The 72,089-nt window shown below is 34.4% G+C and overlaps 2 non-coding genes across 2 annotated transcripts; both read right to left on the reverse strand.

Moving 5' to 3' along the window:
• Positions 1–7,776: 7,776 nt before the first annotated feature.
• Positions 7,777–7,883, reverse strand: LOC148762421 (small nucleolar RNA R71). Its single transcript, XR_016026827.1, has one exon. It is a non-coding gene; the product is annotated as a small nucleolar RNA R71 (small nucleolar RNA).
• Positions 7,884–30,629: 22,746 nt separating this feature from the next.
• On the reverse strand, positions 30,630–30,738 carry LOC148762422 (small nucleolar RNA R71). Its single transcript, XR_016026830.1, has one exon. It is a non-coding gene; the product is annotated as a small nucleolar RNA R71 (small nucleolar RNA).
• Between the last annotated feature and the right edge of the window lie 41,351 nt (positions 30,739–72,089).

Below are 72,089 nucleotides of genomic sequence, written 5' to 3' on the forward strand. Positions count from 1 at the left end.
GAAAAACTTTTATTGATTAATTTGTGTTTTTGAAGGTGTGCTTTGAAGAAGGACATCTAATCGGAGTAGGAGAATGCATTCTAGGTGGACTTTCTCTATACATGTTGCAGTGTTTCAAGCATATCTCTCACTATAGAAGTCCAAATGATGTGATCTTGGATCATTAAAAAGCTATACGGCCAAGCTACAACTTTCATGTTTACCACTTTTCATAGTTCTACTTGGAAGGGGATCAAAAATCATGTTGAAGTCAATACACTGCAATAAGACATGATTGCTCAAGTTAATGGCCTTAATGTTGAGGCCACTAAGGGACCAGTGCTACGGCACCCCGACTACTCAACTTCGCCTCAGCCTTGAATATGATCAGCATTGTATTGCCTAAGTATTCATGGTCGCACTGAAGAGGAAGTTAGAAAAAATTTACCTTTGAAGAGTTTATGAGAGGAAAAGACTTATGGGACACTTGAACTTCTATTTAGACACAATTGAGAGCCTATTTAAGCATCCTTTTAGAGCATGTACAACAAACAATAAAGGGAGAATTAAGAAACAATTAAGCTAGAATTTTCTAAAGAAAAATGAGCATTAAAGCTAACAAGGAAGCAAAGAAAATAAGGAAGATTGTATATCAAAAGCGTGATAAATATTAGAGTTATTTCTTTTCTTGTTATCTTTTTACTTCCTTATTTAGTTTTGATGGTTAAAATTCTTTTTTGGATAATTTTTACAAACATTATGTCGAAATAAGTTTTTTTTATCTAGAATCGTAATTAAACTCAATGTGTAGTATAAGTTTTGAATATTCTCTCTTACTTATGATTGATAGTGTTTGAGTTGTTTATTTCAATCTTGTTTTTGATGCACCTAATTGACTGGCCACCAATTAGATTGATTTAGAAATCTAAACGGAACTAAAAGACAAAGTTTAGTGTAGACCTAGATGAAATAGCATGCGATCAATATCAACTGCATGAGATGATTGATTTGATTTGTATGTAGGGTAGAATACACTTACAAGCATATGTAATCAATATTAGAGTTGGTACTTAATGAGTCTTTCTTAATTTCAATTTTCATAGGAATATAGTAAATTGGTTAAGTTAGATTTTTTTAGAAGAACATCGGAAGAGACTTATTAAAGACTTAAAACTCTAGGTTAACAACTTAGACTTATCTAGTAACTGAAGGAAGAATAAAAGAAATTCATATGAAACATTGGGGAGATATTGTGGTTTTAGGCTTTTGATTTATTGATTTTAATTAGTTCATTTGCAAGTTTTATTGTAGCTTATTTTAGTTTTAGTTCTTTAATTTTCTACATTCTTAAATTCATCTAAATAAAATTAAGGTGTGACTAGTTTAGTACTTAACAATTAGGAATTAAAACAAATTCTCTGTGGGAACGATACTATACTTCATCATTATATTACTTGTTTGTGATATGTGTACTAGTGTTAGAAAATCAACAAAAGTTTTTGGCGCCATTGCCGAAAGAATTGATTTTTAATTCTTTGTTGTTAATATTAATACCAAGCATTCTTAATGTTACTTCAAACTTTTTCTTTAATTTTCAGGTACTTTGGGTAATTGTATATGAATAGCCTAAAATTTGGAAGTTGTTCCTTTTGATTCAGAAATCGAAGAGACTTTTCAAAGACTTCAGAGGAAAAATCAAAAAGTTTTTACTCAAAGCAAAATAAGGGCTGATCAACAAGGGGAAGGGACCAAGTCATTGAAGGAATATGATGTCATAGTGGTTGAGTTTGAGGGTTTGCCTAATGATAATTTTAATACTCATATTGTGAATTTTCTAGAAATTTGCAACACATTCAAGGCTAATGGTGTTACTGATGATGCCATAAGATTTAGGCTTTTCTCTTTCTCATTGAGAGGTAAAGCAAAGAGCTAGTTAAATTCACTTCCTGTTGGTTCCATTAGTACTTAGGATGATTTAGCTTAAAAATTCTTTGCAAAATTTTTTCTACCTGTTAAGACTGCAAAGATGCATAATGACATCACCTCTTTTATGCAATTTGGTTTTGAATCATTGTATGAGGCTTGGGAAAGGTACAAGAATTTGTTAAGAAGGTGTCCTTACCATGGGTTAACTAAGTGATTTCAAGTTCAGACTTTTTCTAATGGTTTGTTGGGACCTATTAGAACTATTATTGATGTCACGACCCGAAACTCGTCTCGAGCCCGTGACAACTGCCGTGGTGCCCCGATAGGCAATCATCTCCCGAAATGCCAACCAGAACTCCACAGGCTTAATAGTAGTTTCTCATTTCCCCCGGTGAGTAACCGTTGTCAAATATTATGTTCCAAAAGATTTTGAGATATTTCCAACTTAAAACAGATAAATTAAAAATTTTTGTCTCACAGGGGCATTTAGGTCATTTTTCACTAAAAATTTTGAAACCAGTTAAAAATGTAGTACACAAGTACCAATCGCATAATTCACAATTGAAAATAAGTTTAGGCATCTAAAACCTTTATTTAAAATGGAATTATAATTATTTGAATATAATAAAAAGATAAAACAAAATATTCAATAAAATATTTTATTTTCTTATAAACAGTAATTTTGGAGTTATGCGTAAATACTTTTTGTAATGTAAAAACGAAAAAATTCATTCATACTGTAACACAATAAATTAGAGTATTTAAATTAATTTAAATTTACAATATCAAGTAGGCCTACAATAACCAAAATTAAAGAAGTTGTGAACCTACAGTTTGGAAGACGTAATCCAATGGAAATCCCTGATGGAACCAATTATCTACAGCCTACTTTGAGTCTGAAATGGGTGGAAAGGAGGGTGGTGAGATTATAAAATCTCAGTGAGTAAACAAACATCATTTAAATTAGCTAAAACCGAGTAAAAGGAGACAATTAAAATATCCCATCATTTTTAAGTATTTCACAATTTGAAAATTTATCCCAACCCATGCAAATGGTTGTATTTCATTTAATTTCTCATTAAGGCTTGTGACTTCTATAAACATTTGGCTCATGCAATCAAATAGTACTCGATGACACCTTGATCAGAGACGTACACTCGAGCCCGCAAAGGCTGTTAAAATTTTGTATACTCGTAAAACATATTTTTAGTTTGAAAAACACAGCCATTCCTTGGCGTTAGCGAAGTTCATCATCACGAGGTGGTTCGGCGTGACGTGAACTCTGTCCATACCTCAAGAGATACCCTACGTGCCTCTTCGACTGAGGTACATATATACATATTCGGATTCCGTGCCCCTCTAATAGGCTGGTCCACAGAATCCGCCCATTGTAGCAAGCTAAACCCACCATACAATAAAATTTAATAACATGATATGGCAATTATTGTAATTCATAGCCTTTCAAGGCTAAATAAATATTTCATACATTTCAACACAAATATCAATTCAGCCATTCATGCAAATTTGTCATAAGCCATTCGACTTCAAATCATAAATTTACAATGTAACAAGTGGTCTCCAATTACTCTATTTTTCAAAATTATTATTCGATTTCAAGACAATTTATAAAATCCTTTAAGTAAATACATTTTGTTTGTAAAACACAAAGATTTACCATTTAAACTCCTTTTCATAAAATTTCATCAAAAACGATTAAAAACATACTTTAGATAATAAAAATGATGGTAAGGTTACTCACAGTACTAGGAGTTCGATATATTCCTATTCTCGATCTTCGGGCACAATCTCTCTACCTTTGTTAGAGGGTTCACCACTTATACATCATACGTGACATGAATTTCAATAAATTGTGTCAATTTATCATAAACTATTTTAGGCTCTCTAAATCTAAATGAATGCATGCGATGGGATGGGATGCAAAATGTCTGATTAATCACTTAAATGTGATATTCAACCTAAGTCACACTATACTCGGTCTAATTGGCTAAAATCTCCAATTTAACTCCAAATCAATTCGTCTCACTTTCTACACTCCAATTATACCTAAATTACCTCAGTGACTATGAATGAGATTCAATTTATCAGTCCCGGGTTAATAATCACACATGTCACACATTAGGTAAAAATTCAAATTTTCACACCAAAATTTCCCATTTAATTTCTAGCCTCACCAAACATCAAATATCACCCAAATATCATGAAATATCATCAATTTCAGCCACAATATCCTCCCTAGAAAATTCGGCCAATAATGGTGGTGGGGGAAAATGAATTCTTTTCTTGTTTTATTTCTAAATATGCTAAACTAACTAAAAACACTAACATAACTTAAAATCAAATCAATCTAACTTCATTCTCTCTCCATACCCATTTGGGCAGCCATGAATTCACCATGAAAACATAAAATTTAACCATAGAAAATAAGGAGAAATGCATGGGAAAGGTAGATCACAAGTCAAAATCAAGAAATTTTACCTTTGTTTGCTTGATCCTTTGGAATCCCACACTTTTTCTTCAATTTTCCCACCTAGGTCTTGTGTTTTTTTTTCCTTTACTCTTTTGTTCTTACTATGGCCGGCCACATGAAGAGAAAATGGGATAAATATGGGCTGATTTTTATGAAAAATAATAAAGTATTCTTGCTTGACACGTGGCATGTTTCCATTGGTCCATTTTTAAAACTTTAAAAATTTTAAACCTTTTTATCTCCACCACATGATTAGTCAATGGTCAAAATGAGGATAAGGGAAGACCATGTGATGGACAAATGTCCTGGTGGTGGAAAATTACTGTTTTGCCCATGGGGTGGCAAAATTACCATTTTACCCCTATGCTCCGAAAAATACCAAGAATAAATTTTTTTCACTTCTTAACCTCAAATCATACTCCAATACTCAAATCATACTCCAATAAGTCAAATGGGGCCAAAAATCTTTTCTAAAAATTCTCATTTTGTCCCAAGGTGGCAAATGATCATTTTACCCCTAGATAGTGAAAATTTCGGTTTGACTCCAAATTGATCCTCAAACTCCACATCACCATATTAAACCATTTTGGGACTTTAATATTCTTAATTTCATCTTAAATTCTCTATTTGATCTAGTTCGAGGCTTAAATCAACTTTGTTGTATCTCTAGGTACAATACCGACTTTTGTAAATTTTTCAAGACTCTCATAGCATGCAAACATGCTATCCATCACTTGTATGTCATGACAAGTATTTTAGAGAGTCAGGCTTGACACCTTCTCCCCTATTTGGATCAACCATATGATCCTTCTTCATGACTGATTTCGACATCCAGCTAAATATTAATATTTTAATATTATTTCATTAATAAAATATTATTTTATTCTAAAAATTTTATCTTGTCTCTTTGGTTCCCAAAGTTCCTTATTATGCCTCAATTCGCATCCGACCAACTTTATTTATCACCATATCAAAGTATGGGGCATTTCAATTGATGTTGTAGCTGGAGGTGCACTTATGAGTAAATCCATTGATGAGGCTTATGATTTGCTTGAGGAAAGGGCTTCCAATAATTACCACTGGCCATATGAAAGATTGGGTGTAAGAAAAGTTGTTGGAGTTCATGAACTAGATGTAATTAATGCTTTGATTGCACAATTGGCTTCTTTCACAAAAAAAATTGATAAATTGAGTGTTAATGTAGTTCAGAGGTCCTTTGTAACTTGTGAACTTTGTGAAAAAGGATATTTCAATGACAATTGCCCTATCTACACTAACTGTTCAATTTGTTAGAAATAGGTAGCATAACAACAATCCATATTCCAACATGTATAATCCTGGTTGGAGGAGTCATCTTAACTTTTCATGGAGAAATAACTAAGGATCTTTATCAGCATCTAAGTCAAACTTGCCTTCAAGATTTCCACCTAAAGCTCTTATGCTAGAGAAAAAGCTTTCAAGGGAGGAGATGTTCATGCAATTCATGATAAAGAATGATGCCTTCATGGCAAAGACTGGTACCTACATGACAATGAACGATGCCATCAATTAAAGGCAAGCAGCATTACTAAGAAATCTTGAGACACAAGTGGGTCAACTTGCCGGTGCTCTCTGTTAACTCTATTATGTAGAATTATTTTGTCACATTTTGAGGGCTTAAGTAGCTAAGTTTTTGAGATTTTATGTTTAGAATTTAAGTATTTTAGTTATTTTGCTTAATTTAATTTAATACATATTGATTAGTTAGTTTAAGTTATTTTAGTTTAATTTTATGTTATTTTACTTTAAATTACTTTAAGTTTAGTTATTGTTGATTTATCTTATTGTTCTTGTTGGGAATTTCATGAAAAGATCTTAATTGATGAAAATTCGTGCAAGTATGGTGATAGCTTCATTTGTATATGCTATAGTATTTTGAGAATAACATGAGATACAAGAGTCCAATTGACATGATTATAAAGTCATTGGAAAGCTAAGAGATAGGGCTACAAATTTTATGTTTACCATTTCGCCCGGTTCAGATTAGATCAAGGAAAAAATCTCATTAGAAAAGGCTGAACTGCTACAATTGTACACGAAGCAGCACATGGAATGAAGGCCATTGCCTTGAGTTGCTCAAGGTTGTAGCTCCAAGATGCTTTAGTGCATCATAAAAAAAATTAAAAAGTACAGTGCTGTAGCGCTGTCTAGTGAAATGATCACCATATTAGTAGGTGAGGCCATGGCGTCGTAGCGCAGCACTAAGGAAGGCAACATCGTGGCGTCAGACATGTTTCCATAATTTTGCATGTTACCAGATTTCCAAAAATATGTCTTTTGTGGACTATTTGAGGGACCTTTTTCAAAGGTTTTGAAAAGAGGATGGTAAGCAATTGTTTTTGAGAAAAAAAAGCAACAAACAAAGCAGGAAAGTAAAAGAATTCGAGGGAAAATTGAAATTAAAAAGCTTTAATTCTTAGTTTCTCTCTCTACTTTTGTTTTTCTTTTAGTTTCTTTGACTTAGATTAATGGCTAACTTTCTTTGGATGATGTTTTATTAGATATTATGAGCTAAATTATTTTCTAGGATTGTGGTGGATTTCAACATGTAATATGAATATTTGTTTCTCTTTTATTTTTTATTGTCATAATTTTAGTATTTATGAGGAGTAAATCTCTATGGGATACGATTTTGGACTTAATGCCTACATTACGTGTTCGATATGAATACTTGTGTGTACTAAGTTAACAACAAGTTTTTGGTATCGTTGCCGGGGATTTTTGTTTCCTATTTATTTTGCTAATATTAATATTCACAGATTTGTCTTGATTTGAGTTTTTCTCTCTTTTCTTTTTTAGGTATGTTTTGTCACTGTATGAGAAAAGTAAAAACCTTAGAGATTGTATCTTGTGATCCAAAGATTGAGAGAACATTCCAAAGACTGTGACGAGAAAATCAACAAGTTTTTGCTCAAACTAATACAATGGCTGATTGACAGATTCAGCAACAAGTCGAAGAGTGATTAGTAGAAGAAAATCATTGCTCAAAGGATTATGCTATTCCATTAGTACAAGGGTTTCTTTTGAGCATTCGTAGGTCGGCTGTTCAGGCCAACAATTTCAAGATTAAGCCAGCCATCATCAACATGATCCAGAATTCAGTCTAGTTTAGGAGTCTTCCAAATGACGATCTAAATGCCCTCATCTCAAACTTTCAGTAGATATGTGATACCTTCAAACACAATGGAGTCACAAATGATGTGATTTGTTTAAGACCTTTCCTCTTTTCACTGAGAGACAAAGTGAAGGTGTGGCTGAACTCGCTTCCTACTGGATCCATTACAACATGGGATGACCTTGCTAAAAAATTCCTTGTCAAATTTTTTCCTCTAGCCAAGACAGTAAAGTTGAGGTATGATATCACATCGTTCATGCCGCTAGATGTGGAATCATTATGCAAAGCTTGGGAAAGATACAAGGATCTACTTAGGTGTTGCCCTCATCATGGTTTCCAAAGTGGCTTCAAGTGAAAACATTTTAAAATGGATTGAATGGTCAGGTGAGAAGCAGTATTAATGTCGCTACGAGAGGAGTTCTCATGGAAAATTTAATTGATGAGGTGTACGACTTGTTGGAGGAGATGGCATCAAATAATTATTAGTGGCTATTAAAGCGACAAATGTATAGAAGAGTAGCTAGAATTCATGAGATGGAATTCATTTTGACACTAACAGTGCAAGTAGTAGCTCTAACTAAAAAACTTGATTCTTTTGATGTTAACTCAGTTTAAAGTCCTTTTGTAGTTTATGAGTATTATGGAGATGGGCATTCTAGTAATTAGTGTTCAAGCAATACAGAGACAATTCAGTTTACGGGGAATAGACAATAGAACAATCTTTACTCTAACACCTATGACCTTGGGTGGAGGAACCATCCAAACTTCTCTTGAGGTGATAATCAAGGATCTTCTTCAGCTTGAAGGCTAAATAATCCTCCCGAATTCTAACAGCAAGCAAGGGTTCCAATTTCAAAAAAGAAACCATCTATGGAGGAATTGATGATGCAGTACATGGCTAAGATCGACTCCCTTATCCATAGTCAAGTGACCTCGTTAAGGACCTTGAGACCGAAGTTGGTCAACTCACCAGCAGAATAAACAATTAGAGCTCAAAAGACTTTACTTGGTGATACAGAGGCAAATCTTAGAAGGGAAGGTAAAGAACATGTCAAAGCCATCACCTTGAGAAGTAGTAAGGAAGTTGAAAGCAACCTTAAGCAAGCTGAATAGAAGGTAAGACAGTTGATAGTGAGACACAAATTGCAAGTTCTAATGTGCAGTGTCAAGAACAGGAAGTAAAGGCAACTTTACCACCACATCCACCCTTCCCTCAGCGTTTCAAGAATTAATAGCAAGAGATCCAGTTTTAGAAATTTATGGAGGTATTTAAAAAACTTCACATCATTATTCACTTTACTGAGGCTTTAAAGCAGATGTCGTCGTATGTGAAATTTCTAAAGGATATCTAGTCTAAGAAAAGAAGGCTGGGTGAGTTTGAGATAGTATCATTGAGGAGTGTAGTGAAATTATTAGGAAAAAGCTTCCTCCTAAGCTTAAGGACCCTAGTAGCTTTACTATTTTGTGTACTATTGGTGCATTCTTTTTTTCCAAGGTTTTGAGTGATGTGGAAGCTAGTATTAATTTAATGCCTTTGTCTATCCATAATAAGTTGGGTTTAGGGGAAATTAAGCATACCATTGTGATTTTACAACTTGCTGGTCGAACCTTCACATATCTGAGAGGTATTGTCGAAGATGTGCTAGTGAAAGTTGCAAGTTTATCTTTTCGACCGATTTCATTATTCTAAATATGGAAAAAGATAGAGATGTCCTAATCATCTTGGGGAGACCTTATGCACTGCTAGAGTACTCATTGATGTGGAAAAAGGAGAACTTACCTTGAGAGTGTAAGATCAAGAGGTAACTTTCAATATTTTTAAAGCTTTAAAGTTTCTTAATGATCATGATGAATGTTTTGCAATAAGTGTAGTTGGTAGAGTCATAAGTGAAGTGTTTAGGGAAAACCACCCTAATGACCCTCTTGAAGCTTCCTAATAACTAATTATAAGAGACTTGATGAAGATGTCATTAAATGTGTGAATTTGTTGGATGGCCCATCCCATGTCATGAGGGCATAATTTGAGACACAGGATTTCTCATCTTTTTCATCTCTATCACCAAAGCCATCTAAGTTAGAGCTTAAATCTTTGCCAAATCACTTCAGGTATGCATATTTTGGTAACTTGTCTACTTTTCTTGTGATTATTTCTTCTACTTTTACCTGTATGCAATAAGGGAAGCTTTTGAGAGTTTTAAGAGAGCATAAGAAAACATTAGGATGGACAATTGCAGACATAAAGGGAATTAGTCCTTCAATATGTATGCATAAGATTCTGTTCGAGGATGATCATAGAGCTACCATCGAGCACTAGAGAAGGCTCAATCCAATCATGAAGGAGGTGGTGAAGAAAGAAATCATTAAATGGTTCAATACTAGTAAATACCTCGTACTTTGATATGGTGACTAATAAAGATTATCGAATGCCAATTGAGGTTAATTATAATGTTTAAAAGTGATGAAAGATGAAAGGAATAGTTTGGGATAACATATTCCGCACGCGAGAAAATAATAATAAAATAATCACATTTTTATCGAGAAAGAATTTACGAGATAAAAAGTGATTCGGAAGTCAATTAAGGCATAATAAGGTATTTTGGGTACCAAAGAGACAAGAGGAGACAAGAAGAAATTTTTGAAATAAAATAATATTTTATTAATAAAATAATATTAAAATATTAAATATTTTATTCAGTGTTGAAATTTTTCATGAAGAAGGAGTATATGGGCAACCTAAGTGGGGGAGAAGAAGAATGAGAAAAATTTCTAAGAAAAATAACATTAATGGGGCCGCATGTCTTTATTAAGTAAATATAGCGCGGGTAAATAAATATTTTAAATATTATGGGGACATCGCGTTGAAGTACAAACTTCATACTTTGTTTGTACATGTGTAGAAGAAGATAATAGAAGGAAATTGGAGTTAAATGAGTGTTGGGAGGACTGAATTAAAATGGAAAGAAACTTAAAGAGCAAAACAGTAATTTTGCATAAAGTTTGGTCAAAGCTTCCAAAGGAAGCTTTGACTCTCATCTTTATCAGCCCAAAACCGTCCTTATCCTCCCAAAAAGATATTTTCTTTTTCATTCTTGAAGCTTCCAATGCCATTCTCTCATTCTCCCATGGAAAGCTAATTTTCTTTCATTTTCTTTCCTTGTTTTCTTTTCATTTCTTTTCTCTCCTTGCTTCTTTCTTCTCCCAACTTCTTGTGCACCGAAGTTACAACTTCTAACCCCAATTTCCAGCACATATAAACTCTAGGAGAAGAAGAAAGAAAAAGAGAGAAAGGAAGAAAAAGATTGGTTTTGGTGATTCAAGCAAGTAAAGGTAAGGATTCTTGTTTTTGGCTTGAGTAGTCTTTGAAAATGAGTTAGTGACTTCAAGAAATGTCTTGTGGCAGCAAAGATTGACTTGATTCGAGAAAAATTGGTAACATATAAGCCAATAAACCCATGGGTACATGAAGGACTCAAAGTGGAAAAGGAAAACGGTAAGGTTAACACTATGTTTTAAAGCCTACGGTTAGTTGAATATTGTGAGGAATTAAGGTTGCTGAAAGGATCTATTTTCCTAAGCTACTTGAAAATTATTAAGATTGTATGGCATGTTTTTTGAAAGAAATAAAAAAGGAATATTATGGATGGAGGATTGAGAAACAAAGTATTGAAAGTTGATAGATAACGATGCATATAAACTAGGAAATAATCGAGTGAAAGTGAGAATGATTGTTGCTGCCATATATGTGGATTATGTGTGGAAATATAAGACGAATTTGAATGAAAATGGCTAGAAAAGGTTAATATGGGTGCTAGAGTCATAATTAAGTTGCATGTAATTTTAATTTAAAGAATTACGCAAGTAAAGGATAAAAGCAACTTTGGTAAAAATGTGTCGAGATGTAGGTTAGTTGAATAAGGATTCGTGATTGAAGGGAAAAGAGAAGTAGGAATGATGTACACTAAAGGTATTGCATTTGTATTATTGCTAGGAAGTGCAAAGGTAAAGTTAGAGTATTGTGGTGGTGTACCGGAGGAAATAACGAGCGACTGGCAAGTAGGAATAGCTTGATACACCTCTGAACCAATAGCGATGTAATATCCCACTATTGTAAAGTGAGTGAACTTGCATTTCAAAATATTTTAGGGAAATGATTACGTGTTTCAATGAATCATTTGGGAATTTTATCGATTTTCGCTTTAAAATTTCCTGAGAACAAGCGCTTGATAAAATGTTTGATGTTGTGAAATGTGAAATGTGAAATGTGTAAAAAGATGAATCCATATGTTTTTGTATAATGTTGATATATATATATATATATATATATATATATATATATTGTAAAACTCGACCCTATAAACACATGTCATGACATACATACGCTGAGTAGCATGTTATTACGCTAGGAAAGTTCCTAAGAATAGACAAAACTCGGTATTGTACCTAACGGTACACTTGAGTTGATTTATCCTCGAACTAGTTCAAATAGGAATCGTAGGATGAAATTTAATATTTTACAGTCTAAGAATGACTAAAAATGATTGTTCGAAATTCGAGGGTTCATTTAGGGAAAAATTGAAAATTTTGATGTTTAGGGGCAAAATTGTCATTTTGCCACCTAAGATAATAATTTGATCATGGAGTGAAATTTTTGACCAAGATTAACTATTTGGAGTATAATTTAATGATAGGAAGTGAAAAATTTCAATTCCAGTGATTTTCGGAACATAGGGGCAAAACGATAATTTTGTCGCCCCAGGGTAAAAACCGTAATTTTCACCACCCAAAACTTGTCAAAATCATAGGATTTATTTATTTTTGGTATGAATAACTATGGTATTTGAAGTGGTGAAAAATAGAAGTTTAATGGATGAAATTTTAAAAACGGGCCAATGGGAAAGTTACACATGGCATTTTTTAATTGGTTAATATTATTTTAATGAAAAGTCAGCCCATTTAAACCCCATATTAAGTGATGGCCGGCCATAAGGAGAGAACAAGAAAGAAAATAGAGAGGAAAGGAAGAAAAGAGAAAAACCAAAGGAAAACTAGAAAATTCAAAGAGGAAATCGCGTTTTTCGACCGTTTACGCGTCTAACGATAAGATTTTTCGACTTTAGCTTGATTTCTACCTTTCTTATGCCTTTGTTTCCATTTAGCATGCTTGAGGAGAGAGATCAAAAAGTGATATCAAGGGCTGGATGAAATTCAAGGGGGAGGAATTTGAAATTTTTATGTTTTAATTTTTAGTTAAATTGATAGTTTTAGTTAGTTAAATGTGTATAGAAATCAAATGGGGCAAGAAAGCATGAAATTTTCACAATACCCACCCTTGGCTGAATGTTCAATGATGTACAATGATGATGAACTGATTTTTATTTTAAGAGAAATGAAGAGAAAATGATGAAAAATGGTTAAATGTGATAGAAAAGCAAAGTGGAAGATTTACCGAATTAATGTCCCATTTTTGGCCAAATTTTCCAAGGAGGAAAGTGAGCTGATTTTGGTGATTTTAGAAGATTATTGGCTGATATTTAATGGTTAGAAATGTTGGAGAGAAAATGGGACAATTTAGAGCTAAAATGGAGCGCGTTAGCAATTTATCGGGTAAAGTGCTAAAAATAGGTTAATACTGCGTTTAAGCCGTTTTAGGCTATTGCATTTCATACCATGCATTAGTATAGGATTTAATTCAATTATATAGTGATTTAGCATCAATGTGGTAAATTGTGAAATTTTTGCAATGTGTCTAGGAGGAGAGCGTTCCAGTAAAGGCAAGGAAGTCATACCCGACGAACAGTGATCGGGGCACCTAGAAAGCATTTAATTTGTACAAACGGTGAGTAAACCTATTATTATTGTAAATTATCTAGAGTTTATTTTTAAATACTCTTCATGGATTTTATGAAACGAAAATGAGATTAAAATGGGATTTTTGATGTTTTAGAAATAAATGTGACAAATAAATATATTGTCTTGATTTTTTGAAATAAGAAACTATTGATTATAAAATTGAGTAATTGGAGGTTGCCAATTGTCTTGAAAAATATATTTTCTTATGAATGGCTTATGATATATGAGTATATATGTGGCTATATTTGATAATTGCATTGGGAATTTATGTAAGCTGTCTTTTACTATGCAGGCTGGGTAAATAAATAAAAACCACGTTATATTGTCGAAATTTTATTAAAATTGATGGGTTTAGTCACTGCAGTGGCGGGTTTTCATGGACTGCCTATTAGAGGGGCACGGTAAACCCAGTTATATAGTTACTTCTATAGTAGAGGCGAGGAGGGTAACTCCCAGGGTAGTGTTAGAGTTCACTTCACGTCGAACCCCCATGTGAATGTGTAACTCAGCCAACGTCAAGGAACGACTTGTTTTCAAAACTAACATGTGTTTAACATGTAAATATCTTAACAACCTTGGCGGACTCGGTTAGATGCCTCAGCCAAGGTATCCCCGAGGATTAGTTTTGGCTTGAGCCTTATTTTTAATAAAAGTCAGAAGCCTTAACAACTGTTTTGGTAAATTACAAATATTTTATGGTTTAAGAAATAAATTGAAAACCTTATGAAATGGTTTGTAATTTGTTGTTTAAATTTGCCTCCGTGTTACTCGCCTTTAGATATTTATGATAATGTTTGTTTACTCATTGGGATTGCGAAATCTCACCCACTTCCTTTCCAAATATTTTAGGCCCGTGGTAGCTTGTAGATACCGATTTTGTCGAGGATTCTAGTTGACCCCTCTATCTCACAGATAGTAGGTTTCTATCGCCAACACTTGGCGTATTTATGGGCCACTTGTCATTGTAATTATTATTGTACATTATAACTTTGTAAATTATTGTATGTATGAATTTATTTTACTTTTAAGTTACAAAAGATTACTTACACGTGTTTCTATAAATATTGTTTTATATAAAAATGTTATATTTTTTTCTTTGATTTACTTGAGCTGGAAACGATTGGAAATTGTTTAAAACTGATATGTAAGCCTTGTGGGGTTTCGATTGGTATTTCGGGTAATGAGTATCAATCGGGGAAGTCGCGGAGATTGTCATGGGCCCGAGAGAGGTTCTGGGTCGTGACATATATACTATGTCATAAATGGTACCATTGTGTGACAAATGCAACCCTGCATGTGAGGGGTGAGTGTGCACTTGCCGGTGATGACGGTGGTGAGGGAGATGGATGGTGATACTATCCGGCTATGTGCACGATGTGGTGGGATGCACATGAGCTGGGTGAGATGGGATGTTCGGCTATGTGCATGATGTGGTGGGATGCACATAAGCTGGGTGAGATGGGATGTCAAGCCCAGCTCTACAATATGTTTATTATGCCATTCTTACATAAGAATGCATGTTTGCTTACTTGGGCACCTCAAAAATCGTTAAAGGACGATAATGTACTAAATGGTACAATTAAGTTGAATTAAGCCTGGAACTAGTCCAAATAGAGATTTTAAGATGAAATTGAGAATTTAAAAACCCCAGAATGACTTAAAATGGTGATTCAGAGTTCGAGGACTAATTTGGAGTCAATTGGAATTTTCATGACCTAGGGGTAAAATGATCATTTTGCCACTTGAGGTTAAAAATTGGAATGTTGGAAGAAGTTTTTGATCAAGATTGACTATTTAGAACATAATTTGAGTTTGAGAAATGAAAAATTTTAATTCCGACATTTTTTAGAGTATAGGGGTAAAATAGTCATTTTGGCACCCTAGGGGCAAAATTGTAATTTTACACCACCCAACACTTGTCCAGCACATGGATTTTACCTAATATTATCATGGATAATTGAGGAAATTTAAGTGGTGGAGAAAGATTGCTTAATGGCTAAGTATGACACATGGACCAATGGAATGGTGACATGTGTCAAAATCTCATCCATTTAGTATTTTCCTTATAAATTAGCACCAAATCAGCCTATTTCTCTTCATATGGCCTGCCAAAGCAAGAACAAAGGAAGAAAAAGGAAGAACAAGAACCCTAGGGTGAAAATTCAAGAGAAAATTGGTGGATTTCAAGTAATCAAGCAATCTAAGGTGAAATTTCTTGATTTTGACTTGCGATCTACCTTTCCCATGCATTATTTTGCATTTTCCATAGTTGAATTACAAGATATCATGAAGGATAGTGTGCTGATCAAACCCTAGGAGAGAGGTTTTGATGCTTGATTTGGTTATATTTCAATGTATTTTAGTGTTTTTAGTTGATTGGTGATGTGTAGCATGAAAATCAAGCAAGAAAAATTCATGTTCTCCCATCACCCATCATTGGCTGAATTCTCCATGTAGAATATTGATGATGATTTTGATTTTATTTCAAGTGATTTGGTTAGGAATTAGTGATTTATGGTGTGAGAATCAAGTAGGAAAAATTATAGTGTTGATGCACCCACCATGGCCGAATTTTTCAAGAGAAAATGTGAGGATGATTTTGCCATATTTCAAGTTATTTAATTTGTGTTTGATGATTTGGAGTATCGAGAGAAAAATGAAATTATTTGGAGTTGAATTGGACATCTGGGCCAATTAATCGAGTGATAGATCGAATTGGGCCAATACTGTTTAATTTAGGTACACAATTGAATTTGTGTAGAACACCGTGTTTACACAATAATCCGAACAATTTGCATCCTATTTCATACATTAGTATAAAGCCTGAATTGGTTTTATAACAATTTAGCACAATGTAGTAAATGGCTTATTATGCATTATGTCTAGGTGGTGAGCATTCTAGCAAAAGTAAAAAGATAATACCCGAGGATCAAGAATCGGAGTACTTGGAATTCGACTCCTGAAATAGTGAGTAACCTTATCATCATCTTCATTATCTAAAGTATGTTTTTATTCGATTTTGTGAATTTTATGGAAAATGAGTTTAAATGATTAATTTTTAGGTTTTATAAACAAAATGTGTTTAAATAAAATGATTTTATAAATGGTCTTGAAATTGAATGAAGGCTTTGAAAATAGAGTAATTGGAGACCATTTGATGTATTGTGAATTTATGGTTCTACTTGAATGGCTTATGACAATAATTGTATGAATGGCTGAATTGATATTTGTGTTGAAATGTAAGAACTGTGCATTTAGCCTTGACAGGCTATATAATAAAATAATTGCCATGTCATGCTATCGTAAATTTTATTGTATGGTGGGTTTAGCTTGCTGTAGTGGACGGGTTTTCTGTGGACCAGCCTATTAGAGGGGCACGAAATCCCGTTATATTTTACCTCGATTGGAGAGGTGAGTAGGGTAACTCCCGAGGTATAACTTTTAAAGTTCACTTCATGCCAAACCATCACGTGAGGGTGAACTCAGCCAACGTTAAGGAACGGCTATGTTTTCAAAATAAAAATATGATTTATGCGTACATAACTTTTTAACAGCTTTGGCGGACTTGGTTGGGATATCTCTCGATCAAGGTATCCCTGATAACTGAGTATGAGAATGATTTTGGCACGAGCCAAAGTTTTAAGAAATTCATAAGCCATGTTGATTACTCGATTTATATGAATTGATTTTGTTTGGTTGAAACAAGTTGCAAGGTGATGAATTACAAGATGTTAAACTATTTTATCTGTCTCTATTTACTCTGCTTTAGATACTTTAGATGGTATTTGTTTACTCACTGAGATTATATAATCTCACCACCCTCCTTTCCACCCATTTCAGGCTCAAAATAAGCTGTAGATAGCTGATTTCATCGAGGTTACCATTGGATTTGCATCCTCCAAACTGTAGGTTCACAATCTTCCTTACTTTTAGTTATTCGGGGGCTCACTGGTTATTGTAAATTAAATTAAATACTCTGACTTACTGTATTAAAGTATGTATGAATTTATTTTGCTTTTACGCTGCTACAAAAAAATTATTTACGTATAACTCTAAAAATATTATTTTATAAGAAAATAGAATATTTTATTGAATATTTCTTTTATTTTTTTATTATATCCAAATAATCATAATTTCATTTTAAATGAAGGTTTTAGATGTTTAAACTTATTTTTGATTATGAATTATGTGTTTTGTACTCGCATATTACATTTTTAGCAGATTTCGAGATTTTTGAGGAAAAATGACCAAAATGCCCCTGTGAGAAAAAATTATTTTTCTATTGTTTTGATTTGAAAATAGTTTATAATCTCTCAAAACATAATTTTAGTGACTAATAATCACAGGGGAAGTGAGAAAAAAACTGATGTTAAGCCTTGCGAGGTTTCGATTGACATTCCGAGAAATGAATGTCTATCGAGACTTCGAGGTGGTTGTCACGAGCTCGATGAGAGTTTCGGGTCTTGACATGGGATGCCCGGCTATGTGCATGATGTGTTGGGATGCACATGAGTTGGGTGAGATGGGATGTTCGGCTATGTGCACGATGTGGTGGGATGCACATGAGCTGGGTGAGATGCACATGATGAATCTTGAAAATTTGCCATTATTTGCAAATTGATTTTATTGCAACAAGAAACATTCTGTTTATACTTCTTTACTTGGATAACTGCTAAAAATTTCCCTTCTTTCCAATTTCATGCTGAATATGGTTCCTTCATCATTAAATGATTTTACAACCAAGGGTTTAATGGAGGGATTTTAATAAGAACTTGAACTAAATGGCATTGTTTTTAAATAAGTGCATCATGTTTTCTAAACCATTCCTTGTCATTGCTTGTTCCCTTCATATGTTCACTCATTGAGTTTTTACTCATGTTTTTAAAATTCATGTTTTAGGTTCCTTGAGTTAAAGGTGATTGGATCTTAGGACAAGGTGCTCCTCCCTATCCATTGCTCAGTAGGTTTACCATGACATTAAATTTTATCAACCGTCACCAAAGTCACTCTGCTAACGGTCAAGGTCTAATTATGTGTATATGAATACTTGATGTGAAATGTTAAGATTCATTTGTTAATCTATATATGTATATAATGGTTGATGATGCCATTATGAATGTATGATTGGGTTTTGTGAGTTGTTTTCAAAGGAACTATATTTGAACACTACGAATTTTGGATTTTCAAAGAAACATGGATCAATGTATAAGATTATATATATAGGCTTGCTTGGGCTTAGTGGGCTGAGCCCATTGGGCCCTTGCGTAGGTCATGGTCCGAAAATTGGTATGCGATAGCTAGCATCATCTATCTTATATCAAATAGTGCATGGGTAAGTTTGGTGTAATGTGTTTCGAAGAAAGGTGAGATGAGTGTGGTAGAAAATGAGAACAATGAACTTATTCCTCAGAGGACAGTGATTGGATAGAGAGTGTGCATGGACTATTGGAAGCTTAATGAGGCCATGAGAAAAGATCATTTTCCTTTGCCGTTTATTTATCATATATTGGATAGGTTTGCAGGTAAGGAATTTTATTGTTTCTTGGATGGGTATTCAGGATATAATCAGATTACTATATCTTTGGAGGATCAAGAAAAGACTACCTTTACATGCCTTTATGGTACTTTTTCTTTTAGAAGGATGCCATTTGGACTGTCCAACGCTTTAGCCACTTTTCAAAGATGTATGATGGTCATCTTCTGTAATATGGTGGAACAGACCTTAGAGGTAATTATGGACAACTTCTCTATGTTTGGTAACAATTTTGGTGAATGTTTGTTAAATCTTGGTAGGGTTTTGAGAAAGTGTGAAGAGACGAACTTAGTGCTGAATTGGGAGAAATGCCACTTCATGGTGTAAGAAGGCATTGTCCTTGGTCACAAGGTTATAAGCAAAAGATTAGAGGTAGACAAAGCTAGGATAGAGACAATTGAGAAACTTCCACCTCCATCTTTGGCAAAAGGTATCAGAAGTTTTCTTGATCATTTGGGTTTTTATAGAAAGTTTATTAAAGACTTTGCTAAAATTTCCAAACTGTTGTGTAACTTGTTGGAAAATGATGTTCCCTTTAAGTTTGATGATGCATGTCATATACCATTTGTAGAATTGAAAAAGAAATTAGTATCTGCACCCATTTATTATATTTCCTAATTGGACATTTCCTTTTGAGCTTATGTGTTATGCTAGTGACTATGCTGCAGATGCAATGTTAGGTCAAAGGAAAAGCAAAATTTTTCGTTTTATTAATTGTGCTAGTAAGACCTTGATTGAAACTCAAATGTTTTATATTACCACTGAAAAAAAATTATTAGCTGTTGTTTATGCATTAGATAAGTTCCGTGCATATTTGGTTGGCACTGAGTTTATTGTGTACATTAACGATGTTGTAATTAAGTTCTTGATTGCTAAGAAATATGCCAAACAAGATTGATACGATGGATTTTGTTGCTTCATGAATTTGGTCTTGAAATCAAACACAGAAAAGGTACAAAAAATTAGGTAGCAGACCATTTGTCCAGGTTGGAGAATGACAACCAAGGTAAAGACACAACTTTCATTAATGAAACTATTCCTGATGAGCAAGTATTGCTTATGAGTCAAAAGAAAATACCTTGGTATGCTGACTATGTTAATTACATTGTAAGCAAACTTCTCCTTTTAGATTTAACTAGCCATCAGAGAAAGAAATTTCTTCATGATGTTAGATTTTAGGGTAAAATACCCCCACATCTTGAAGTTTTAATTGAAATTCCAAACGAGTCCATTAGTTTTCAAAATGGACACTCCATCGTAAAAAGAATATCTTTCGTTGGACACATAGGTCCATCTGTTAGTCAACCGTTAATGTTTCCGTTAGTTTGATGACGGGGTAATATTGAAATGATAATTTTACCCTTTATTATTTTTAAAAATTACTATTACATAATTTTTATTATTTTTTTATTAATTTAAACAAATATAGGGGAGCATTGATTGGTGCTCCTTAAGGGAGAACGATGTTCCCCTCCCTTGGGAGGCACCGACCGGTGATCTCTTTTCTTGGGGATCGATGTTGTCACAGCCCAATTTTCGAGCCATGACTGGCATATGGGCCCAATGGGCCTAGCCCATTAATCTCAAGCAAGCCTCTTTGTGTGGTCCTGTCCATCTTTTCATCCTTCAATCCTAAAGTCACATTTTGTAGTTCTCAACTATATGTACTTAATAATGTGCTATAACAATCAAATACTTACATTTATATTAACCCAAAATAATGTCACCCATTGCGAACTCATAGTGGCATCATCAATCAAAATAAACATGTGTTGTTCATAACATGAATCTTAGTGATTTACATCACGTGTGGATATACATAAGCAAAAGACTCTTGACTACCAGCGGAGTGACCTTGGGTAAAGGAACATCTACTGAATGCCAAGGTACCTACCAAAAGACGAATATACATGGACACCTCAATCTAGATCCCAACTGCCTTCGAATCTGAAAACATGAAGTTGAAAAGAGTGAGTATAAACCCAGTGAGTGAACATAGGAAGGGAACAAACATATGATAAGGAAAGTTTTAGAAAACATGATGCACTTATGTTAAAAACAATATAATTTAGCTTAATTTCTTGCTAAAACTCCTGAATTCAACCCTTGATTACTTAATTCCTTAGTGTTGAAAGGTCCATAATAAACAATAAAGTAAAAGAGTGAAAACTATAGCAATTATCCAGGCAAGGCAGAGAGTTTCTCGCTGTAGCGAGAATACAATTTTGCTACAGTGAAATTCTAGGTATGAACCACCTGAGAGTTTCTCGCTGCAGCGAAAACCAGGGTTGGATCAAACCCCTAAGCAGCCAAGAGTTTCTCGCTACAGCAAGAATGCATTCTCACTGCAGCGAAATCCAGGGCTGGGTCAAACCCTTAAGCACCCAAGAGTTTCTTGCTGCAGTGAGAATGAAATTTTGCTACAGCGAGAAACAGGGCAATTAAGTTAAAAGAATTCTTGTTACAACGAAAATCCATTCTTGCTACAATGAAAATCAATTTGGAAGCATTTAACAATTTCAACATTCAACATTCAATGCAATCACATAATATTTTCCCTAACCTTTCTATGGTATGCGTAAACATGTATACAACCACCGGCTTACCAGCTCATGTGCACTGCCACACTGCACATAGCTGAAATCATCATGTACACTCCTACACTGCACATAGCTAATACCGTCATATGCACTCCCACACCGCACATGGCAAATATCATCATGTACACCCCCTCACCACATCATCATCGACATGTGCACTCCCACACCGCACATGCACGGTTACAATTATCACACAATAGTACCATTTAATGCATAACATACACATGGACATAATGTAGGAACACATAAGCTAATCACATTTTACACTTCACAACATAAAACGTTTCGTCAAGGGCTTGTTCCCATGCATATTGTTTTTAAGAAAAGACTAATAAAATATTTCAAGTGATTTAATCAACACATATGCATTCATCCCAAAACATTTTAATGCAAGTTCACTTACTTGTCTTTGTTGATGCTTTAATCTACTCTTACTTCCACTAATGCTCCAAGTGGAGATGTGGGGTCTCATTGGAATGTATCACACACAATAGCTTGACAACCAACTCAATTGACATGAATATTATTCCAAAAGCTATTTTCTAAATCAAACTTTACTAGTTATTCCTCACTAGTTTCCAATTACCATTTGACTAGTCATTAGTTTGCACTACTCTAGTCACATTAGGAATAAATAAATAACCTTCAACAATAAAACAACCCATAATTCTAATTATTGGCCATTCATCAACAACTTAAAATCAAACTTAACTCATTACTTACCTTAGTGAACTTGTCGTTGAATCCTTTAGTAAGGATTAAAGAGGGAAAATTCCTTTAAGGGTTTTCTCAAGCTAATTTGAAGAGTCTCTCTCTCTAAAATGTTCAGCTAGTGAGAGAAAGTGTAGAAGAAGGACTTTTGAGGGTTCTTAAGGTGTAAAAGTGAAAAAGCATAAAGAATCCTATGAAAAAAGTGTATAAAAGCCTAAGAATTGGAGTTAATTTGAGAAAGTTATGGAGGTTTCAAGGGTAGCCTCCATGGAAGATGGAAGGTTTGGAATGGAGAGAAGGGATGGGAAGAAGAAGAAGAAGCTGCTGAAAATAAGGAGAAATACTGGAAAAATGAGATATTTATACTTGGGTTAACTAAAGTTTCAACTATTTACAAAAATGCCATTCAATAGTTTGATGAAGCTTGTAGTTTGATGGAGAAAATGGCATTCAATAATTACCAATGGCCTTTAGAAAGATCTGGTTTTAGAAAAAATGTTGGTGTTTTATGAGATTGATGCACTAAATGTTTTGTCATGACCAAGCCCTTGAGTCCATGATTGACACGTGAGTCCAATTGGCAAGCCCATTAGACCCGAGCAAGCCTTAGAGTTCAAAATCATATAACTTATAAGCAAGGGATTTTATAGCCAAATATTCATAAATAAGATTTAAGTTCAAACATAAATCATTATCCCTAGCATATAAATTCATACAAAAAGCCAAAGACCATACATTGCCCATTCAAGGCAAGTTTATACATAACAACCCTTGTACAAGTTCATATGGCAAGGTGTGCCTACATACACAACAACTAAGTGTAGAGTGGAAGCTCGTGACGGACTCAGTGTAATGCTTGTAAGGTGCTGAGGAAACGAATAGAACCCATTCGTGCTGGCTTTTCCTTGGCTTCTTTGACTATGGTGTGGGGTGGGGGTGTCTCAACATTGGCAATGCATATCACACTAAAAGCTACTCGGTGAAGACAGCCAGCCACTCAATGAGGTTCCTTGCATAGAAAACAAGATATCGATGGTCGTGGCTTGAAGTTCCTAGCTTGTTTGTTCTCGATTAGGGTGAGTCTTTAGTAGGTGGTCTCTTATCGCCTCCTCTACTTGAGGGTCTGCTTGCTTAAGGAAATTTTGCCCTACTGTTTGAGCTAGAGATATTGGTCCTGGATAAAAGGGTCTTTTCTTTTGTTGGGATGTTCACTATAATCAGTAAGTTGTTCAGCGGTTGTCATTGCCGAAGTCACATCTTGTACCTTTTGTAGTTGTAACTCCATCCTCGCCCATGGTTTCAGATCTCGAGGAAATAGAACAATTTATTTTTCAGTCATATCCTTGATATCTAACATTAAAGTAGAGAAGTTCCTCACAAACTCTTGCACTGATCCCGTTTGTAACAATTCCCGCAAGTTCCATTTCGCCATATACTCAACATTCTTAGGGAAAAACTGGTTCTTTAATTTTTGCTTTAGGTCTGTCCAAGTGTTGATACGACACTCACCATTTATGAATTTGGAACACCACCACAACTTTGCATCCCTAGTAAGATACATCGAAGCCATCGCCATTTTGTCCTCTTCTGACTCCGTGCACACAGCTCGAAAATATTGCTCCATATCGAAAAGAAAGTTCTCCAACTCCTTAGCATTTCTCACTCCTTCGTATCGCTTGGGTTTCGACACTTTGGCCATTTCCCCTCGATCCCTTGAACGTCCACTTGCATTACCTACAGTAATAACCAAAAGATTTACTTGAGTTTTCAATTCTCTAATCTCATATTGGAGAGTGCTCAATGCATCATTGGTCTCATCACTTAGGGTATTAATCATCTCAGACAGTTCCCGTTGGATTGTCACAATTTCATCTATTCATTCATGCGAAACCATCTGAGCTTTTTCTACGGCCACAGCGGCTTCTAGCTCATGAATCCTCTGATGGTTCTTTGGTGCACTCTGCGTGGTCACCTTTTTACACTTTAGATCAGCAAGTCTTGCTCGTGCTCTGATACCAACTGTCATGAACTATGCTCCTTCGCTTAAGTTTGCGATGGTTCGTGCGGCACTTTAGTGGACGCTTCCATACAAGTCAGCCAATACTTGGTAATATCTGATCAAACATCAACAATAACAACAAATCAGACTAAGAAAACTCACATCAAAATCAGAGGACATACCGAATACCATATGTGCAACCACTGAGCCATAAAAAGGAAAAATATTTTATTAATATAAAATTAATTCCAAAGGGACCAAGACACGCCATCGTCGGGCCATAGAGTAAGCCCTAGATGATTCACTACAAACATACATTTACTAGTGAGGTAACCCAACAATCCATTGACTGCTCACCCTCTATAAAGAGTTTACAAAATTTTACACGTATTCTACCAGTAGCCATTACAACGCTGGAAATGAGGACATTCCTTTCCTAAAGAGTCTTTCCTTCTGAAGACTTAACAAGCTTTTTTAGAGGTGTCACCATGAGCAATTATAATGTTTGAAAGAGGGACATTTTCCTTACAAGTACAAAAGACTCAATCTCATAGACAACTCTACCCTATCATAGTCTGATACAAGGTTGGTTCATGACACATAGCATATCCAGAAACCATTAAGATCATATATCACCTAGATGTCTAACAGCTCATGCTTCCCAATAGTAATCATAAACAAACACATGTATTAACATATATTAATAATATACTAGCCTAGGCATACTCATCTAGGCATGAACATAACAATTCGATGTACCATGGTTGTGTATATCATCATGCGTAATGCATCACATGAATTTTCAAAGATAAACCCCACTCACATTGACAAATTAGAGGTACTCCATAGTCGAGCTTCGATCCTTAGCCTCTAACCATATTTTAGCTCATAAATGTGCCCAAATTGCTCAATCTTCTCTTCAACACATCAAAACATCACAAAACTAATTAAATCTTGGCTTTCGAAAAAAGCTAACTTTTCTAAAAATAACTAAATCCTTAGCATTCCAACATATAAGCTCAAATCCTTCAAAAACAAGCTAAACCCATACCTTAGAAGCTGGATTGCATGAATCTTAGCTCTAAATTCCAGCCAAATCGAGGGAGATTTGCCTAAGTTGAAGAAATTAGATTTCTTAGAATCTAGCTGATTAAATTGAAAAATAATCAATAACAATGTTTAATCTTACCTCAATAATGTTTCCCTAAGCTTGGATTAGCTCCAAACAGCTCTAAAAATCCATTTAGGGCTTAGGGTTTTAAGAGGTTAGAGAAAAAAATAAGATCATCAAAACCAAGTCTTTTTCTCTCTTTCTTTTTCTTGGATGTAAAAATCCTTACCTTTGGAATTTAGAATCCAAGATTTTTTGATGGAGTTTGAAGGTTTTGAAAGGTATGAAATGTAAGAGAAAATGGTGGAAGAAGGAGAGGTTATGAGAAAAATGAAGAAAATTTCGATTTTAGGGCTTTTAAGCTTGTTTTGAGCTGACTGGGTATCCTAGGATCGACTACGAAGGCCTGTAGTTGATCCTGGACCAGAAGGCTTGTGTTTCACCATTTTCCCCTTCATAGGATCAACTATGGAGGATCTATAGTCTATCTTGGACTAGAATGTCTGCATTTTACCTAATTTTCTTTTACAGGATCAACTATAAAGGTTTATAGTCAATCCTAGACCAGAAGGTTTTACATTTCTCTCATTTTTCCTTCCTAGGATCAACTATAAAGGGCCTATAGTCGATCCTAGACTAAAATGCTTAATTTCCCTTGTTTTTTACTTCACAAGATCGACCTTCTATGCACTAAAATCGACTTATTTAGTCCAGATTTGTAAAAAATTTTTCTTTTAAAGCCTAAACCCATTATAAATCTCTTCCACAACCTCAAAACTTTCATATATGACTCAAATCTTTAGTCAAATCGTCAAACATAAGATCAAAACTCTAATTTTATTATCACACCTTTGGATTCCTCAAATGTGTACATAAAATTTTTGCCTAAATATCATAAGGCATGTTTTCTACACTTAACACATCCACATATCATCAAAGAAGTCTCCAAATATACAACAAATTTCAAGATCATTCTCTACACATAATAGTTCATATACATACTCCATGAGCATACACATCAGGGTTCAAATTTACTCTTCAATAACTTAGCCTTTATTGCATCTAGGCTATGTCAAAAATCAAGGATGTTACGTACTTTGACTGCATAAGTAGTTGTGTTGATAAAAAGATTTGACACGATGGGAGTTAATGCTATAAAAAACTCCTTCATAACCTATGATTTGTGTAGAGATAACCATTCTAGTGATCAATGTCCATCCAATCCTTAATCAGTCTAGTTTATTGGGAACTTCAACAGGTAGCAGAATAACCCATATTCTAATACATATAATCCTGGTTAGAGGAGCCACCCAAACTTCTCATGGAATAATAACCTAGGACCTACAAATCCCAAGCCAAATAATCCTCTTGGCTTTCCACCACAAGTAAAACCTCATGTTCCTGAGAAAAAGCCTATTATGGAAGAGATGTTCATGCAATTCATGACAAAGATTGAGGCCTACATAACAAAGAACGACGCCATCATTTAGAATCAAGCAACATCAATCTGTAATCTTGAAATTAAAATTGGACAAATTGCCAGCGCCATCAATAATAGACCTAAAGGTGCCTTGCCAAGTGATACTCAAGTCAATCCTAAAGGTAAGGAACAATGTAATGCAATTACCCTTAAGAGTGGAAAAGAAGTTGAAGGGGTGAGTGAAAAATCAATTGAATCTTCAAAAGAGCATGTGGAAAATGAAGAGGTAATTGTTGAAAATGAAATTGAAGCTAAAAAGAAAGATGATGGGACAGCGAAAAATCAAGTGAAGTCTCAAGCAAATTATCCTCCACCACCTTTCCCACAAAGGTTGCAAAAACAAAAGCTTGATAAGCAGTTTGAGAAATTTCTGAGTGTCTTCAAGAAGCTTCAGATAGACATCCTTTTTATTGAAGCTTTAAAAAACATGCCAAGCTATGTCAAATTCTTGAAAAACATCCTAACCAAAAAAAGGAAATTGGAAGACTTTGAAACACTTGCACTTATTGAGAAGTGTAGTGCTATAATTCAAAACAAGATTCCATTAAAGCTTAAGGATCCATGAAGTTTTTCTATCCCTTGCAACTATTGGTAGATTTAAATTTTCTAAAGCTTTGTGTGATTTAGGTGCTGGTGTTTCAATCATGCCTTTGTCAATTGCTGAGAAAGTTAGACTTAGTGAGATACAACCTACAATAGTTTTTTTACAACTAGTTGACAGAACAATTAGGTACCCTGTTGAGATTATTGAAGATGTGTTGGTTAAAGTTAGGCATCTTTGTATTTTGGTGGACTTCATTGTACTTAATATGGAAGAAAATGTAGAAATTCCTTTAATCTTGGGACAACCATTTTTGTTTATTGCAAGCGAATTCATTGATATGAGAGAAGGAAAGATAACTTTTAAAGTTGGAGAGGGGTTAGTTGAGTTTAATATTTTCAATGCAATCCAATATCGATATCAAATAGTTGTTATAAAGTGGATTTAGTTGATGAAGGTAAGGGTGAACCTATTTCTCCACTTACAAGTGAGCAAGCACCAATCTTTGAGTTTAAGCCACCACCTCCACATGTTAGACCTACGTAGTTGTTGAATGAGCATCCTCCACCACCATCTAATTGTCCTTTTAAGGTTGGACAACAGGTAGTGTTACTTTCTCGATCATACTTCAAGTTTTTTCCATGAAAATGCAAAGAATTATGGTCGGGTTCTTTCAATATGGTCAAGATTTATCCTTGTGGAATAATTGAGATTGATAATGAGGATATGGGCATATTCATGGTTAATGGACTAAGTCTCAGGTCGTATTTTAAGGATGAAGAACTGCAAAAAGGGTGGCTATAGTTAAGCTAGTGACTATAAAGAATTGATTCTTGGGAGGCAACCCAAGTTTTTTTAATTTAGTTTATTTATTTCTATCTATTTTCTTTCATTTAATGATTTTTAATTAATTTTTTATTGTTTTGCAAGTCTCTCCTAAAAAAATTTCAAAAAAATTTTCAAAAAAAATGGGGGGCCAAGTGATAACTCTATAATGTAGAGTTATTTTGCTACATTATGGGATAATAAAATAGCTAAGTGCTTATGTTTGGAGTCAATTTTAGATAGTTTTTAGGTTTTTAGTTAATTAGTTCAGAGCATGTTGATGTACTTTAATTTTATTAATTTTAACTCAAATTTATGTTGAAAGTCTCAAAGTCAATGCTGATTTAGCCTTTGATATTGTAGGTTCATATGTGCTTAAGTTGAATATTGGTGAATAAGGCAATGGAGAACACATGCAGACTTTTACTGAACATGTTATGGTGTTTTGGTCATAACTTGAGCTATAACCATTGCAAATCTGAGAAGTAGCCCTACAATTTTCATGCTTACTATTTCACCTAGATAAGTCTTGAAGTAAGAGACAATCACGTTGCAAGATGAGGTACTGCAGCAGATTGCACCAAGGCAGCACAAAAGCAAGTAGTGCCATAGCCTTGAAGAGCTCAAGGTTGTGGCATCGAAGGGAGCGGCAATGCTCCTATACAAAAACCCGAGTGCTCGACACCATAGCACCCAATGAGGAGTGTCGCGGTGACAAATCAAAAGCAAGCAAAATAAAAAATATTTGGAGCACCGCAGCCTTGCTCCAATCATTCCGCGATGCTCCAAACATGGATTAATGAAGTGCAGCCAATCGAGAAATGAGTTTTTAAGGTTTGTTGGTGGCTATAAATAGGTGTTTTTTAACAGTTGAGAAAGGAGGTTCAAAGAGGCAATAAATGGTAGTTTTTGAGAAAAAAGAAAGGGGTTTTCAAAGAGAGAAACGAGAAGAAATCAAAGTAATCGAAGATCAAGAATCGACAGAGGGTTTGATTTTTCTTTACCCTTCATTTTTTTCTTGTTATTTTGCTGTAGCAATGATGTTTTCCCTTGATTTAATTATGTCTACTATAAATAGAATGATAAACTAATTTTTTTTTCTAGGATTATGGGATATTTCGTTATGTAGTTTGATTATTTGATTTTTTCTTGCTTAATGTTAATGGAAATCACATGGTTTATTCAATTATGCACTTAAAGCTTTTCACTGCCAGATCACCAATTGAAATGTAGTGGGTCTTTAAATGGAACTCAATAAAAGGAGTTTAGAATAGACCATAGTTTTGAATAGGCTTTGTTCGATTCACTTTGGAGTTAGGTGATAGTTTTGTGTGTAGGATAGACATATACCTAAAAACCTTAGGCATCCATATTAGAACACGAACTAAATGGACTTTTTCTAATTAATTTAAAAAAGGTATGTGTGCATGATCTCGATAAATGACGTGTACATAATTTGGATTCTAGGTTAGCCACGTAATCCATTAATCTAAGTTAAGGAGAATGATTTAATTCAAACGAAGTTTTGAAAAACACCACAATCCTAGGTTTTGAGTAAATATTTCTTTTAGTGACATTTTGAGCTTTATCAATTATTTAATTAATAAATTATTTTTAATTTAATAGATCCTTTGAAAGAGAAAGCTTCAATGAGATTATTTTGTTAGAAGTTTAGTATTAAGTAAAAATAGGTACTAATCTCTATAGGAAATGAAATGATACTTGATTTACTTTATATTACTTGTATGGCCATGTGCACTTGTATGTATTAAACCGACCAACATGTTTTTAGTGTCGTTGTCAAGGATTTGTTTTCCTACATATATTTACTGATATTTAATTAAACAATTTGTCTTAGACCAAGTTTTCTTTTCTTTTGAGTTTTGAGGTGTGTTTGACATTGTATGTGCAGAGCATGAAACTTATAGGCTATCTCGTGTGACGTAGAGATTGAGCGGACATTTTGACGATTAAGATGAAAAAGTCAACAAGATTCTAATTCTTCTAGTACAATGGATGAACAACCAAGAGAGCGACAAGTCCAAGAGAGAGTAGTTTAAGAGAATCATTCGTTAAGGGACTATGTTGCCCTTTTAGTACAAGGTATCCCATCAAGTATAAAAAAGGCAACCATTCAAGCAAAAAATTTCGAGATCAAGCCAGCCTTCATCATTACGATTCATACATCAGTCTAGTTTAGGGGTCTTTCAAATGACGACCCAAATGCTCATATATCTAATTTCTTGGAGATATGTGACACGTTCAAGCACAATGGGGTCACAAATGATGTCATTTGACTGAGATTATTTCCATTTTCGTTGAGGGACAGAGCAAAGGTTTGGTTGAATTCCTTACACATAGGTTCAATCACAACATGGGATGACCTTGCCGAGAAGTTTTTTGGAAAATACTTCCTTCTAGTGAAAACAACCAAGATGAGGAACCGAAATCACTTCATCCATACAGTTTGATAATGAGACATTATATGAAGCTTTGGATAGATATAAGGATTTACTTAGGCATTGCCCACATCATTGTAATGACCTTCTTCCTGATCATTACTGACGTTTGAGACTTGCGAGAGAACCTGCAAAATCCTGAACAAGCCTTCACAATTATCATTAATAGCAAATATTCTCTCTATACATTATGTTTCATCATCATATAAATGCATGTTTGCATTTTACAATAAATGGAAAGTTCCTAAAATTTCTTGATAGCATAAAGACCTCTAGCAGCGGATCGACTCGGAATTGGGTACTAGGATATGCCTTTACCTACATCACAGTGGACCATAATATGCCGATGAAAAACACGTTAGCTGATCACTTCTCTGTAAAATGAGAATATTAGGGTGAGTCTCACAAACTCAATGATCATCAACTCAGTGAACAAGGTGAAGATGGGAAACAAGCCAAAGATAGAAAATTTGAATATTAAAAACATATGAATATATAAACCATTTAAAATCAAATGGAACATTTGGGCCTTACATAAAAACCCAAGAGTTGTGATGCAAAATAAGTATTTCAAGTAACGTATTAAACCGGTGCAAATAAAAGATTTCTACCGTCAAAATCATGTAATGTCCTTTACTTGAAATCGGACTAATATAAGCATGCAGGCTCCCATGAAATCAAGCATTATCAAAGCTTATACTCAAGCTCATAAACCATCTCATCCTCGAGCTATTAAATACAAAATCATCGTATAAATAAGGAGTTGTGGAAAAACTTGTATTTCTCACCATGCAAAAGAATTCATGTTTGAAAACCCAAAGAGATGTCACTCTCGAGTAGGTAATAGTAATAATCACTTGCGGACCCACTTCCACATAATTACATCCGAGAGGCCCCCCTCCACCGGATTCCCACAACCATGGTAGTCTCGATGATGTTGGCCAACATCGGAGAAATCATGTGATCGCGACCACGTATATCAACTTGTGGCCTAGCCACATATATCAACCCCGTGGCCTTGCCACATATATACGTCACAGACTGTGGCCTAGCCACGTCTAACAGCCCGTCGATGACCCAAAGGTTCTTTAGCTAGAGCTCACTTGTGCACAAGGGTCACACTATCTTGATGTGACATTCGACTTACTCTCGAATCTCTTGGTTTGACAAAACCATTTATAAGCAAGTTGGGTTCTCAAAAGCTTATTTTAAATCTATTTCCAAAATACCAACCATAGCAACATGATCAATCCATTTGTAAGACTTTATAATGTTAAACCTTTGCATGAGGTTTAAATATCAAATCAGCATGGTGAACATATATTTTATTCATGAATGCACATCACACAAACAAATAAGGCACATTTTGACATAAACCGTGGTAAAGAGCTTGTTTCCCTATTTCTAATACCCTTTACATATATAACTTATATATATACAAAACATTTCTAAAAGCATGGCATTCACAAGTGCCTAGCATTCTACCAACTCATGCTTTCCACAATAACAATATAATCGATTGCAAATCTATTTAAAAATCACCTAACGAAGCTAACAACTCATGTTATCCATAATTGCATTTAAAGAAAACCGGCAACATTTATTATATGTATATCGTTATATAGTTTATGGAACTTTTGAAATAGACACGCCATACTCACCTCACAATGGCGGGACGCTACGTTGCCATCAATTAGGGTGCGTCTCTAGCTAATTCCACTTGCCGGTCATCCGTTACCTCCTTCGGTACACCACCACAATAATTATTCTTTAATTGTCAATTTCCTGGTAGCAATTAAACTCGAGATACTTAATGACTTTACAATTTGTTCTACCTCACATTTGCTGTGCTCACTAGCTTAATGGTTTTGTGGTATTCTTTGTTCTCTAGTCTCATTCAAGAGCTAATCATTATTCTAGTAGTTCAATTCATGCTATAGTCATCCTTATTTCAAAATTAATCTCATGCTCACACACAATTATATATTGGTAGCAACTTTACCCAGGAAGTCTTAAATCTTTACATGCATAATCCTTTATCCTTTACTTTTTTCAAAACATTACATTCTCACAACATCAAATATCATAACTAATATAAGCATTCTACCTAACCCATAATCATATAGAATGAACAATCAAGGCATAGGCCACAATTTGTCTTACCTTTCTCAATAATTTAACGTAAGCTAAAACCAAGAAATCTCAAGCTCTTTGGTAGCGTAATCTTACATTCCTTGCGAATCACCAACATGCATGGGTTTCTTGGCACCCACGCAGTGTTTTTTTTGCTGCCATAAACATTTTCACACAATCACAATACAATTCCTGAAGAAATTCATAGATCAAACTTAAACTTTACTTACCTAAACTTTCCTTGAACTTGTGACTCATTCACACTTTCTTCCTTATGGTTTCTAGGAGCAATGAAGCTTGATGATAGGAAAATGGCAAGAAATAAGCTCACGAGTACTAAGAGAAATGGAGTAGCCAAGCACTTTTCTCTCAAGGGTGATGGACAAGACAAAGTGAAAGTGACCTTTGTTTTTCTTTGTTTTGGGCGGATTTCTCAAGGCGGAAAGCCTTGAAATGGCTTTCATTTCCCATTTTCTCATACATGGGTGGATTGCCCAAGGTCACTTCCTTTTTCTATTTTTTTTTTACATGTCATGCCATGCAATTCCTTACTTTGTTATTAACGCCACTTTCCATTGGTGGCTTGTGCATGCAATGTTTCCTTATTCATTCCTTTATCCTTTGGTTAGATTGCCTTGCCCATGCATTGGTTCACATGGTATTCTTTTTTGGTTTATTTCAATTGCATTTAATTTCACATGTATTTCCATGCATTTCATTTTCATTTCCTTTTAATGCCACCTTATCACCTAATAATATTTCATGCACATTTCCTTTGCCAATAACCTTTGCCATCCCATGAACTAATAAGGCTTCATGCATTTTTCCACTCTTGAATCCTATTTGGCCTTCTTCAAACCAATAGGATTTCATGCAACAAAATTTATTCTCTCTTTTTCTTATTAAATCAAATCAAGTGTAATGATTACACTTTTTTCTTTAAATACCATGGGCTATATTTGCCAAACCATGGTTTCCCTTGCCATTTCATTTTACTTGAATTTCATCTTGCTTTCCATAATACAAATATATATACATTAAATATTCATTTAGCTTAAAGTGGAGAAATTACACATAAGTCCTCTAACTTTTTCTTATTTACCATTTGACCTTTCAGACTTTTCATCCTTTATAATTTGGTGCAAATTGATCCTTCAACTTTTGATAATTATAACTTTACCCCTTAACTTTTTATTATTTACAATTCCACCCCTCAACTTCTTATTCTTTTTAATTGGGTCTTCACATCATTCCTTTATTTCAATTCTCTTCTATTTTTCTTCCTTTACACTTTTACAAATAAAATATCAAATTCATACTCCACCAAAGTGTCACCATAATATTTAAATATATACTTACTCTTTCTCACTTAATTTAATGAAGGCACACGAGCCCCACTAAAGCTTCATTTCTTTGAAATTTTCCTTACTTCCACTCTCCCACTTAGACAAATTGTACAAATCACATGTTCTTCGTGTAATAAAACCAATTTGACATCTATATTATTTTAATATTATTTTATCCAAAAATTAATACTTTATTCCAAAATTTTCCTCTAGCCTTTTAGGGCTCAAAAACATCTTACTTTGCCCCGGTTTAGCTCTATAGCATATTTTTAACTCCACAACTTTGATCTCAATAACATATTATTATTTTAATATTATTTTATCGCATACGAAATATTTTATTCTAAAATATTTCTTTCACCCTCCAACACTCTTAAACACTTTAATTAACCTCAATTGGTATCTAATAAGCTCTATTAGCCACCATACCAAAGTACGGGGTGTTACAATCATGGTTTATCGAAGTGGCTTCAAGTTCAAACGTTTTAGAATGGATTGTATAGCCAAGTTCGAGATACAATTGATGCAGTTGCAAGAGGAGCTTTTATGGGGAAGACCATTGATGAAGCCTATGACCTATTGGAAGAGATGGCATCAAACAATTATCAATGGCCATCAGAATGATCCAACATAGGAGAGTAGTAGAAGTTCATGAGATTGATGCTATCACAACATTAACTGCACAGGTAGCTACTCTAACTAAAAAGTTTGATTCTTTTAGTACTAATCCTATTCAAAGTCCTTTTGTAGTTTATGACAATTATGGAGATGGACACACTAGTGACTAATGTCAAAGTAACAATATGGAAACGGTTCAATTCATTGGAAATAGATGGCAAAACAACACCTTTTCTAACACATATTATCCCGGATGGAGAAACCATTTAAACTTTTCATGGGGAAATAACTAGGGAGCATCAGCTTCAAGATCGAATATATGGCCTGGTTTTCAACAACAAGCAAGAGCCCCTATTCTTGATAAGAGACCATTCATGGAAGAGTTAATGATTCAATATATGGTCAAGATAGATTCAATCATCAATAGTCAGGCAACATTACTAGGAAACCTTGAGACGTAAGTTGGACAATTGGCTAGCACAATTAACAACAAGGCTCATGGAATATTGCCCAATGACACTTAGACAAACCCAAAAAGGAAGGGCAAAGAACATGTGAAGGCCATCACCTTGAGAATTGGAAAAGAGATTGAGGGCAATACTAAACAAGTTGACTAAGTGGAGAAGGAAGCTCAGAATGAGACACAAGTAGTTAGTTTAAATAAGTGCATTGCAGAAAGGGAGACTACAGTCACACCACCACCACTTTTTCGTCAAAGATTCAAAAAACAACAACAAGAAAATCAATTTCAAAAATTTATGGAGGTATTCAAGAAGTTTCACATCAACATACCGTTGGTAGAAGCTTTAGAGCAGATGCTTTCGTATGTCAAGTTTATAAAAGAGATATTGTTGAAGAAAAGATGATTGGATGAGTTCTAGATTGTGGCACTCACTAAGGAGTGCAGTGCAATCATATAGAACAAGCTTCCATCGAAACTCAAAGATCTTGATAGTTTTACAATATCATGCACATATTGGAGCATACTATTTTGCTAAGGCATTGAGTGATGTGAAAGCTAGTATCAACCTAATCCCACTGTTTGTTTACAAGAAACTAGGTCTAGGAGAAATCAAGTCCACCATAGTGACTTTGCAACTCACAGATCGTATCATCACTTATCCTCATGGCATTGTAGAAGATGTATTATTAAAGGTGGACAAGTTTATCTATCCTTATGGTACTCGATATAAAAGAGGATAGAAAGGTTCTAATCATTCTGGGAAGACCTTTCTTACATATCACCAGAACACTCATAGATGTAGAGAAATGAAAGCTTGCCTTGAGAGTCCAAGAACAAAAGGTAACTTTTAATACCTTTAAATCTTTGAAAAATACTGATGTTTATGATGAGTGTTTTGCAATAAATGTAGTTGAGGGTGAAAAACAATTGCTTCAATTAAACGAGATGGATGAGATATGGTTAATGCATATGAAAATACCAAGATTTTCAAAGAAAAGACAAATTGATGGCATGACAAGAAAATTGTTGAGCGACACTTTGATCTAGATTAACATGTGCTTTCGTTCAATTCTTGTTTGAAACTATTTTTAAGAAATTAAAGTCAAGGTGGTCGAGACCATTTCTTATATCAAGAGTGTTTCCATATGGTGTCACGGAATTAATGGACGCCATAACAAATGCAAACTTTAAGGTGAATGGGCATCGGTTGAAGAAATATTAAGGGGTGACATATATCGTCAACACTCCTTAATTAGTCTTTTCAACCCTAGTTGAGCTTAACCAAGAGTCTAGCTATAGAAACTAAATAAAGTGTTGCTTGAGAGGCAGAGTTTTATTTCCTTAAGCAATTTTTTATCGTGCATTAATTATTTTTGTTAGTAAATAGTAATATCATTTTTAATTTTATTTTATTTTTCACATTACTAATTACTTCTTTTTATTTTCTTTTTGTAGGCAAGAAATATTTACAAGATTAATTATTATATAAACAATTTTTTCCAACGTCGTGGAAGGCTGCGGCATTAGGGGGTATCCCTTGAGTTCCACAGTAGAACCCAAGGTTAGGGCATTGAGGCGCTACCCCAAGGGCGCTGTTGTTGGAATGGCATGAAATCTAGAGATAACAATTATCATATGCAATGGAAAATAAAATTTAAACGTACCATGCCATGTTGCCACCCATGGATCACCAAGGTGTTTTTAATACAAACACAACCAGAAGAAAACTAATAAGAAAAATAACATTACCTTTACCGAGTGATGTGGCTATCACGATGGTACCTTTTCTTTGTCCAACCCATAAACTCCTAGGAACGGCATGATTAGAGCATCAACGCATCAGAATAAAAAAATTAAAATAAAAGAAAATCGTGCCTCTTACCTTTGGATCACCTTGGTTGTTTAATGTAAAGGTAAGCACCACATAAAATTAGAAAAAATTTTACCTTTCCAAGTGATATCATAATCAAATAGATTCCTTTTAGTGACAAAATGTGAACACTTTTTATGTGAAAGAATCCTAGACACTCAATCCCTTGGCCTTTAATGATGCATACACGATTGCAACGGATCCTTCTCAAGGAAAGAGCTTTATGCCATGAGCTTGTGCTAGCAAGTGGACAACGATTTGTCCTCTTTTCTTCTTTGATTTCCAGCAAAGAATCAAAGGAGAAGGTTTTGAAAAAAAAAAAGAAAAATAAAATTTTCAAGAGTGGCAGCACTCAAGAGAAAAATCTTTTTTTTTTCTTTCTCCTTCAGGAAAAAGAGTGGCCATAACGTGATATTTATATCTAAGTTTAACTTATTAAAATTTACAAAATATGTCCTTAATATTATAATAATTATAATATTTAACCAATACCTAATTAAACTCTTTTAATTAGGTCCTTAGTAGTTAAAACCTAGAATTTGATTTAAGTTTAACTTAAATCATAACACTATCAATTTAATCCAAATTGCAACCTTTGTGTGTGACCCATTAGGTTCCTAACATGTTGGCAATGGAATTGAATTATAATATTATTAATTAATTAATTTAAATGAATCATAATCAATTTTAAATTAACTAATTCAATTCCATAGACCATGATTGCCATCTAACAATGCATCATGGCCACCTAATTGTTAGGAGAGTCAAAGGATTCTTTGACAACCTTTCAGTGTATAGTTTTTTAGTGTAACTCATTCCCTCATCATATATCCCGAAGATAATAAGAGCTTGGTACAATGCCTAATCTTATTGATCTCCATATTTGTTCTTGCAGTTAGATCATTAGCTTTATGGAGACTTATGAAACTTATTTCATAATCTCATAATCACCTTGGCCAAGGATTTGATTAAGCTAATGTCAACCAAGAACTAATGAGATATTTCCCCTTGAATCACTTGGGGTGATGATTGCTATCTTTACCACTCATTTCCCTTTATATGCTTCATACTATACCTAAAAACATCCTGTTTTGGCATCCTTGGTTAGGCACCTGTAGGGATGAAATGAAAGCATAGTACTCCACATACAAGACAACCTGGTGTCTCAAGTCTAGGGAGTAGTTACACAATTGACACATAAGAAGTATTGCATAGACACTTGAGTGAGGTACCAAATGCACTTCTCATGGCGAGTCATGTTCAGTGAACTCACACTCCCATGGTAAGCACCCATATGCTAGTTCCAAGTATCTCTATACTTCAACTTATGAGAATGATTGCTTACTTCATTATTAAGGAACATAACATGTGCCAATCTTTGAGCATTCAATAATACATTGATCAAGAACTTTTAGGAACAATTCTTTAATGGATAAGGATCTCATAATTGTATCCCAATAAAATTCATTTGCAAGGAATATAAAGTTCCATGGGCTTTATCTACATAAGTACAAAAAATAATTAAATCACAAACTAATGGATAAAGAATTACCTCAATGTTATTATGAATAACAAAATGTCATACATGAATATCTCAAAATTGTAATTCCCATACAGCCATAAATTGGCTTGTAGGGCTTATATTAGCAATCTCCCACTAGCACTAAAGCCAATCGCCTATGTATCTACTAGGACAGTGCTTTAGTGAGAAGATCAAAAATATTATCCTCAGTGGGTATACGCTCTATGCAAATGTCTCATCTTCCAATGATCTCCCTGATCACATGGTAACACCACAATACATGTTTGGATTTCTGATGAGACCTTAGTTCCTTTGCTTATGCAATGGCTCCATTGTTATCACAATACAAAGGTATTGGATCAACAATGCTAGGAACCACATCTAGTTCAATAATGAACTTCTTAATCCAAACTCTCTCTTTCGCTGCCTCAAACGTAGAGATGTATTTAGCCTCGATTGTAGAATCCGCAATAGTCTCTTGTTTGGAACTCTTCTAACTCATTGCACCTTCATTGAGTGTGAACACATATCCACTTTACGGCTTGTTATCATCTTTGTCAGTTTGAAAGCTTGCATTCATATAACCCCTAACTTGGAGTTCACCTCCTCCATAAACTAGAAATACATCCTTAGTTCTTCGTAAGTACTTCAGAATGCTTTTCACAACAATCTAGTGACTTTCACCAAGATTAGCTTTGTATCTACTTATGACACTTAAAGCATAAGATACATCTAGTCTAGTGCAAAGCTTCGCATTCATGATAGATCCTATTGCTGAAGCATATGGGATATTATCCACGCGATCTCTCTCTTTTTGATTCTTTGGACACATGTCCTTGGAGAGATAAATGCCTTGCGACATAAGCAAGTGTCCCTTCTTGGACTCGATCATGCTAAACTTCTTTAGCACCTTGTCTATGTATGTGGATTGGGAAAGACCTAGCAACTTTTTAGATCTATCTTTATAGATCTTTATTCTTAGAATGTAAGTTGCCTCTCCCAAATCCTTCATGGAGAATTGTTTGGACAGCCAAATCTTCATAGATTACAACAATGGTATATCATTTCCTATGAGTAATATGTCATCAACATATAGCACTAGGAAAAGTATGGCACTCCCACTAACCATATTATAGACACATGGTTCATCCTCATTTTTTATGAAGTCAAACTCTTTTACAGCTTCATCAAAACGGATGTTCCAACTCCGAGAAGCTTTGCTTAAGTCCATAAATGGACTTTTGAAGCTTGCACACCTTATTAGCATTAGCATTGGATATAAAACCTTCAGGTTGTGTCATGTACACTTTCTCTCGCAAGTTTCCATTAAGGAATGTTGTTTTTACATCCATTTGCCATATTTCGTAATCATGGTATGCAACAATTACAAGCAAAAGCCTAATGGATTTAAGCATAGCAACTGGTGAAAAGGTTTCTTCAAAGTCAATACCTTGTCTTTGTTTGTAACCTTTTGCTATTAGTCTAGCTTTAAAGGTTTGCACCTTGCCATCTACATCAGTTTTTCTCTTAAAAACCCACTTGCACCCAATGGGTTTTATCCTTTCAGGTGGATCCACCAAAGTCCATACTTCGTTGGTATCCAGGGCATCCATTTCAGATTTCATGGCTTCTAGCCATTTCTCAGAATAGATGTCTAACATCGCCTCCTCATAGGTTGTAGGCTCATCATTTATGGGCAATACGTCCCATTCCAAGAGAAATCCATATCTCTTTGGTGCTTGACATATTCTACTAGACCTTTTGAGTGGTTGTGCCTCTTAAGATTGTGGTTGTACATCAATGTCATAATCTCAAGCTCAAGTTTCGATGGAATGTCAATTTATGGGTCTCAAACTTCTTCAAGTATAACTTTACTCCCAATAACCCTTTCATTTAAGAACTATTTCTCAAGGAAAATGGCATGCCTTGAGACAAACACCTTTTTCTCTATGGGATTATAGAAATAATATCTGTGTGTTTCTTTAGGATATCACACAAATTTACATTTGTCTGATTTTCCTTCTAGCTTATCAAACATTGTACGCTTCACATAAGCAGTACATCCCCAAATCTTAGCATAAGACAAGTTGGGCCTTTTCCCACTCCATATCTCATGTGGTGTCTTATCAACTGATTTGGTAGGAACCTGGTTCAATATACGAGTAGTAGTTTCTAGGGCATATCCTTAGAAAGATATAGGAAGATCTACACGACTCATCATGGATTGAATCATCCCAATAATGTTCGATTCTTTTTCTTAGACACCCCATTGTGCTGTGGAGTCCCTAGAGGAGTCCATTGTGTGAGAATCCCATTCTCTTTTAATAATCTTGAAACTCTTGGCTAAGATATTTTCCTCCTCGATCAGATCTAAGAGTGAGAATACTCTTTCCAATTTGTTTCTCAACCTCCGCTCTGTATTCTTTGAACTTGTCAAAGGCTTCAACTTTATATTTCATCAAATATACATAACCATAGCGAGAATGGTCATCTGTGAAGGTGATGAAGTAGGAGTATCCTTCTTTAGCACTAGTATTCATAGGACCACATACATCCGAATGTACAAGTCCTAGTAACACCTCAGCTCGTTCACCCTTCTTGGTGAAAGGTGACTTGGTCATCTTACCAAGGAGACAACACTCACATGTTCCATAAGATTCATAATTAAATGGATCGATATAACCTTGTTTGTGTAACTTGGTTAAACGAGTCTCATTGATGTGTCTGAGCCTACAATGCTAGATGTAGGATAGTGTTGGATCATCTTTCTTTGCTTTCTTAACCTCTATATTGAGTATGGGTCCCTTAGGATCAAGAATATAGAGACCGTTCGAATGTGTCCTTGCACTATAATGCATCTCTCCCTTCGAGAAAGAATAATAATTGCCCTTAATGCAAAATTCCATATCATCATATAATGCCAAGTATGACACAGATGTGATATTTTGAGATATGGAAGGAACATAGTAGCAGTCTCTTAATTCCAAGATCAACCCAGAAGGTAAAGGTCTGGTAACTGTCCCCACAGCCGATGTAGCAACCTTTGCTCCATTTCTTACTTTTAGGACCATCTCTCCTTTTGTTAATCTTCTACTCGTTTTCAGCACCTTCATGTCATTACATAAGTGTGACCCACATCTAGTATCTAATACCCATGATGACGGATCAATAGTAGACAGATTTACTTCATCATATACATGGTAAAAGGTGAAACTTCTACAAGTTTCCAATTCTTTGACCTTGTCAAGAAAGTTAGGATATCTTCCTTAATGACATCTATTCTTAATAGATATTTAAGAACGTTTCTCAACTTGATATACCAGTCTAAACATTTTGGCTCGAATTTCATGATGACATCAAGTATACTACACAAAGTAATGTGTATTCCCATTCTAACAACATAGACATTTAAAGAACGTTTATGAGTGATTATGTATTATAATCAATTAAGATGAGATAGTAAATCTTAAATTGATTGCTCCCACTATTTTCTTCAAGATGATAACCCTCTATATCACCTCGGGAGATCTCTACAAGGATTCTCTTAGTGGGCTAGGATCCTTATCCATTCTAATCATGACCTTGAGTGTGATCAACAAACCATGAGAGGTGGATTAAGTAGGTAACTCAGCTTACCAATTATATCTCTATGCAACTCCTAGATCAGCTAGGTGACAACACATTGCCTAAACATATCATATATGTTTCACCTAGCCATTGCCTCTAGTTTTCGTAATAATCAAGTTTCCAAGCATCTGAATTTTATGAAACTTGTTGAGTAAGACCCACAAATAGCTCAAACATTCTCGTGTAAAAGTGTGACCTTGAGTGTGCTCAACAAGTCTCTGATTAAAAGAGTAGCCAGGTTATCTTGCTATATGGTGGAAGGAAACTTAATCATGCATGGCATGTAACTCAATATTTATCGAGGGATTTTCTTATTTTTGACTTAGTTAAGGTCTCATCTTTGCATGCATAGCATTTATTAATTGCATAAATAAATCTATCTCATGCATTTGGATGATTATGGACTTTATCTATAGTAATTTCCTTGAGCCATCGAAGGAAATTAGCTTGGTCAAACCTAGGGGATAACATACAACATATTGTAATCTTTTTCCTCATATCTTCACGGCGCCTTTAGGTCTTCATCTTTGAATTGTAAAATAACTCCTAAACTAATCCTAATTCTACACTTATATGTAACTAATTACATTTTAGTAAAGAAACCTCGTGGTACATCTGAGGGGAGTTAGATGAGGAAAAATTTTTACAATCCTTGAAAATCAAGAGAGAGGCAGGGTGCACGACCCTATTTAATAAATAAATACCATGATAAAATTTAACCATATATCAACAATCATATTGGGCCTAGTCCATAATCATCCATATTTATCCATCCACATGAACATAAAATTAAATCTATGTCTTGTTCAAATTGTTAATGTAAAACCTGACCCTATAAATACATGTCATGACATACATGCACTGAATAACATGTTATTACGCTAGGAAAGTCCCTAAGAATAAACGAAACCCAATATTGTACCTAACGGTATACTTGAGTTGATTTAACCTCGAACTAGTTTAAATAGGAATCGTAGGATGAAATTTAATATTTTATAGTTCAAGAATGATTAAAAATGATTGTTTGGAGTTCGAAGGTTCATTTAGGGTAAAATTGAAAATTTTGATGTTTAGGGGTAAAATTGTCATTTTGCCACCTAAGATAATAATTTGATCATGGGGTGAAGTTTTTGATCAAGATTAACTATTTGGAGTATAATTTAATGATAGGAAGTTAAAAATTTCAATTCCGGCAACTTTCGGAACATAGGGCCAAAACAATAATTTTGTCATTTTGGGATAAAAATCGTAATTTTCACCACCCAAAACTTGTCAAAATCATAGGATTTATTTATTTTTGGTATGAATAACTATTGTATTTTAGGTGGTGAAAAATTGAAGTTTAAAGGATGAAATTTTAAAAATGGGCCAATGGGAAAGTGACACATGGCACTTTTTAATGTTTTAATATTATTTTAATGAAAAATCAGCCCATTTAAACCCCATATTAAGTAATGGCAGGCCATAAGGAGAGAACAAGAGAGAAAATAGAGAGGAAAGTACGAAAAGAGAAAAACCAAAGGAAAACTAGAAAATTCAAAGGGGAAATCGCGTTTTTCGTTCGTTTACGCGTCTAACGGTAAGATTTTTCGACTTTAGCTTGATTTCTACCTTTCTTATGCCTTTGTTTCCATTTAGCATGCTTGAGGAGAGAGATCAAAAAGTGATATCAAGGGCTGGACGAAATTCAAGGGGGAGGATTTTGAAATTTTTATGTTTTGATTTTTAGTTAAATTGATAGTTTTAGTTAGTTAAATGTGTATAGAAATCAAATTGGGCAAGAAAGCATGAAATTTTCAGAATACCCACCCTTGGCTGAATGTTCAATGATGTACAATGATGATGAACTGATTTTTATTCTAAGAGAAATGAAGAGAAAATGATGAAAAATGGTTAAATGTGATAGAAAAACAAAATGGAAAATTAATCGAGCAAATGTCCCATTTTTTTGACCGAATTTTCCAAGGAGGAAAGTGAGGTGATTTTGGTGATTTTAGTGAGTTATTGGCTGATATTTAATGGTTAGAAATGTTGGAGAGAAAATGGGACAATTTAGAGTTAAAATGGAGCGCATTAGCAATTTATCGGGTAAAGTGCCAAAAATAGGTTAATACCGCGTTTAAGCCGTTTTAGGTTATTGCATTTCATACCATGCATTAGTATAGGATTTAAGTTAATTATATAGTGATTTAGCATCAATGTGGTGAATTGTGTAATTTTTACAATGTGTCAAGGAGGAGAGCCTTTCGGTAAAGGTAAGGAAGTCATACTCGATGAATAGTGATCGAGGCACCTAAAAAGCAATTAGTTTGTACAAACGGTGAGTAAACCTATTATTATTGTAAATTATCTAGAGTTTATTTTTAAATGCTCTTCGTGGATTTTATGAAACGAAAATAAGATTAAAATGGGATTTTTGATGTTTTAGAAATAAATGTGACAAATAAAAGTATATTATGTTGATTATGAAATTGAGTAATTGGAGGCTGTCAATTATTTTGAAATATATATTTTCCTATGAATGGCTTATGATATATGAGTATATGTGGCTATATGTTATAATTGCATTGGAAATTTATGTAAGCTGTCTTTTACTATGCAGGCTGCGTAAATAAATAAAAGCCACGTTATACTGTCGAAATTTTATTAAAATTGGTGGGTTTAGTCACTGCAGTGACAGGTTTTCGTGGACTGCTTATTAGAGGGGCACAGTAAACCCGATTATATAGTTACTCTGGTAGAAGAAGCGAGGAGGGTAACTCACGGGGTAGTATTAGAGCTCACTTCACGTCGAACCCCCACGTGAATGTGTAACTCGGCCAACGCCAAGGAACGGCTTGTTTTAAAAATAAAAATGTGTTTCACATGTAAATATCTTAACAACCTTGGCGGACTCGGTTAGATGCCTCGGCCAAGGTATCCCCGAGGACTAGTTTTTAGCTTGAGCCCTGTTTTTAATAAAAGTCATAAGCCTTAACAACTATTTTGGTAAATTACAAATATTTTATGGTTTAAGAAATAAATTGAAAATCTTATGAACTGGTTTGTGATTTGTTGTTTAAACTAGCCTCCATTTTACTCGCCTTTAGATCTTTATAATAATGTTTGTTTACTCATTAGGATTGCAAAATATCACCCATCTCCTTTCCAAATATTTCAGGCCTGTAGTAGCTTGTAGATACCCGATTTTGTTGAGGATTCCAGTTGACTCCTCTATCACACACACAGTAGGTTACTATCACCAACACTTGGTGTATTTATGGGCCACTTGTCATTGTAATTATTATTGTACATTATAACTTTGGAAATTATTGTATGTATGAATTTATTTTACTTCTAAGTTACAAAAGATTACTTACACGTGTTTCTATAAATATTGTTTTATATAAAAATGCTATATTTTTGTCTTTTGATTTACTTGAGTTGGAAACGACTGAAAATTGTTTAAAATTGATATGTAAGCCTTGCGGGATTCCGATTGGTATTGCGGGTAATAAGTATGAATCGAGACATCGCGACGGTTGTCATGGGCCCGAGGGAGATTCTGGGTCGTGATAATTCAGTTGGTATAAGAGCTTTCGGTTTAAGAGCTTATGGTTTTGAAAGAAGTTTTTAATTTTTAAAGTTCTTGGATTTAAAGTTATTTTAAAATAATTTACAATGTCAGTGTGGCCCAGTTAAGATTAGTTAGTTGCATGTAGTTCCATATAGAGTCTTAAGTCGTCTAAACCAATTTCGTTCTTTTTGTAGATCATTATGCCTCCTCGACGTGAGCTACCACCTATCACTAGATTTACCGATAGGGGAAGAGGTCGCCCCAGACAGAGTCAACCGGATTCCATAGAAGAGGAGTCGGCTGCGTCTTCTTTTAGAGCAGTTCCTACTACTGAGTCTACTGACATTCCTGTACCTCCTCCACCACCTGTTGCTACTCCTGGCGTACCTGCCATGTCACTCGAGGCAGCTTAGGCATTAGCAGCTTTTCTTGCTACTCTTATGGGCCAGGTTCAGGCTGGTCCAGTTTCACCCGCTATTTCCCCTATAACAGCCCCAGTACCACCATCTCCTATTGCACCCCAGACACTGGACGTTTCCATTTTTAAGAAATTGAAGAAAGCTAGACAGTTAGGTTACGTCTCATTTACTGGTGAGTTGGATGTGACCGCAACTAAGGATTGGGTTATTCAAGTATCGGAGACACTGACAGATATGGGATTAGATGATGAGATGAAATTGAAGGTGGCTACATGGTTATTTGAGAAGAGAGCCCGTACTTGGTGGAATTCAGTAAAGTCTCGCTCTTCTATACCACTGACTTGGACAGATTTCCTCCTAGAGTTCGATGGTTAGTATTACACTTATTTCCATCAGAAAGAGAAAAAGAGAGAATTTCTGAGCTTGAAACAAGGGAACTTGACCATTAACGAGTACGAAACTCGTTTTAATGAGCTGATGCTTTATGTACCTGAGTTGGTGAGATTGGAGCAAGACCAGGTAAACTACTTTGAGGAAGGACTCCGTAATGAGATACAGGAGATTATGATAGTGACTGGCAAGGAGTCATATAAGGAAGTTGTACAGATGGACTTACAGGCTGAGAAGCTCGCCACTGAGAATAGACAGATCTGAGCTGAGTTCGCAAAGAGAAGGAATTCGCCTACGTTCTCGGGTCAGTCTTCAAAGAGAGGCAGAGATTCAACATCTGCTGCAGGAAGTACTACCTCAGCATCTGTGGCATCCACTAGACCTCCATCTTAACAGTCACAGTCGAGATCTTATAGATTTGATCGGCTAGTGATGAGTAGTTAGGGGAGGACTTCAGAAGGATTGGACAAATGCCGTAATTGCGGAGGATTTCATGTTGGGTCATGTAGACAGCCTGTAAAGTGTTTTCAATGCGACCAACAGGGCCATATCAAGAGAGATTGTCCTTAGTTGAGACGGGGTACAATAGCTACTTCTACTCCTCTTACTCGTCCTAGTATACCACGGAGAGACATTTTGGGATCACAATCCAGACAGGGCCCAGTGATATGGTCAGGCATGGGGAGTAATACCCTAGTGCAGCCATCTTCCAGACCGCAGCCCTAGATTTCGACCAGGGTTTTTGCAGTGACTGAGGATGAAGCCCGAGTTCGACCTAGCACAGTGACAAGTACTATGATTGTGTTTGATAGAGATGCACATGTTTTGATAGATTCGGGGCTCCGATAGATCATACGTGAGCATATCATTTGCATCATTCTCATATAGGAACCTGTCACCATTAGAGGAAGAGATTGTAGTGCATACTCCTCTAGGTGAGCGGTTAGTAAGAAATACGTATTATAGAGACTGTGGTATTAAAGTTAGGGAAGAAGAATTTATGGGTGATTTAATCCCTTTGGAGATTCAGGACTTTGATTTGATCTTGGGTATGGATTGGTTGTCCACTCATCGAGCAAAGGTGGATTGTTTTAAGAAAGAAGTGATTATCCAGAGTTTAGAGGGAGCAGAAGTTGTATTTACGGGGGAACGTCGAGTATTACCGTTTTGTGTAATCTCGGCCCTCAAAGCTTTGAAATTGGTGAGAAAGGGATATCCGACATACTTGGCTCACGTGATTGATATATCGAGGGAGGAACCTAAGTTAGAGAATGTCCTTGTAGTAAGTGAGTTCCTCAATGTATTTCCTGATGAATTACCAGGACTTCCTCCCGATCGTGAGTTAGAATTCACCATTGACTTATTTCAGGGTACTGCCCCTATCTCTATTCCTCCATATAGAATGGCTCCGGTAGAGTTGAAGGAGTTGAAAGTACAGTTGCAAGAGTTAGTGGACAAGGGTTTTATACGCCCTAGTATATCTCCGTGGGGAGCACCGATTTTATTTGTGAAAAAGAAAGACGGCACACTTCGGTTATGTATAGATTACCGACAGCTTAACATAATGACCATTAAGAACAAGTATCCGTTGCCGAGGATTGATGATCTTTTTGATCAATTACAGGGAGCTATAGTGTTTTCTAAGGTTGATCTAAAGTCTGGGTATCATCAGTTGAGGATTAAAGAATAGGATGTACCCAAGATAGCGTTTAGGACTCGGTACGGTCATTATGAGTTCTTGGTCATGCCTTTCGGGTTAACTAACGTACCGGTAGCTTTTATGGACCTCATGAACAGGGTATTTCACCCTTACTTGGACAAGTTTGTTATTGTGTTCATTGATGACATCCTGGTTTACTCGAGAGATAATGATGAGCACGCTATCCACTTGCGTATAGTATTACAGACTTTGCGGGAAAGACAGTTGTATGCAAAGTTTTCGAAGTGTGAGTTTTGGTTACAGGAAGTGGTATTCTTGGGACACATAGTATCGAGAGTTGGAATATATGTTGATCCCAAGAAGATAGAGGCAATTTTACAATGGGAGCAACCTAAGACAGTGACGAAGATTCGTAGTTTCCTCGGATTAGCTGGTTATTATCGAAAGTTTGTTCAGGGGTTTTCCTTAATTGCAGCTCCTTTGACCTGTCTAACTCGTAAGGGAGTTAAGTTTGAGTGGGATGATGTTTGTGAGAATCGATTTCAGGAGCTAAAGAATCGGTTAACCTCCGCTCCAGTTTTAACACTTCCTATGAGTGGTAAGGGATTTGTGGTGTACAGTGATGCATCTAAGTTGGGGTTAGGGTGTGTGTTGATGTAGGATGAGAAAGTAATAGCTTATGCTTCTCGATAGTTGAAGAAGCATGAAGCAAATTACCCTACCCATGATTTAGAGTTAGCAGCAGTGGTGTTTGCTTTAAAAATCTGGAGGCATTACTTGTATGGTGAGCATTGTAGGATATTTATGGATCACAAGAGTTTAAAATATTTGCTCACTCAGAAGGAGCTTAATTTGAGGCAAATGCGATGGTTGGAGTTGATAAAAGATTATGACTTGGTGATAGACTATCATCCAGGAAAGGCGAACGTTGTAGTTGATGCCTTAAGTCGTAAGTCTTCATCGTCTTTAGCCACATTTCAAAGTTGTTATTTTCCAGCATTATTAGAGATGAAATCTCTTGGGGTCCAGTTGAGAAATGGTGAGGATGGATCTTTATTGGCAAGCTTCATTGTGCGACCTTCGTTACTTAATTAGATCAAGGACATTAAGAGGTCTGATGATGAGTTAAGAAAAAAAAATTCAAAAACTGACCGATGAGGGAGTTAGTGGGTTTAGATTTGGAGAGGATAACGTCTTGATGTTTAGAGACCGAGTTTGTGCTCCTGAGGGAAACTAGCTGAGACAGGCAATCATGGAAGAAGCCCATTCATTTGCCTATGCATTACATCCCGGAAGCACCAAGATGTATAGGACTATCAGGGAGAATTATTGGTGGCCGGGTATGAAGCGAGACGTAGCAGAATTCATAGCAAAGTGTCTCGTATGTCAGCAAGTTAAGGCAGACCATCAAAGGTCAGTAGGTACACTTCAGTCTTTACCTATTCCTGAGTGAAAATGAGAGCATGTAACTATGGATTTTGTTTTGGGACTGTCGCAGACACAGAGGGGAAAGGATGCGATCTGGGTGATCGTAGATCGGTTGACTAAGTCTGCTCACTTTTTAGCTGTCCATAGTGCATACTCTATTGAGAAGCTGGCTCAGCTTTATATAGATGAGATTGTGAGGCTACATGGAGTTCCCGTTTCTATAGTGTCAGACCAAGATCCTCGATTTTGGCCGAAATTTTAAGAAGCTCTCGGGACCAAATTGAAATTTAGCACTGCTTTTCACCCATAGACGGATGGTCAGTCAGAGAGGACTATCCAGACTATGGAGGATATGTTGAGGGCTTATGTCATGGATTTCCTTGGGAGTTAGGATAGACACTTGCCATTAGTGGAATTTGCTTACAAAAACAGCTTCCAATCTAGCATTGGTATGACACCATACGAAGCTTTATATGGAAGGAAATGTCGTACTCCACTTTGTTGAGATGAAGTGGGTGAAGGAAAGTTAGCTAATGTGGAATTGATTGATCTAACTAATGACAAGATCAAGGTTATACGAGAGAGGCTAAAGGTAGCCCAGGATAGGCAGAAGAACTATGCAGATAAACGGAGAAAAGACTTGGAGTTTGAGATCGATGATAGAGTTTTTCTTAAGGTTTCTTCGTGAAAAGGTGTGATTCGATTTGCGAAGAGGGGAAAGCTTAACCCGAGATATATTAGACCATTCTAAATCATTGAGAGAATTAGACCAGTGGCTTATCGGTTAAAACTACCTCCAGAGTTAGATCGGATCCACAACGTTTTCCATGTCTCCATGCTTAAGAAATATGTACCAGATCCCTCTCACATCCTCGAAGCACCTTCGATCGAGTTGCATGATGATTTGAAGTTCGAGGTACAACTTGTAATTATCTTGGATCGAAAGGACCGAGTACTGAGGAACAAGAGTAATTCAATGGTTAAAGTGTTGTGGAAAAGTGCTCGAATAAAGAAAATGACATGGGAAGTAGAGCATTAGATGAGGAACCAATACCCACATCTATTTATCGAATCTAGCAAGTGAAATTTTGAGGTCAAAATTTTATTTTAAGGGGGGTAGAATTGTAAAACCCGACCCTATAAATACATGTCATGACATACATGCATTGAGTAGCATGTTATTACGCTAGGAAAGTCCCTAAGAATAGACGAAGCCCGGTATTGTACCTATCGGTACACTTGAGTTGATTTAACCTCAAACTAGTTTAAATAGGAATCATAGGATGAAATTTAATATTTTACAGTTCAAGAATGATTAAAAATGATTGTTTAGAGTTCGAAGGTTCATTTGGGGTAAAATTGGAAATTTTGATGTTTAGGGGTAAAATTGTCATTTTGCCACCTAAGATAATAATTTGATCATGGAGTGAAAATTTTGATCAAGATTAACTATTTGGAGTATAATTTAATGATAGGAAGTTAAAAATTTCAATTTTGGCAATTTTTGAAACATAGGGGCAAAACGATAATTTTATCGTTATGGGGTAAAAATCGTAATTTTCACCACCCAAAACTTGTCAAAATCATAGGATTTATTTATTTTTGGTATGAATAACTATGGTATTTTAAGTGGTGAAAAATTGAAGTTTAAAGGATGAAATTTTAAAAATGGGCCAATGGGAAAGTGACACATGGCACTTTTAATGTTTTAATATTATTTTAATGAAAAGTCAGCCCATTTAAACCCCATATTAAGTAATGGATGGCCATAAGGAGAGAACAAGAGAGAAAATAGAGAGGAAAGTAAGAAAAGAGAAAAACCAAAGGAAAACTAGAAAATTCAAAGGGGAAATCGCGTTTTTCGTCCGTTTACGCGTCTAACGGTAAGATTTTTTGACTTTAGCTATATTTCTACCTTTCTTATGCCTTTGTTTCCATTTAGCATGCTTGAGGAGAGAGATCAAAAAGTGATATCAAGGGCTGGACGAAATTCAAGGGGGAGGAATTTGAAATTTTTATGTTTTGATTTTTAGTTAAATTAATAGTTTTAGTTAGTTAAATGTGTATAGAAATCAAATTGGGCAAGAAAGCATGAAATTTTCACAATACCCACCCTTGGCTGAATGTTCAATGATGTACAATGATGATGAACTGATTTTTATTCTAAGAGAAATGAAGAGAAAATGATGAAAAATGGTTAAATGTGATAGAAAAACAAAGTGGAAAATTAACCGAGTAAATGTCCCATTTTTTGATTGAATTTTCCAAGGAGGAAAGTGAGGTGATTTTGGTGATTTTAGTGAGTTATTGGCTGATATTTAATGGTTAGAAATGTTGGAGACAAAATGGGACAATTTAGAGCTAAAATGGAGCACGTTAGCAATTTATCGGGTAAAGTGCCAAAAATAGGTTAATACCGCGTTTAAGCCGTTTTAGGCTATTGCATTTCATACCATGCATTAGTATAGTATTTAAGTCAATTATATAGTGATTTAGCATCAATGTGGTGAATTGTGTAATTTTTGCAATGTGTCAAGGAGGAGAGCCTTCTGGTAAAGGCAAGGAAGTCGTACTCGACGAACAGTGATCGAGGTACCTAAAAAGCAATTAGTTTGTACAAACGGTGAGTAAACCTATTATTATTGTAAATTATCTAGAGTTTATTTTCAAATGCTCTTTGTGGATTTTATGAAACGAAAATCAGATTAAAATGGGATTTTTGATGTTTTAGAAATAAATGTGATAAATAAAAATATATTGTGTTGATTATGAAATTGAGTAATTGAAGGCTCCCAATTATTTTGAAATATATATTTTCCTATGAATGGCTTATGATATATGAGTATATGTGGCTATATGTTATAATTGCATTGGGAATTTATGTAAGCTGTCTTTTACTATCCAGGCTAGGTTAATAAATAAAAGCCACGTTATGTTGTCGAAATTTTATTAAAATTGGTGGGTTTAGTCACTGCAGTGACGGGTTTCCGTGGACTGCCTATTAGAGCGGCATGGTAAACCCGGTTATATAGTTACTCCGGTAGTAGAGGCGAGAAGGGTAACTCCCGGGATAGTATTAGAGCTCACTTCACGTCGAACCCCCACGTGAATGTGTAACTCAGCCAACGCCAAGGAACGGCTTGTTTTAAAAATAAAAATGTGTTTCACATGTAAATATCTTAACAACCTTGGCGGACTCGGTTAGATGCCTCGGCCAAGGTATCCCCGAGGACTAGTTTTTGGCTTGAGCCCTATTTTTAATAAAAGTCATAAGCCTTAACAACTGTTTTGGTAAATTATAAATATTTTATGGTTTAAGAAATAAATTGAAAATCTTATGAAATGGTTTGTGATTTGTTGTTTAAACTAGCCTCCATTTTACTCGCCTTTAGATATTTATAATAATGTCTGTTTACTCATTGGGATTGCAAAATCTCACCCACCTCCTTTCCAAATATTTCAGGCATGTGGTAGCTTGTAGATACTCAATTTTATCGAGGATTCTAGTTGACCCCTCTATCACACAGACAGTAGGTTACTATCACCAACACTTGGTGTATTTATGGGTCACTTGTCATTGTAATTATTATTGTACATTATAACTTTGTAAATTATTGTATGTATGAATTTATTTTACTTCTAAGTTACAAAAGATTACTTACACATGTTTTTATAAATATTATTTTATATAAAAATGCTATATTTTTGTCTTTTGATTTACTTGAGTCAGAAACAACTGAAAATTATTTAAAACTGATATGTAAGCCTTGCGGGGTTTCGATTGGTATTTCGGGTAATGAGTATCAATCGGGACATCGCGGCGGTTGTCATGGGCCCGAGGGAGGTTCCGGGTCGTGACAGTTAATCACATGATTTATTGAAATTAGTTAAATTCAACTTTTGAATTAACTTAGTGTGAAATTTTTAGATCTCAATTTATTTCCATATGTAAAGAAACAAATTTTATATATAGAAATGCTTACTAATGAATATAAATAACCTTTATCCATATTCTAATCTTATTAAGATAGGATTTACTACAAATTGAAACAATTCTAATTTGCTTTGTCCAAATATTTAAGGTTATCCTTTACCAATCAAATATTAAAGATTTTATTTCTTAAATCACCTAATCTCATTTGGTAATTTTAAGACAATAAAATCTTCATTTATCCAATTGTCAAATCCGAATTCCATAGCTAATATCATGGAGATATTCCTCTGATTTTAAATTGCCTATTTATTCTTAGACTCCCATAATATATATGAATCTAATTCCTTAATTTATGGAAGATTTTAAAATAATTTTGACTTCAATAAAATTAGGAAATCAATTCCTAAATTTAATATGTCAAATTATTTTAACTTGTCAATTGATTAAAATAATTTCCATATTTTGTAGGAATCAAATTCCTTATTTTGTGCAAACTTTCAAAATTTATTTTGATTTGCTAATTTTGTGAAACTACTTGCACAAAATATCTGATAATCAATTGATTTTTAAATTGCATCAAATTAAGATGCAATATAAGGCAATTCAAAATGCCAAAACAGTGGCATTCAAAAAACTGCTTGCAGCAATTTTATTAACCACGTTTTTTGGCTATTAAAGTGAAATAAAATTTTGGGATTTTATCTCTTATCTTAATCCTCCAGTAAGCTAAGGTATGAAACCTCTTTCATCATCACTACATCAATTTTGGATGCTTTCGGCCTGCTGAAAACAAGCAAAACCTTGACTCAAAGTTTGCTACTGGCAGTAGCAATTAGTCATAGTTTCAAGGCTTCATGCTCACTTTGTGGTATTGGTTTTCAGCCACATTTGAAACATTTTCAAAGGACATCAACTTAACATCATTTCTGAAAATTTTGAGAATTTTTAGGACTGATTTGCTTGCTGAAATGACGCAAAAGCTAAAACTGGACAAAATCAAAATCTGCCCTTAATAGCCATATCTCCATTCCTCCCTGAACTCGAATTCCTTTGCTGATTTTTGTGCATCTTATGCAAACTTTAATCTGCAAATTCTTGACATTAAAACATGTTTAATGTTCATTAATAAGAATATAAAATTTTACAAAATAAAACTGTTCAGAAATATCAAATAATTTCAAAACAGAATTATGTAAACTTGAACTCACCATTTGATACCCGAATTTTCACATTTATGTCAAATATAGTATTAACAACAACAAGACATACCTTTGCATTAAAATGAGCCAAGGGAGGCTCTGATACCACTGCTAGGAACGGCATGATCAGCGCATCAACGTAGCGAAATAAAAAATTGAAATAAAATAAAACTATGCCTCCTACCTTTGGATCACCTTGATTGTTTAATGCAAAGTTAAGCACCACATAAAATCAAATAAAATTTTACCTTTCCAAGTGATATCGTAATCAAATGGATTCCTTTTGGTGACAGAACGTGAACACCTTTTGTGTGAAAGAATCCTAACCACTCAATCGCTTGGCCTCCAATGATGCACACACGATTGCAACGGATCCTTCTCAAGGAGAGAGTTTTATGCCACAGGCTTGTGCTAGCAAGTGGACAACGATTCGTCCTCTTTTCTTCTTTGAATTCTAGCAAAGAATCAAAGGAGAAGTTTTTCAAAAAAAAAAAAAAAAGAAAAATAAAATTCTTAAGAGTGGCAATACTCAAGATAAAAATTCTTTTTTTTCTTTCTCCTTGAAAAAAAAGAATGGCTATAACGTAATATTTATATCCAGGTTTAACTTATTAAAATTTGCAAAATAAGTCCTTAATATTATAACAATTATAACATTTAACCAAGACCTAATTAAACTCTTTTAATTAGGTCCTTAGTAGTTAAAACCTAGAATTTGATTTAAGTCTAACTTAAATCATCACACTCTCAATTTAATCCAAATTACAACCTTTGTGTGTGACCCCATAGGTTCCTAACATGTTGACAATGGAATTGAATTATAATATTATTAATTAATTAATTTAAATGAATCATATTCAATTTTAAATTAACTAATTCAATTCCATAGACCATTATTGGCATCTAGCAATGCATCATGGCCACCCAATTGTTAGGAGAGTCAAATGATTCTTTGACAACCTTTCAGTGTATAGTTTTTTAGTGTAATTCATTCCCTCATCGTATATCCCAAAGATAATAAGAGCTTGGTGCAGTGCCTACTCTTATTGATCTCCATATTTGTTCTTTCAGTTAGATCATTAGCTTTATGGAGACTTATGAAACTCATTTCATAATCTCCTAATCACCTTGGCCAAGGATTTGATTAAGCTAATGTCAACCAAGAACTAATGAGATATTTCCCCTTAAATCACTTGGGATGACGATTCCTATCTTGACCACTCATTTGCCTTCATATGCTTCATACTATACACAAAAACATCTTGTTTTTGCATCCTTGGTTAGGCACCTGCAGGGATGAAATCAAAGCATAAAACTCCACATACAAGACAACCTGGTGTCTCAAGTCTAGGGAGTAGTTACACAACTAACACATGAGAAGTATTGCATAGACACTTGAGTGAGGTACCAAATGCACTTCTCATGGCGGGTCATGTTCAGTGAACGCATTCTCCCATGGCAAGCACCCACAAGCTAGTTCAAAGTATCTTTATACTTCAACCTATGAGAACGCTTGCTTACTTCACAAGTAAAGAACATAACATGTGCCAATCTTCGAGCATTATTGATGCCCTGTCTCAATAATACAATGATGCAGAACTTTTAGGAACAATGCTTTAATACATAAGGATCTCATAATTATATCCCAATACAATTTCTTTGCAAGGTATATATAGTTCCATGGGCTTTATCTACATAAGTACAAAAAGTAATTAAATCACAAACTTATGGATAAAGAACTACCTCAATGTTATTATGAATAACAAAATGTCACACATGAATATCTCAAAATTGTAATTCCCATACAACCACATATTGGCCTGTAGGGCTTATACTAACATGAACACCATAAAGAAAGCAAAAAACCTGAGCCATTTAAATTCTTAGCCTCTAATGGTTGCACACATGGTTGCACTTGAACCTTCACAAGGAGGGAGCTTTCTCAACTATGCCTTTATGCTAGCAAGGTGGACAACAACTTATCCTCTCAACACAATCACACTCCTCTTAGCCAAATCACAAAATTGGAAAACCATTTTTCAAGTCACTCAAGAAAGTGTGCAGTTAGGCTTTCTTGTTAGTTTTTTGACGACTCAAAAACCTAATTTGTGTGTTTCACTTGTATTATGAGGAGTATCTAAAAAGTGATATTTATATCTAGGTTAATTAACTTCTTAAATTGCAAATAAAACCTCAATATTATGACCCCTTATAATATTGGGCCAACACTTAATTAAACCTTTTTGATTAAGTCATTGTAAATTAAAATTAAATTAAATTTACTTAATTGTTTGCAATTAAGAGTTTAATATTGTAGCTAGTTATAATTTTTGTCTTATACGTAATTAAACTATTCTAATTAAGTATTTAGAAGATAAAATTTAGTGTATGATTAAAGTTCAACTTAAATCATTATACTCTCAATTTAATTCATAATGCAACTTATTATGTGTGACTCATTAGGTTCCTAACATATTGGCAATGGAATTGAATTATAATTTTTATTAAATTAATTAATTCAATTCCATAGACCAAGAATGGCATCTAGCAATGCATCATAGCCACCCAATTGTTAGGAGAGTCAAAGGATTCCTTGACAACGTTTCAGTGTACAGTCTATCAGTGTAATTCATTCCCTCATCATATATTCCAGAAATGATAAAAACATGATCCAGTGTCTACTTTTATTGATCTCCATATTCGGTCTTGAAGTTAAACATTAGTTTTATAGAGACTTATGAAACTCTTTTTCATAATCTCCAAGTTACCTTGGCCAAGGACTTCAACAAGCTAATATCAACCAAGAACTATTAAGATATGTCCCTTAAATTACTTGGGGTGATGATTCCTTTCTTGACCACTCATTTGCTTTCACATGCTTTATGCTATACCTAAAAGTATCCTGTTTTGGCATCCTTGGTCCATTCATAGGGATGAAATCAAAACATAGCACTCCACACATAAGACAACTTAGTGTCTCAAGTCTAGAGAGTATTTATAGAATTGACACATGAAAAGTATTGCATAATCACTTAAGTGAAATACCAAATGCACTTCTCATGGTAGGTCATGTTCAGTGAACTTGCTCTTTTTAATTCTTGCTTGAGACACAAGTGGGTCAACATTAAGTTTTTGGGGCCGTTGTCGAGGAATTGATTCTTAATTCTTTCTTGTTAATATTAATACCAAGCATTCCTAATCTTACTTCAAACTTTTTATTTTATTTTTAGATACTTTTGATTGAGGTGATGAACTATCTGTGGCCATTTGAACAATTTGTGCCTAGGAAGGTTGCTAGTGATTATGCATTAGATGCAATCAGTGTTTTAGCCACCCAAATAGATGCTTTGTCTCAGAAAATTAACGTTTAGGGTGATAATGCTTTTCAAAGTCCTTTTGTTACATGCGAGTTTTGTGGAGATAGGCATTCAAGTGATTGTTGTCCAGCCTATTACAAATCAATGCAATTTTATGAAAGCTTCGATGGGCAACAAAATAAGTCATACTCCAACAATTAAAACTCAGGATGGAATCACGAAAATTTTTCATGTAGTAATGATCATGGTCCTACATACTCATCACAGTCTATTTTTCATAATGGTTTTCAGTCACAAGTTAGGCCTCTTATTCTAGAAAAAAGCCTTCAATAGAGGATATGTTCATGCAATTCATGACAAAGACTGATGCCTTCATGACAAGGACTAATGCTATCATTCAAAGTCAGGCAAAATCAATTCGAAATCTTGAGACACAAGTGGGTCAACTAGCCAATGCCATCAATAATGGACTTCAAGATGATGGAGATAAAGTAGATCAAGGAAATACTTTCAGCAATCAAGTTCAAGATGAAGAAATTAAGCAAGAAGGGAAAATGTCTACATCACCACAAGTCAAGCCATATGTGTCTCCCATTATTTTTCTAGATACAATTGATAAGTTACCTAAAGAGGCTGTTGATATGAAAAATCCAAAGAAACTCCTTGAAGCTTGTTTGGTTCACGATGTAACAATAAAGGACCAGAATGAAGAACTCACAAATATTACACATGTTTTGAAGGCTTCACCAAAAGAGCATTATCAAAAAGAACTCAATTTGAGAAGTTGGGTAAAAATCAGCCTATTCCGCCATCTAGGGTTGAGCAAGCACCAAATCTTGAGTTAAAGGCACTACAACCTCATCTTAGGATGAGGCTACTTTCATACCTCAAACTTTTTCCATGCAAACTCAAATCTCAACCAAAGTCAAGCTGGTGACTATAAAGAAGTGCTTCTCGGGAGGCAACCCAAGAACTTTAACTTACTTTTTTTTAATTTTTTTTATTATTTTATTTCTTTAATTATTAAATTGTTAACACTTTTTTTTTTATTTTGTGCAAGTTCATAAAATTTTTTTTTTAAAAAAAAGTAAGCCACTGCTTCGTGGGGGGTAAAAAACGTGAGCCGCAGCTCACCAAGCTCGGAGCTGTGGCTTTGCAAAAAAAAAATTTTTTTTAAAAAGGTGTTAAGCCGTGGCTTCCCGAACACAAAGGACGTGAGTCGCGGCTCACCAGGCTCGAAGCCCAGCTCGCTCTAAAAAAAAAAGGCAACCCATAAGTGGGCCCCCTCCTTTGAAGTGGGCTACCACCTTAATTGGGCTGCCAACATTGGGCAGCCCACTAACCCAACCCAATTTTTCTTTTATTTGGACTATCCATTACCCATTTGCCAACTACCCACTTACTCACAAACCCATTTACCCACTTACCCACTTACCCACTAACCCATTTATCCATTACCCAACAAAATAAAAAAAAAACTTTTTCTTTATTTATTTTCTTTTCAATTATTTTTATTTATTATTTATTTTATTTCTCTACATTAATTAATTAATTATTTATTTATTTTTTGTAGTAAAAAAAAAATTTTCCTCGAAGTGGCAATGAAGATGATAACAATAAAGAGGAGGATTAGAGCTTCTCAAAAGTTCATCCAATCATCAGGGGAGTATTCTTTACATTTCTTTTATTTTTTTCCAACATTGAGGACAATGTTTAGTTTAAGTTTGGAGTGGTGAATTTATTTTTCTGATAGTGAATATTTTGTGAAGTTTTAAATTTAATTTTATGTGCATGTTTATTTCGATTTATAAAACTTAGGATTAGTTGGTAAAAGAATTTAATTTTTGTTTGAATTTTAGGAATCTAGAGTAAAGTTGTGCCAATTTTTTCAATGATTTTTTTATCTAATGATAATAACTAGTTGTCTTGAATTTTTAGCCTTTGGTGAATAAGGTTTTTATTTGGATTCATGCTAAATTTTTTGTTAAGTATTATTGTTAGGATGTGATTTCCACAATTTTGAGCACTATATCTTTTACTTTGAATTATTATGAATATCTAGAGAAGGTTTATATTGATATGAATTTTAAATTATGTCATGAATTCTAAAATTTACTTGATTTTCTCTCGAGGTGAAATCCTAGGCAATACTTAGTTAGGGAGATGATCTAAGCCATCTTTTGACCATTTGAGCCTAAAAAGCCAACTTTGTTAAATTTTTATCCCTAGTATACCCCTTGTGAGCCTAATTTTCCTTTTCTTTGTTTAACTACATAAAATTGAGCTTAGCCTTAAAATTAAAATTTTAATTTTGCAGCCTTCACTCTTAAGCATGTATATTGTTTTAGGAAATATAAATTGAGCTAAATGTTGAAAAAGGTGGAAAGGTGACGTTGATGTGAAAGAAAAAAAAAGAAGAAAAAAAAATTTTAAATATGAAAATAACCCCACTACCCACAATACAAAGAAAATAAGTTTGGGGGTGTGAAATCGTGAAAAAAAAATGTTGGATAACAAAAAAGTTCAAATGTGGAAGAAAAGGTGTACTAGGAGAAGGAAACTATAGCTGTATATATAGGTCCTAGAATAATTATGTGCTTACGGTGATTTGAGCCACATTAATATCCTTTATCATATCGTAATCCTAGCCATACATTACAAGCTTTATAAAGTCCTATTGATGTTTAGCTTTGCATTGGTCTACATTAATGGAGAGAGAGATGAAAAGTAAACCTATGGAAATCTAGTACTAATTTGAAATTTGTGTTGGCATAAACTCATCCGGATGTCATGATATTCTTGGTAAAAATTTCACACACACACGGAAATCCATTTGAGAATGTGCTTGCATTAAAATTGAAACATGAATCTGAATGAGACTTTATTTTTCCTGAGGTTAATGATTGATAGACATACTTTTAAGGAAATTATAAAGAATCACTGAGTTGGTGCACTTTATCTCTAGTAGTAGTAATAGTAATAGTAGTAGTAGTATGAGTAATTATATTTATTTTAGTTTTCTTTAATTAAATTTGATTTTCGTAAGTTAGGTTCTTTTCTATGTTTTGCTCAAGGACTAGCAAAATCTTAAGTTTGGGGGTGTGATAACTCTATGATATAGAGTTATTTGGGCTTAATTTTGATAATAATTTGGCTAGGTTCTTGTAGTAATGTATAAAAATTAGTAGGTTTTATTTAATTATTTTAAATTAGTTATTTTAGGTGAGTCAATCTAATTTTGGTTAATTTTATGTTTAATTTGGTGTTAATATGATTAAGATATGTTGTTATTGATTTACTTGTACTTTTGTAGGTGTTTGAAAGAAGAATTTTAATGGAAGAAGGAGAGCAATTTCGAGGTGCAGACTTCCAATGCATATGTTTTGGTATTTTGACCATAACTTTCTCTAAAGAGCTGCAAATGAAGAGATTCTTCAACCATAGAAAAGATAATAGAAAGATCTACAACTTTTATGTTTACCACTTCACCCAATTCGTCTTTTAAGATGGTAAATAATCTTGTCAAATTTGACATACTGTAGTAGTCCTAGAGTAATTAAGATTTCTGTTAATTAATTTGGCAAAGCTGCGACTTACATAGTCTGATGAGGAAATCCTAGCTGAAATTGACTTCTTTCTTCACCCAACTTGGTCTAACTTCAAAGCCTATAGAAACAACCTTTCGAAGAGCTTAAAGAGAAGAGAAGAAAACACCAAATTGACATTTGAGAGTCAAGGCACAAAGTCATTGAAGCTAAGAAGAATTTGCAAAATTCAGGGAGATTTGAAGATCAAGAATACAATTCTTGAGTTTTTCTATATTTTCTTTTATTCTCTTATTTTCTTGGTTTTGATTTTAATGTTTAAATTTTATTCAATGATGATTTGTGACTTGATGGGGAACTAAATTTTTAATCTAAGATTATGATTGAACTCAATATATAGTCTGAATTATTTATCTCTCTTTTACTTATGTTTGATGGATTTAAGTTGTTTATTTTATTATGTTCTTAATGCTTCTAATTGCCTGATCACCAATTAGATTGAATAGGAAACCTAGGTTAAACCTTGTCGAAGGAGATTTAGGTAGACCTTGAATAAAATAGCGTATGATTGAATACACTTAGTTGATTAGGTGGTTTAATTTGCATATATGGTAGACATACACTTATAAGCCATACGTAGCTAGGATTAAAGCACAAACTTAATGAATCTTTCTTCAATTTAATTTGCATAGACATACAGAAACTTATTGTTGAATTTTCTACTCATGCAAGTGCACGTATCGTTAACAAGTAATATAGTAATGAAGTAGAGTATCGTTCCCAAGGAGAATTATTTAATTCTTACTATTAACTACTAAAATTATAACACCATAATTTTATCCAAACAATTAAAATAAAAAAAAAGAAAAATTAAAACTAATAAACTAAAACTAAAATTAAATATTAAATAAATCTCACTTAACTACCAGGCCTAAGATTATAATATCCCTCAATACTTCATCTGATTATTGTCTCTCTCTCTTAACTCAGTTTAATGGATTAAATTGCTAACCTAGAGTCCTAAATTATTTACAAGTCTCTGTCGAGTTTCTTATAAAAGTGCCTCTCCCATTTAATTTACTATATGTCTATACAAATTAAATTGAAGAAAGATTCATTAAGTTTGTGATCTAATCTTGGCTACGTATGGCTTATAAGTGTATGTCTACCCTATATGCAAATCAAACCACCTAATTAAATAAGTGTATTCGATCATACGCTATTTTATTCAAGGTCTACCTAAATCTCCTTCGTCAAGGTTTAACCTAGGCTTCCTATTCAATCTAATTGGTGATCAGGCAATTAGAAGCATTAAGAATAGAAAAAAATAAACAACTTAAATCCATCAAACATAAGTAAAAAAGAGATAAATAATTCAGACTATATATTAAGTTCAATCATAATCTTAGATTAAAAATTTAGTTCCCCATCAAGTCACACATCATCATTGAATAAAATTTAAACATTAAAATCAAAACCAAGAAAATAAGAGAATAAAAGAAAATATAGAAAAACTTAAGAATTGTATTCTTGATCTTCAAATCTTCCTGAATTCTGTAAATTCTTCTTAGCTTCAATGACTCTGTGCCTTGACTCTCCAATGTCAATATGGTGTTTCTTCTTTTCCTCCTTTAAGCTCTCCAAAAGGTTGTTTTTATAAGCTTTGAAGTTAGACCAAGTTGGGTGAAGAAAGAAGTCAATTTCAGCTAGGATTTCCTCATCAAACTATGTAAGTCGCAGCTTTGCCAAATTAATTAACAGAAATCACAATTGCTCTAGGACTGCTATAGTATGTCAATGTTGACAAGATTTTTGACCATCCTACAAGCTGAACTGGGTAAAGTGTAAACATAAAAGTTGTAGATATTTCTCTTATCTTTCTAATGGTAGAAGAATTGCTTCATTCAGAGCTCTGTAGAGAAAGTTATGGTGAAAATACCAAAACATATACATTGGAAGTCTACACCTCGAAATTGCTCTCGTTCTTCCATTAAAATTCTTCTTTCATCACACCTACAAAAGCACAAATAAATCAATAACAACGTATCTTATCCACATTAACACCAAATCAAACATAAAATTAACCAAAATTAGATTGACTCTGTAAAACCTGATACTATAAACATATGTCATGACATACATGCACTGAGTAGCATGTTATTATGCTAGGAAAAGTACCTAAGAATAGACGAAACTCGGTATTGTACCTAATGGTACACTTGAGTTGATTTAACCTCGAACTAGTTCAAATAGGAATTGTAGGATGAAATTTAATATTTTATAGTTAAGGAATGACTAAAAATGATCGTTCGGAGTTCGAGGGTTCATTTGGGGTAAAATCGAAAATTTTGATGTTTAGGGGCAAAAGTCGTCATTTTGCCACCTAAGATAATAATTTGATCAGGGAGTAAAAATTTTGACCAAGATTAACTATTTGGAGTATAATTTAATGATAGGAAGTGAAAAAGTTTAATTCTGGTGATTTTTGGAGTGTAAGGGCAAAATCGTAATTTTACCACTCGCGAACAAAATTTGAGATTTTGAGAGAATTTAGATCAAATTTGACAAATTTGAGAATGGTATGAGTATAAGGGATGAAAAATATGTCTATGGGCAATTTTTCAGTTTTTTGAGCAAAAATGTAATTTTTCACTTTTACGGGGGCAAAAGTGTAAATTTCAAAAATTACTCCACCGAGACTTTGGATAAGTCTGAGAATTTTATCTAAGCTATGGATATGTGGGACAAGTGTATGGTGAAAATTTGGAAACAAATGGATGAAATTTTAAAAATGGACCAATGGGAAAGTGACACGTGCCATTCTTAAAATGAAATAATATTATTTTAATGAAAAGTCAGCCCATTTAAACCCCATTTTAAGTGCTGGCTGGCCATAAGGAAGAACAAGAGAGGAAATAGAGAGGAAAGGAAGAAAAAAAGAAAAACCAAAGAGAAACAAGAAAATTCAAAGGGGAATTCATGTTTTCGCCCGTTTACGCGTCTAACGGTAAGATTTTTCGATTTTAGCTTGATTTCTACCTTTCCTATGCCTTTATTTCCATTTAGCATGCTTGAGGAGAGAGATCAAAAAGTGATATCAAGGGCTGGACGAAATTCTAGGGGAGAGAAATTGAAATTTTCAGGTTTTGATTTTTAGTTAAATTGATAGTTTTAGTTAGTTAAATGTGTTTAGAAATTAAATTGGGCAAGAAATCATTAAATTTTCACAATACCCACCCTTGACTGAATCTGCAATGAGGTACAATGATGATGATCTGAAATTTATTCTAAGAGAAATGAAGAGAAAATGATGAAAAATGATTAAATGTGATAGAAAAACAAAGTAAAAAATTTACCGAGTTAATGTCCCATTTTTGGCCGAATTTTCCAAGGAAGGGAGTGAGCTGATTTTGTTGTTTTTAGAAGGTTATTGGCTGATATTTAATGGTTAGAAATGTTGGAGAGAGAATGGGATGATTTAGAGCTAAAATGGAGCGCATTAGCAATTTATCGGGCAAAGTGCCAAAAATAGGTTAATACCGTGTTTAAGCCGTTTTAGGCTATTGCATTTTATACCATGCATTAGTATAGGATTTAAGTTAATTATATAGTGATTTAGCATCAATGTGATGAATTGTGTAAATTTTTGTAATGTGTCTAGGATGAGAGCCTTCCGAAAAAGGCAAAGAAGTCGTACCCGACGAGTAGTGATCGGGGCGCTTAGAAAGCTTTTACTTTGTACAAATGGTGAGTAAACTTATTATTATTGTAAATTATCTAGAGTTTATTTTTAAATGCCCTGTATGTATTTTATGAAATGAGAACGAGATTAAAACGGGATTTTTGATGTTTTAGGAATAAATGTGACAAATAAAAATATATTGTATTGATTATGAAATTGAGTAATTGGAGGCTACAAATTGACTTGAAAAATATATATTTTCCTAGGAATGGCTTATGAGAAATGAGTATATGTGGCTATATTTTGTGAGTGCATTGGGAAATTTATGTAAGTTGTTTTTACTATGCAGGCTAGATAAATAAATAAAAGCCACGTTATACTGTCGAAATTTTATTAAAATCGGTGGGTTAGTCACTACAGTGACGGGTTTTCGTGGACTGCCTATTAGAGGGGCACGATAAACCCAATTATATAGTTACTCCGATTGTAGAGGCGAGGAGGGTAACTCCCAGGGTAGTATTAGAGCTCACTTCACGTCGAACCCCCACGTGAATGTGTAACTCGGCCAATGCCAAGGAACGGCTTGTTTTAAAAATAAAAATGTGTTTCACGTGTGAATATTTTGACACCCTTGATGGACTCGGTTAGATGCCTCGACCAAGGTATCCCGAAGGATTAGTTTTGGCTTGAGCCTTGTTTTAATAAAAGACATAAGCCTTAACAACTGTTTTGGTAAATTACAAATATTTTATGGTTTAAGAAATAAATTGGAAACATTATGAAATGGGTTGAAATTTGTTGTTTAAACTTGCCTCCATTTTACTCGCCTTTAGATATTTATGATAATGTCTGTTTACTTATTGGGATTGCAAAATCTCACCCAACTCCTTTCCACCCATTTCAGGTTCAGTATAGACTGTAGATAGCTGATCTCATCGAGGACTATCATTGGATCTGCATTTTCCAAACCGTAGGTTCACAGTCCTCTTTACTTTTGTTTATTCGGGGGCCCTCTTGTTATTGTCAATTAAATTAAATATTTTGGCTTACTATATTTCAGTATGTATAAATTTATTTAGCTTTTACGCTATAAAAATTATTCACGTATAACTCTATAAATATTGTTTTACAAGAAAATAGAATATTTCCTTTAATATTTCTTTTATTTTCTTATTATATTCAAATAACTGTAATTTCATTTTAAATGAAGATTTTAGACTTTTAAACTCATTTTGAATATGAATTATGTGTTTTGTACTTGTATATTACGTTTTAGCCAGTTTCGAAATTTTTGAGAAAAAAATGACCAAAATACCCCTGTGTGGCAAAAATTTTATTTGGATTGTTTTTGATCTAAAATAGTGTATATTCTCTAAAAACTCGAAATTTAACAACGATTGCTTACAAGAAAGGAAAGAAACTGATATGTAAGCCTTGCAAGGTTCCGGTTGGCATTACGGATAATGAGTGTCAATCGGGACGTCGCGACGATTGTCATGGGCCTGAGGGAGGTTCCGGGTCGTGACAGATTAACCTAAAATAGTTAATTTAAAATAATTAAATAAAACCTACTAATTTCTATGCATTACTACAAAAACCCAACCAAATTATTATCAAATTAAGCCCAAATAACTCTATATCAAGAGTTATCAGTCATGTTTAGTGAACTTGCTCTTATAGGTAAGCACTTACATTCTAGTTTCATATATCTCTATACTTCAACCTATGAGATTGGTTGCTTACTTTCCAAGTAAGAAATATAGAATGCACCAGTCTGTAGGTATCATTGATGTCTAGTTTCAATGATACATTGACCAGAAACATTAAAAGATTATGCTTTGATGCATAGGGATCTCATAATCGCAATCAATTATAGTTCCCTTACAAGGTATATTTGTCACGACCCGAAACTCTCATCGGGCCCATGACAACAGCCGCGACGTCCCGATAGGCACTCATTACCTCGAATGTCAATCGAAACCCCGCAAGGCTTAGCATGAGCTTCCACATCTCCTCGTTGAGTGACAGTTATTAAATCTCGTATTTCAAGAAATCATAAGTCATTTCCAAATCATAATAATAAAATATTATTTTTTGGCTCATAGGGGTATTTTCATCATTTTTTTTTGAAAATACTGAAACCCGCCAAAAACATGGTGTAAAAGCTAAATATGTTCATACATACTTTAAATCAGATAACTGAAGTATAAAATTACTTTTACAGTGACACGTGGGCCCCCAACTGACCAAAATGCATCGGAAGCTGAAAACTTACAGCTTTTGTCGATTCAAGTCCAAATGAAGGTTCTTGTTAAAGTCAGCTAACTATGGAATTCCCTGAGCCTGAAATGTGAGGAAAGGAGGGTGGTGAGATTATAAAATTCCAGTGAGTAAACAGACACCATCTAAACCATCTAAAGGCGAGTAAATGGAGACGAATTAAAATATTCTTTTCCAATATATGTTTCACAACATGAATATTCAGTTTACTTAATTAATCAACATGGCTTATATATCTCACAAAACTTGGCTCCTACCAAAATCATTCTTGCGGGTACCTTCGTCAAGGTATCCCATTGAGACCGCCAAGGCTGTTAAATGTCCCATACCCATAAACATGTTTTCGCATCTGATACACAGCCGTTCCTTGGCATTGACTGGTCTCACTCTCACGCGGTGGTCCGCGTGAAGTGCACTCAAATCTTTACCTCAGGAGATACTTCATCCAACATTTCCCCCCAGAGGTAAATATATAAACTGAGTTACCGTGCCCCTCTCATAGGCAGTCCACAGAAACCCCCACCATTGCAGTGACTATGGATTATTTTATCTACCACCTGATTTATAAAATCCTTATTTGCATGACATGGCAGTTTATCGCAATCTAGCCTCTCAAGGCTGAATACATAGTATATATAATTTTGATACAAATACCGACTTTGCCATTCATGCTCACATATTGCTATAAGCCATATAATTTAAAACACAATTTATAACACAAGCAGGCAGTCTCCAATTACTCTATTTTCAAAACCAGTATTCAATTTTTCTATTTATAAAATCATAATTTCTCCTAAAACGTAGCAATTTACCATTTAAACCCATTTTCTATAAAATCACACAATTGTATAAAACTACTATAGATAATTAAGACGATAATAAGTTTACTCACAATTCTAAGAGTCGATGTACTCTTAATTTCAGTCTTCAAGCACAATCTCTGTACTTTCACCAGTGTAATTTACTCACCAACTATCTACAATGTATAATACATAATTCACCACATTAATGCTTGACCATCATAAAATCAATTCAGGCTCGGTGTATATGCATGATATGATATGCAACTTATCCGACTACCGCTTAAATACTGTGTTGACCTAATTCTACCTATTACCCGATTAAATGACAATTGTGTCCGATTTGGCTCCAAATTGCTCCATTTCATTTCTAATACCTCAATTCACCAAACATTATTCAAATAACACCAATTTCAGCATCAAAACCTTCCCATTTCTTCATGGAAAAATTCGGCCATTATAGTGCACTAACATTGTGATTTTTCCTACTTAATTTTCTCACCATTATTCATCATTTTCTAAGCCATTTCTCTTGAAATAATAACAATCCATCACCCACACACATCAAGGAGGATTCGGCCAATGATGATTCACGGAGAAAATGGATTCTTTTCTTGTTGTTTTGCTTCTAAATATGCTAAACTAACTAAAAACACTAACATATCTTAAAATCAATTCAATCCAACATCTTTCTCTCTCCTTACCCATTTTGACCAGCCATGAATTCATCATGAAAACATGTAATTTAACCATGAAAATTAAGGAAAAATGCATGGGTAAGGTAAATCACTAGCAAAATCAAAGAAATTTTACCTTTGTTTGATCAAATCCTTGAATTCCAACACTTTCTCTTTGATTTTTCCCACCTAGGGTTTGTTCTTCCTTGGTTTCTCTTCTCTTCTGGTTTGGCTGATCACTATGGGAGAAATGGGCTAATTTTTTACCTTTTTATAAAGAAATAATAAAAAAATAAAAGCATGACACATGGCATTTCCTTATCGGTTCAAATTTTAAATATTTGACTTTTAATTCTTTAATTCTCCACCACACATTTCTCATGTTTATCCATTTCCGTGATGAATAAAATCCCTTGGTCTTGAAAAGTGTCAGGGGTGAAAATTTACCGATTTGCCCTCGGGGTGGCAAAATTACCATTTCGCTCTTATACTCCAAATTATATCGGAATTAAAATTTTTCACTTCTAAACCTCAAATCATACTCCAATACTCAAATCATACTCCAATAAGTCAAATGGGGCCAAAAAATCTTTTCTAAAAAGTCTCATTTTGTCCCTAGGTGGTAAATGACCATTTTACCCCTAGATAGTGAAAATTTTTGTTTGACTCCAAATTGAACCTCGAACTCCAAATCACAATTTTAAATCATTCTTGGACTGTGAAACTCTTAATTTCACCTTAAAATTCCTATTTGAACTAGTTCAAGGCTTAATCGACTTAATGGTACCATTAGGGGCAATATCGTCTTTTAACGATTTCTTGAACTTCCTAAATATGTAAACATTCTATTGAGCATGTAAATGACGTCGTAATTATTTTATAGAACAGGGTTTGACAATATTAATCTCATGGACTTCATCCAATTAGACTTATAACCCATTATAATTAACATCTTATTGATGAAGGAAAACCTCTAATCATTCAACATGAATGATATTGTTGCATGGTTGGAATCAAGCTTTAATCAATCTCAATTGGCTGCAGGGCTCATCGCAATAATTGTAGAGCCCCACAACAAGAAATTTTTTTTTTTGCATAATGCACTTACGTGTATTAAACTGACCAACAAAAAGGGAGCGTCGTGGCACCTCAAGAGAGTGAGTACATAGAATTATAGCGCCACAATGCCACAAGGGAAGTGCTGCAACACTAGAAGCTGCCCTTGAAGCAACGAAACCTATGGGGGGTGCCATAGGTTATTATTTATCTTAATTTAGTTATTATTTTTTCGTTTTTATGTTTTTGTAGGATTCTAGAAAAATAAGGCTTAATTGGGTAAAGAAAGGTTTTTAAGGAGATCAACCCTTGTTTGTACATGTGGGGGTATTTTGTGCATAACTCTCGTTCCAAAACTCTAAATGATGCAATTTTTGGATCTTTGGAAAGCTAAGAGAAAGATCACTTTGCCTAGTTCTACCGCGAAGATGTAGAAAATAGCAATCGAAGTTGACAGAGTGTAGTAGTCGATATGAAGCTCGGGCAAACGAAGTTATGTGGGCCAACTTAAGACTATTAGGCTCTTATAATACCCCATACTTTAATATGGTGGATAATTGTGAAACCCCGACCTCCACAGATGCGTGACTAGAGGTAAACGGTTGAGTGCATCAAATTCACATATTTAATGGGAGATTAAATACCTAATTATTCTAAGTTGGACTAGATTTAGGATTAAATTTAGGTATTTTTATTTATTTTATTAGTTTAGTTTAATTTATGTTTAAATGTTTATTTTGAGTTAATGATGCTAGCTTTATGTTATTTATAATTGTTTTATGTTTGTATAGAAGTAGGATCAAAAATAATTTCAATTGATGAAGAAAGGTGCATAATTAACTGTTGCTCTATTTGCATATGTTTCGATTTTTCAAGCATATCTCCCACTACATAAGTCTAAATGATATGATTTTTAAACCATTAGAAAGCTGAGAGGCAGAACTACAACTTTGATGTTTACCACTTTGCCCAGTTCTCATCAGAAGTGATCAAAATCTTTGTCAAAGTGAAAGTACTGCACCAAAAGAACAAAAAAGGGGGCATTTTTGTTAATTCCGTTAAACTTTGATTGACTTTAGGATAAATATCTCATTTCTTTCAGCACCTTCTCCTCACTTCTAGCAGCTTCTTCATCTTCTTCCCATCCTTTTCCCCCTTCCATGGAAAAGAAACCTTAAAGCCTCCATAACTTTCTCGAATTAACTCCGATTCTCATGCTTTTGTACACTTTTCCATAGGGTTTTTCATACTCTTTCACTTTTACACCTCAAAAGCTCTTCCTCTGCACTTTCTCTCACTAGTTGAACATTTTGAGAGAGAGAGAGAGAGATAGACTTTCTTTGATAGCTTGAAGAACTTTTGAAAAGAATTCCACTATAAAGCCACTAACGTGAGTAATGAGTTGGATTTGATTTTTGAGTTGTTGATGATGGCCAATAATTAGGTTTGTGGGCTGATTTATTGTTGAAGGTTATTTAATCATGTCTAGTGTGAACAATGACTACTTAAATGATAATTGGAAGCTAGTTAGGAATAACTAGTAAAACTTGATTTAGGAAATAACTTTTGGAATAGTATTTATGTAAATTGAGTTGGTGTGATGCTATTGTGTGTGATAGGTTCCAACGAGACTCCACATCTCCATTCGGAGCATTAGACGCAGTTAGAGTCAATCAAAGCATTAACAAAGACACTATGAGTGAACTTGCATTAAAATGTTTTGGGATAAATGCATATGTGTTTAATTGAATCGCTTGAAATGTTTTATCGAACTTTTCTTTAAAACGTGCATGGGAACAAGCCCTTGATGAAATGTTTTTATGTGGTAAAATATGTGATATAATGAAACCATGTGTTCCTATATTATGTAGATATGTATGTTATGCTTTGAGTGATAATGCTGTATGATAG

This window comes from Theobroma cacao, chromosome 5 (assembly GCF_053813885.1).
Source record: "Theobroma cacao isolate CCN51 chromosome 5, ASM5381388v1, whole genome shotgun sequence".
NCBI lineage: Eukaryota > Viridiplantae > Streptophyta > Magnoliopsida > Malvales > Malvaceae > Theobroma > Theobroma cacao.